The following is a 70511-nucleotide window of genomic DNA, read 5'->3' on the forward strand; positions in this document are numbered from 1 at the left end:
ATTTGAGAACTATATATTTTAGCGGACTAGCAAAGCTCGAACTTCATGCACTACTAGCATATGCCTTATAGAGCACTTTAATTTTTCTGTATCTTTTGCTCTAGAGAATATGGATAACCGTATCAAAAAGTCATTAGGTACGGTGCAGCCACGAAATGAAAAAGGGTATCCTCTATTGCAGGCTCCAGTAAGCAAAAGCCACGTTTTTGACTTTGGTGTCTCTATTTTTTATTTTATTTTAAATGTTATATTAATGTTTTTCTTTCTCTCTCTTCATTTTCTTTATATTTATATATTAATCAAAATATAAAAATACTGGTTTTATACATATATGACACAAAATACCTTAATATTTCATAGGGAAATGATGGAAAATGTCACATTAGAGTGTGAAATGATAAAAATGTCACCTAGTTTCCCACTTGATAAAAAGGTCCACTATGAATTGTTAGTAATATTAATCTAGTCCTTATGAATAATGAGGTGATGTTAAAAAAGGTCAGTTTTTAATTTTCCTCATTCCTATTCTGCCCTTAAACCAACTCTCTCTCTCTCTCTCTCTCTCTCTCTCTTTCTCTCTCTCTCTCTCTCTCTCTCTCTATCGTCTTCTTCTCCTCCACACACGCATAGACCTCAGAGAGAGTGTGAATGCCAAAGAACGACGCGTCTTTGGGATCGGTCTACGAGTTCTTGAAGCGGTGCCGACTCGCCGGTAATCGGATCTCTCCAGATCGTTTAGGTCGATCGGGCGTCGTATGACGCCTCTTCATCTCTTGACGTACTTGTCGAGATAGGAGAGCGCGACATTGAAATCGAACGCCGCTTTGCGCTCGGTGAACCCGAGGCCGAGGAAGGTGTGCTTGCCAGTGCCATCCTCGATCTTGAGGACGAAGTAGCGAGACGAGTCGAGCATGGTCTTGACGGAGGTCGCTGGAGTTCGGATCTTCCAGTCGGATCTCGCATCGGTCCTTGCACGACCTTCTCCGCTCTTGGCGACCTTCTCCGCTCTTGGCAAGCTTCTTGTTGCTACTGGCTGCGTCACTGACTTTGATGAGTGCCGCTAGGTGAGTCTATCTTCCTGGCTTTTTTGATTCGTTCTACTTAGTTTCTCAGAATTGTTAGCTTAGTTTCTACAATAAGCTTATTGCATTGGAATTGTGGAGTGTTAAAGTTAAAGAGTGTTTTGGTGAAATTTAGATAGGCAATTGTGAATTTCTAATGAACTATACTCGATGAGTTATTGAATTGTAGGCTTTATGATGTTAGCTGTTTAGTACTTACAATTAGGCGTGGTTGAGATGACATTGCTTCTGAAATAGTATTTTTGATTGTGATGCTGATTTGAAGAACCAAGTTTTTTTATAGTGATTTGTGTTTTTCTTGACATTTGATAGGTTTGCAGTACGTTAACCAAAAATTTTGGGAAGCATGGTTTGGTTAAAGCCAAACCAACTGTGTGGAGTCGTGCAGCGCCAGTGAGAATGGATGATGGAATGGATGAGGGGCAGGCACCAAAGAAGAAGCAGGAGTTGATTGATGATCCCATGCTCTGAATGTGATATGGCAAAGCTAGATAGGCTAAAGAGGAAGGATGAGCGCCAAAGAGAGGTTAGATTTCTTTGTAAAATATGATTGAGCTATCATATCCTATATTCCTACTGCTTAGATATGGTGTATGTTATTAGTGAACCATATAATTCGGGAATGCTGAGTGTGGATGTAGTTGGATTAAGGTTATGTCTGCGCTAGGTTGTTATGCAATTCATTTGGCCTGCAGTAAGTATATTAGTGTTTACAAGAACTCATGTCTTCTGTTACTTATATGCAGGCATTGGACCAGTTGGGACATGTGGATGAAATTGTAAATGACCTTAGTATGTGCTGATATGTTATTGTGGTCTATAAACAACATTTTAATTAGACTTTCTTATAGTTTCTCTTTCCAGCTTTACTTTACTAATCGCTATGGCATTTTCATATAGTTTCTCTTTCTTATATGTTTGGGAGTTATTTGGTGTTGTTACGGTTTTCTGTTAGTTAATGGTTTATTGTTTTGAAAATCAACAGGGTCTTGAGGCTTCAAGCAGGACACAAATACTGTTTGTTGGGCAAGCTTTCATCAGAGGTTGGATGGAACCACTATGACACTATCAGGGTGAGAATTGGCTAAATTCCTTGCTTGCTTCTACTGTAGTCTTAAGTATATCTAGTTTAGGTTGATTACTTCTTGAAATTTGTACGGTCGTTGATATTACTTCAGAGTAATTGGTTATTTTTTTTATTGAGTCATATTGTTCAACTCGTTTGACAGCGCATGTACCTGGTTAGCACAATCATGTAGTTCTTATGGTATTGTGTGCGTGGTTCTTATTAATTCATCATGATGGGGTTTTGTGGTTGTGTTGATGCTTTGTACATACTCATATTGCTTCAATCTGCATGTATAGTGGTTACTTTTGCTTTCCTACTCTCTTTCTTTTTACCGTAAGTGCTAATGCTTTTTCTATTTTACTTAATGTCCTTTATATATATATATATATATATATATATATATATATATATATATATATATATATATATATATATATCTTCTAGTTGAGAAAACTGGTCTTGATGCTCATTATGTTGGCGATCATGACTTGTGGATAAAATTGAGTGTTTTGTTAAATTGCTGCTCCTATAGCTCATAAAGTTTAGTATTCTTATTCTAAAATCATATCTAGGACTGCATGGTGCATAATATGTGGTGTCTGTCCATCAAATGGAACTTTGCTACTAAATCATGTTCCATTTTACTTCTGATAATACTTGAAAATGTACTTGGATACAATGTTGAGAGTGGTAGAGGTAGTTAAAATGTACGAAATCTCAGTCAGTCTGAATTTGAAGCAGCTCTGATTTCTGGATGTTAATTTAGAAGCTACTGGAGTGGCACTTAGGACATCGGTTTTGCAGTGTGTTGGTTTCACTAGCTGTAACTTTCCTTGCATAGTTATAAGCAAAGATATCTAGATCAAAGAGTTTGTTTGATGAGGCCAAAACATTTTTCATGCACTTTTTTTACTGTCCTGTTCATGTATACGCTTTATATGCATCTGCTTTTTCTAATACAATTCTGATTTTGTGTTTTTCCTACTCCAGCATATGCAGATTGTCTTGAATTTGCCACAAGCTCTTCGGAAAATGCATGAGATTAAATATCACACCTGTGCATGCATTTGGATTTGAACAAAGCCATAGCAAAAATTGGTTGCGGGAAAAGGATAGGTCTCTTGTCTAGTTATAGGCTAAAATCAGTAGATTTTTTTTTATCTCATCATGTATATATTTGTATCAGGAGTGGTGTATCCAATTTGTCCATCATTATAATCTAGACCAGTTTATGCTTGAATAAATTGATAGAAACTTGCATTCATTTACTTCATAGCCGTAAAAAAAGACCAATTAAACTATTAAACATTACATGTCACTGACCATGTCACTAACCAAGTAACTGTCAGTAGCCAAGTCACAAGTTAATAGCCAAGTCACTGTTGATTGTCACTAACTAAGTAACTGACCATGTCACTAACCAAGTAACTGTCAGTAGCCAAGTCACAAGTTAATAGCCAAGTCACTGTTGATTGTCACTAACTAAGTAACTGACCATGTCACTAACCAAGTAACTGTCAGTAGCCAAGTCACAAGTTAATAGCCAAGTCACTGTTAATCACATGTCACTAACTAAGTAACCGACCATGTCACTGACCAAGTAACTGTCAGTAGCCAAGTCACAAGTTAATAGCCAAGTCACTGTTAATCACATGTCACTAACTAAGTAACCGACCATGTCACTGACCAAGTAACTGTCAGTAGCCAAGTCACAAGTTAATAGCCAAGTCACTGTTAATCACATGTCACTAACTAAGTAACCGACCATGTCACTGACCATGCAAGTAACTGTCAGTAGCCAAGTCACAAGTTAATAGCCAAGTCACTGTTAATCACATGTCACTAACTAAGTAACCGACCATGTCACTAACCAAGTAACTGTCAGTAGCCAAGTCACAAGTTAATAGCCAAGTCACTGTTAATCACATGTCACTAACTAAGTAACCGACCATGTCACTGACCAAGTAACTGTCAGTAGCCAAGTCACAAGTTAATAGTCAAGTCACTGTTAATCACATGTCACTAACTAAGTAACGGACCATGTCACTGACCAAGTAACTGTCAGTAGCCAAGTCACAAGTTAATAGCCAAGTCACTGTTAATCACATGTCACTAACTAAGTAACTGACCATGTCACTAACCAAGTAACTGTCAGTAGCCAAGTCACAAGTTAATAGCCAAGTCACTGTTAATCACATGTCACTAACTAAGCAACTGACCATGTCACTGACCAAGTAACTGTCAGTAGCCAAGTCACAAGTTAATAGCCAAGTCACTGTTAATCACATGTCACTAACTAAGTAACTGACCATGTCACTTGTCCAGGGATTGACAGTGACTTGAGGTTAAATGACTTCACTGGCCAATCACATTCAAAAGTCCAAAAATAACAGAAGAAAATCTTCATTTTAACTACATGCAAAGCTTGCCAATCAGGATAGATGCTTTCAAAAGAAATTAAGGTAAATGAAAACTCATGTTGTACGAGGTTGGCCAAAGAGCATACATATAGATTTAAATGAATATCCAAGCTAACCGTCTACTTATATAGATATATAAGTATACAGGCTATTGGGTGCTAGCAAGGTAACCAAAAAACAAAAAAAAAACTGAGAGGCGTAAACAGACGGCATTGGCAGTTGGCCAATAAGAGAATAGTCTTGATTTTGTTGAAGCCGCAACTTCTTTCTTCGAGGCAAGTAGGGAGGGAGATCAATAGTTGGTATGCTCGATACCAATTCGACCAAACATGGACATAGCTTTCAAAAGGAAAGCTGAGCTTCGATATCAGAGTACCATAGTCCCCAACCAAAATAAGAAAAACCTGTAAAGGAAGCCAAAGTCAATTCAACACTACTAAAGACAAAACAGCGATATAATTAAGTTTCGTAGAGTAAAATCAGTAAATAGCTAAACTCACATTGCGGTCATGCCATCATAGCTCCTATTGGGTATCATGAAGCATTGCCGGTAAGAGCCACATAATTAACACTTCATAAAGATAATTTGACACACACACACACAAATATGAAGTAGACGATAGTGACGACAATTCCAAGCAATAAATGAAATTGAAATCAAATTTGTATATGCACATAAGGTGAAGCTTCTCTAAGATTGGTGTGCATATATTAAAAAAATGATAACAGTAACCTATATAAGTGAACCTACCAAATGTAAAATGGAAGGAATCATTCACAATACACAAATAGATCATAAGCCTCCAAAACATTGGTCCTTACCAATTATAGAAGCACAATGCATATCTGTATAGGTTCATCGCCAGTAAGTAGTTCCCATATAACAATCCTAAACAAGTAAACATCAATCTACAAGATCAAAATAACAACACATGACAACTCAGAAGCTAGTCACCAATTTGAAGAGTCAATAATCATAAAGGCCTGAAACTACATATGTATAAAGGAAATTTGTCTACAACAATTCTTAGAATCAAACCCAATATACTTCAAGTGCACCAATACAGCGCTTGAAAAACACAGCAAGTAGATAACTCCAAATATTTCATCGATGATTAGCCAACAGAGCAAACAGCCATGAACTAAACCATATATATGATAAACCCTGCAGACTAAAGTTTAAGTGCTTCCGTCTATAATCAAACTAGCTAAACCCCACTTTAATTCATCTTAATTTCATTGGAGTACGACAATTCTTATTCTAGACATGAATACCTCACCTAATATCAATTTAAAGCTAATCATCCAACAAGTGAAAATTGCAATGAGTATTAATGAGAATGAGATTGACAAGAAACAATGAAATCTCTAACTCCACCGAAAATGAAAGGAGAGAATCGAGAAGAGTACCTTCTTGAACTTCCTCGCCGACGGTCTGTTTTCCAAAAACTTGAGAAAACTTTCAGTCGAGAGGCGCCATCGCCGGAGCCGCGAGCCCTTCTCCGCCGCCGTTCATTTCTCTCACCACTACTTATATCGCGAAAAAATTTGCCGAATCGTGAAAAGAATGAATCTGAAATCTATCATGCGTCGATATGAAAACCAAAGAGTGAATCTCACGGCGAGATTAAAGAACAATCAAGAGGACAAGCACAGCGATGAGATCGTAAATTTCGACCAGAAAGAGAAGGAACTTGAAGTCGGATGCATCGCTGGAACCAAGCCTCGACGCCATTGTCACCGATTTCGAGCAGATAGCTCCCGAAAACTCAAACCCTAACCTAGCCTCTCCTCAGTCGCCACCGCGATGTCATAAACTCCTAGTTCGATCAAACCTCGACGAATTCAGAAACAGTGACTCAGATAGCGGCGATTGCAATCGCATTATCAAATTGGGAGAGAAATTTAGAGAGAGAGAGACAGGTTCAGATGGGATTAGATAACGGGAGAGAGGGAGAGTTGCCAGTGGCAGTTTTTGTAATTAAATTTAACTCTAGTGGTAGGTTGTAAAGAGGTGACCTGAATTATCATGGAAACATTTGTGTTAACTGAATTATAATAAGGCACTTTAAAATGACCTCTTTTATCATTAGCCCATATTTCATTTAATATTATAAATTTTTATATGATGTTAATTAAGCAAAGCAACGAATCTTCTTCAGTATCCATTATGCGTTGGATACCCTATGATAAAGGTATCATTTGAATTTTTATATTAAAAAAAAAAATTATTGAAACCTACCATTAATATTGTTGAATTTTTTTTTAAAAAAAATCCGCTATTATGAAAATTCAAATTAGCAATAGTCTAACATCTCGTTATCAATTGTTTCATGATTACAACCATTATAACACCCCTGCAAAGAAGAACCTCAATGAAATATTCATATTTAAAATCAAATCCACTAACATTTAAATTTTACCAGAAGTACATAAATAGTTTTGTTATTTATAAGGTCTACATAATTTGAAATAAATGCCGAATTCAAATCCTAATCTAGTACTAAATTCAAATCCTAACATGACATTGAATTGAAATCTAATAGTCTTGAAACAATGACCACCATCTCCACAAGATTAGCTCCCGTTCTTGTTGCATAATGGCTGATAGAGACATGATTCCTAAACATATGGACCAAGTTAAAGACGAGTTACTGATCAGAAATAGCATATGTACAAAATCATAATATGAACTGTAAAAAAGTTCCAGATCCAATAAATATAGTCAAAATGCAAAGATAAATATATAGTTACTTGATTAATCAATTTGCATATTGGGGCAATCAAATGGCATTGTAGGACGGTAGACATCATCATCTGGTGAAAAAGCAACAGTCGATGGCCTTTGAGACTTGTCACGAGCAAACTGAGACATCGTTTGCATGACATCTTCTTGTGTATCCACTGATATTCCGCATTGTTTAAACATCTCTCCCATTTTTTGGAGTGCCATCTCTACGCATCTTACTTCAAACAATTGTTCCATCCGTTTTGTTTGCTCAGCCATTTTGCTTTGTAGTTCCTCCATCATGTGTGCTTCTCCTCCATCATGTGTGTTTCTCTCTCTTGTGCCTTTTTGGTTTGCTCTTCCAATTGCTCTCGCAACTGTTTCACTTTTCTTGATACTCCTCGCTCTTCAACATGGATTCCAGGGACTTCCCAAGTAACCCCTGCTCCAACACCTCTCACTAATATATATCACTAATACGATATATTGATCAAATTTAATGATGAAGAACAATCTATAAACAAATAAACAAATTGAGAATGTAATACCTTCATTCCCCAATACTCTTCCAGAATTGGTTGCCTTCCTTTCCAGGTCTGTTACCCTTTGCTGTTTTCTTCGAGCTAAAATTGCCACAAAATCCATAACAATACAGATCATAATCAAATTGAATCCAAACCAAATGTTGATAATAAAATGAAATTGAAGTTAAGAAAATTACCTCAGTAAAACTTTGGCCTGCCTCAGAAAAGCTTCTCAGTCTGAACCCAAAATCACACTATTAGTAAGAACTAAAACCTCACTACCATTGATAATGAAATACCCACCTTGGTCATAAGGACCCTCCCTTTGTCCGTCAAGTATTTCTGCGATCATAACTCGAATGGAGCATAAATAGGACCTGATACCGATACAATATTACAAATCTGTAAATCCCCAACCTTTAACAAAACCCAGGTAGGGGTATGAGAAACACGATGACTATCATGCACCATATACCCAGTTGTAAAATGCAAACAAAAACACAGCTTCGTACCTCAATCAATTTGTTGTAGTACTGCGTTCTTCCTCCTTTAACTCCCAAAAGCTCCAGACCTGCTCATCATGTCCAAGGAAGCTGTACACTGTCTCTCTCCGACCGATCTCAAATAGAAGCGAACACGCAGATGGCACCCTTGCTGTCTCTGTGTGGAGCAAACACGCAGAGCTCTATCAAAACCACACGGCAGCACAAGACGCAAACAGGTAGAGGGGGTAATTACGTAAATAGCAGGCCTAAGCTTCTTTTGTTTTTTTTTTTTTTTCTTTTGTTTCTTTCTCTTTAAGCAGTAGATGTATATAATTAGGGCACCACCACATAAAAGAGTACGTTGTGATCAAGCGTTAATAAAAGGAAAGATATTATAACAAATAGATAAAAGTGTCATAGTGTAAATATATTAAAAAACAAAAATTGTTAATATATTGAAAAACAAAAACAGTACCAAAGTTGCAACAAAATAATTACCAGAAAAAAAATTGTTACCAAAAAAAAAAACAACTACTTCAATTTCATTCTATGACATCATTCACTAGAACACCGTCCATGTCTGTTCTTGCTGCTATTCCGTCATCGTTAATCCCTACAATCAAATTTTGGGCATCATAGGGCTCCGGTTCTATGTCTGTGCCCATATCAAATAAATCTCTGGGTTGGGTTCGGATCACTGTGTGCCAATTCGGTTCAGTTGGGTCTTGAACATAGAAAAATTGCACTGATTGTGATGCGAGAATGAGAGTGTCCGGTTTAGGAAGTAGATGATCAAAATTTACCAAAATGAAGCCATACTCATCCATTTTGACGGCTCTATTACGAACTCTATTATCTGCCCAATCACAATCGAATAATAAGACTTTCCGACCATGGTGATAATCTAGCTCAATGATGTCTGTTAGTACACCATAGTAGTCTTTTACACCATCCCTTGGTCTACGATCTCCCGCAGTAGCATAGCTACTCACCCCAGCTTTAACAAACACACCGCAGTTTTGAGTATTTGATTGAGCATCAATAGATTTAACAAAAAAGCGAAACCCATTCATGATGTACTTGTTGAATCGCCTTGCCTTTTTATCTGATCCTATAGCCAAGGCTCGAATGTCTGGGTCGACGAATTCTTTTCGTTGTACTCTTCTCTTAATTTGTATTATTAAAATATGATGCTTCATTTGTATATATGACACAAGTGTTATAAAAAGATATGCTTTATATGGAAAAAAAATCTTACCAATTCCCGAAAATATGTCGAAAATGTATTATTTGCTTGTCTTTCAGCCTCCATCAAAGTTGTGCGTCTATTCTTAGTCCGTTGTGTGTTTGCCACATGGTCGCTAACAATGTCAACAATGATTGGTTAGTGATACATGAATTATGTTTAATCAATGGTAGCACAATAATGAACAATTAATATTAAATAACTTACTCTAGATGTTGCTGAATCTGAGGGCAATTTATCAACACATGTGTATGTGCGCGTTCCCACTCAAGGTCAGTTAGTGTAAACTCGTGTCCTGGTTCTATAGACCGTCCCATCCCGACAAATAATGGTAATCCTTCACGAGGAACAATCCCAGGGTCATCAGCATTACGACCAATTCTTGTTCTTTTTGACTCAACTCCATCTGACAGATACATTGTGCAAAATGATAGACATTCTTCAATTATATAACCCTCTGCGATGCTTGCCTCAGGCCGACTCCTATTGCGTACATACTTTTTTAGATCATGTAAGTATCTGGCTCAAAAGAAAAAAGAAATAAAAAAAAGTCATTTGTTAGCTATGATATCATTCCCTCCTTATAATGAAATTGTTTTTAGCTCATAAACAAACAAAATATATATATTCACAAGCTTTAGTAATTAAAACGAAATAAGTAAGTAAAGTAACTATGAAGTGAATTGAATGGAGCCGGTAGACAATCAAATTGTTTATGTTAATGCTAGTGCCAGTTATTATTGTCTTATCCAGAGACGTGAAGTTTTATGTGCCTACTAGCATGAATAACGACAACATTTAATCACGGGTGTATATATATACATGTCATGCTGTCAATGTAACTATATAACTATAATATAATATATGTAGACAACTAATTTTCTTTCTATATATATATTATATATATATATATATATAAATCAGAAATATAAACCATGCATATACATGTAAGTATTTAACTTTTCAAAAAAACAAAAGGTAGGTATTTTAGAAAAAAAATACATTAGTTGACATACCTTTCAATCAGGTACATCCATCGAAATTGCACAGGTCCTGCAATTGCTGCTTCATCTGCCAAGTGTATTAAAAGATGTACCATGACGTCAAAAAAAGATGGTGGCATTATCATCTCCAATTTGCAAAGTGTTTCAGCAATCCGATTTGACAGATCAATAAAATGGTCCACAGTACCAACTTTGGTACATAATTGTCTGAAAAATGCGCTGAGTTCCAATAGCACCTTGGTTATGTCTGGTTTTAGTGAACGACGGATGGCCACTGGAAGTAGATACTGCATGATTATATGACAATCATGACTTTTAAGGCCAACCAATTTTCTTTCATCAACTCTTACACATCTACGAATGTTCGATGAAAATCCATCAGACACCCGAACCGACTCAAGTACTTTGCACATTAATGTTTTCTCATCATTGGATAAAGTGTATTTTGCTGGGGGCAGCCATGTTCGGTTACCGCGTGCCTCAGGATGGAGCGAACGCTTAACACCCATTAAGACCATGTCAAGGCGTGCCTTTAAGCTATCTTTATTTTTTCCATCAATTCCTAGCAAAGTCCCAATGACACTCTCTGTAACATTCTTCTCAACATGCATGACATCTATATTATGACGCAATACTAAGTCTTTCCAATAAGGTAGTTGAAAAAAAATACTCTGCTTCCTCCACGGTCCTGTGTATTTTGTGTCATCATTATTCTGAACTCGTTTCCTTTTACGACCGAAACTTGTTTCCTTTTACGACCGAAACTTGTTTCCTTTCCCTTTCCGAATTGAAAGCTCAATGTACTTAACGCTCTCAAACAATCTAAACCTGTCATTGGTTTAGGCAGTTTACGATGCTCAGTTGATCCATTGAAGTTATTATACCATGTGCGAAAAATATGATTATCTGGCAGCCACTTTCGATGTCCCATGTAGATTTCTTTCCTACCGTGATGCAACCTAAAAGAATCAGTCTCTTCACCACAAGTTGGGCAAGCCTTAGATCCCTTTGTGCTATACCCAGACAACATGGCATATGCAGGGAAGTCATTTATAGTCCACAATAATGCAGCTCTCATCTGAAAAACCTCTTTTTTAAACGCGTCATATGTAGGAACCCCTTCTGTCCATAGCATTTTCAATTCATCTATCAAAGGCTGTAGATACACATCTATGCCATTTCCGGGACTTTTAGGGCCCCGGATGAGCAACGATAGCATCATGTATGACTTTTTCATGCATAACCAAGGAGGGAGATTGTAGACAGTAACGATAACAGGCCAAGTACTGTGGGACAAGCTCATCATACCGAAAGGGTTGAATCCGTCACTGGCTAGACCCAAACGAACATTTCGACCATCAGAGCCAAAATTATTGTCAATTTTGTCTAATTCTTTCCAAGCAAGAGAATCGGCTGGATGACGTAGAACCCCATCTCGTGGTCTCTTTTCAGAATGCCAAACCATAAATTCAGAGGTGTGGCGAGACATGTACAACCTTTGAAGTCTTGGCCCTAATGCAAAGTAACGCAAAACTTTGGCTGGTACCTTCTTCGTGGGGGAGGTGTTCTCTTTGTACCGACTAGTACCACATATATGACAAACTGTGTTTGAAGCATATTCCTTCCAATATAACATGCAATCATTAGGACACGCATCAATTTTCTGGTATGTCAACCCAAGACTTTTGATGAACTTTTTTGTTAAATAGAAGGAAGCAGGAAGAGTATCCCTTGGGGGCAAATAAGCCTTTAACAATTCAAGCAACTGTGTGAACGATACATCACTCCAACTGTTCAATGCTTTTATTTGATATAGCTTTATCAAAAAATCGAACATTTTTTTTCCTGCACCAGGGTATAATTCAGTGTCAGCTTTTTCTAAAAGCTGGTAAAATCTTTGTGCATCAGGGGTAGGGCCGTTAGGCAATGATGGACCTTCAGTAGGCTCTGATGGTTCTTGTAAATCATCTTCCCCTTCATACATGCCAAATGCATCGTGCAACATATCTTGCACATCAGAATCAGGTTGATGTGACAACGGTCCCGACAAATTAAAATCTGGTTGATATGATGAAGGCCCTGCCATATTATGATCAACTGCAGCTGGTAAATGCTCACCATGCTCGGTCCAGGGGATGTTAACATATTTAGGATCCATGCCATCCACCCTAAGATGCTACTCAACAACAGCAGGCAGTCTATTGTAGCCATTATGACACCTTTTACACGGACACTTGATTGTACCTTCAAAAGAAGCATGCTCTAAGGCATAATTGAGGAATGCATGCAATCCAGCATTATATTCATCAGTGTGCTTATCTAAAAATATCCATTCCTTGTCCATATCGTTGATCAAAGATTTGTTATCAAGCTGCATAGAAAAAAAAAGGAACGAGTATTTAGTTTTTGGTGAAAATAAAAATTGATTTCTAAAGTCATAATTGATACTAAAAAAGGATCGATAAACAAATATTAATAATAATTGGAATAAAAATTAATATCTTTTGATGATCGATGCTATCTCTTTTTCAACTGAAAGTTTGTTTGATTAAATTTTGTTTCCCGAACCGCAATTTATAAACATCAATATCATTGAGTGGTTTGCATTGGATGTGCACAACGTGCACAGTTGTTGAATATGGAGGTGCACAGTGCACAATTAGTATTGGATTTGGAAAGTGAATGCATAATTAACATTTTTTTTTACGAGATGCATAATTAACATTGGATATGGAAAAGGGTGCACAATTTGCATTGGATATGGAAACTGAAATTGTAGCTATTGGTTACCATATTGGATACAAAAACAAGGAACGTGGCTAATAAAAACTAAATATGATTATCCGTATGTTAGAGAAAAATTTGGAATCTTATTTGTATTTTGACTCTAACCACTTCAATTAAAACTTTTTTTTTTTTTTTAAAACTCATTCTCAATCTGCACCTAATATATTAGAAATAATTATGTTTGAAATACCACCAATTTTTGCTAAACGTATGACAATTTAATGGATATAGATATGCATAATTTATTTTGCAATTATGCCCATTAATTTATAATACTAAAACTCTAATAACATATTAAATCTAAAAACATAAGAAAATAATGAAACATATATTTTTTTGCAATACGATTGAATATGGAAGTGCACCAATGCACAATTAGAATTGCATTTGGAAAGTCAATACATAACTAACATTGGATATGGGAAAAGGTGCACAATTAGCATTGGATATGGAAACTGAAATTGTAGCTATTAGTTACCATATTGGATACGAAAACAAGGAACGTGGCTAATAAACATTAAACATTAAATACGATTATCTGTATGTTTGAGAAGAATTTGGGATCTTATTTGTATTTTGATTTTACCCACTTCGATCAATTAAAACTTTTTTTTTTTTGAAAACTTATTCTCAATCTGCACCTAATATATTAGAAATAATAGATATACGGCAATCTAAAACTCATAATTATGCTGGCAAAGTAAATCTGGTTAATAATTATGTTTAAACAACCATCAATTTTTATGAAACGTATGACAATTTAATGGATACAGATATGCATAGTTTATTTTGCAATTATGCCCATTAACTAATTATACAAAAACTCCAATAACATTTTAAATATAAAAACACGAGAAAATAATGACACAGATACTTTTTGAAAAACGGATTGCAAGGAAAGATGATTAATTTGTAAATTTGAATAAATTAAATACAAATAAATAATTAGATATTATTACTTCACACTCTTAACCGTATCTATATCAGATACTTATCCGAATATTTAATATAATATATTAATTTAGTATTTTATTTAGCAATGAATACGGATTTTTGTCTTTAATAAATGTATTAACTTATTTTGTTGATTATATTTTTTATTTTGTCACTGTTATCAGTACCCATAAAACAAATAACACTAAAAATATAAAAGGGTGCATGCCATTTGCTCTACTCAAATGATATGGTTAGAAAAGTGTATCCAAAGGGGGTGGCTACTAGAGATTTTTCTAGTAGTGATGTGTCATGCATGGACCATCAATATTAATTGAAAGGGTGTATCACATTTGAGAATTATATATTTTAGCTAGTTAACAAAGCTCGAACTTCATGTGTCATGCCTGGACCACCAATATTAATTGAAAGGGTGTATCACATTTGAGAATTATATATTTAGCTAGTTAACAAAGCTCCAACTTCATGTGTCATTCATGGACCATTAATATTAATACTTGAAATGGTCTTAATCAGAAAAGATCTTCTATTTAATAGTTTAATTGGATTCCAATTACAAACGAAGGGTCCCTTATTTGATAACTTAAAACTTTAGCAATTGTAAAAAAACGTATTACGTGATTGGTAGTAGTCAGTACGTACCTGCAACCATTTAGAAAATTTGTACATATCCCCAGTGCTTTTATATTGATTAAGTACTACCAGAAGCAGATTATGCAGAAGCACTTATCTGTGAAGAGAATAGATTCATTATTCAGCTAGGTTGTGAAGTTGTAATAATTATACCTTAGAACATAAATAAATAAATTTAGCCACAAAGATAAAACAAAAATGAGGACCACACATTGAATCATTTAACAAAAGAACAAACGAACAAATATATAGACCAAAGATTAGGTATGAAATAGAGTTGGTTCAAGATATTTTTAGAAAAATATATCCACCCAGGGAGCGTAAAGCTAATTAAGGTATATTAATATTTTGAGGACACATATTATTAGTTTGAAGATTCATGTGATAATTAGAAAAAAGTTTTCATTAAGGTAAATAAGATTCTCATTAGAGTAAAATATGTAACTAAAAAAAAATTGTTAAGGTAAATAAGGTCCTGATTGGAGTAAACTAAGTTTTTATTTGAGTAATTAAGTCCTAAAAATAGTTATTGTAATAGGTTCTCATTTGAGTAATTAAGTTCTAAAAGTGATAATTCTATGTATTTCATATGTTAACATATTATAGAATTCATTTACCCAATTGTAATTACCTCCTAGTTAGTTCATACTTCATAACCTTTGGCTTCATTCTACGTCCAATTAAAGTATACTCTCTTTCTTTTCAACTTGTTCAATCACTTTTCATAATAACATCATCAGATCGAGTTGTATAAATAGATGGACAAGTCGAAGATTGAAGAGATCATCCAAAACGCACTCAAACAAGGTAGCTTTTCTATCTTCCTCTCTAAACCCAACCAAATATAACAACATGGGATCAGAAACACCTCTCAAACTTCCCACCATAGATTTCTCCATGCAAAACCTCAAGCCAGGCACCACCGAGTGGGACTCAATTAGAGCTCGAGTCCACTTTGCACTCGAAGAGTATGGTTGCTTCGAGGCTTTGTTTAACAAAGTTCCTTCAGATGTTCGAAAAGGCATATTTGAAGCAACAGAAGAGCTTTTCGACCTCCCTTTACAAACCAAATTGCGAAACGTTTCTCAAAAGCCCTTTCATGGCTATGTCGGGCAATACCCCATGGTGCCCCTATATGAGAGCATGGGTATTGAGGAAGCAACCGTCGATGGACAAGTTCAAAGTTTCACAAACATTTTTTGGCCTCAACAAAACCCAAATTTTAGGTTAGTACATTCTTTCCCCCGACGTCTGTATATAGTGGCAACAACAAATATATCTTCTAGATTATCTTGTCGGTAACTGTTACTCTTAATCATACATGCAATCCATTGATTAATCTATATATATATATATCAAAAAGAAAAATATGAAGAATGCTAGCAACCTTCCTCATCTACCTTTTCTTTTGACCTTTCTCACTTATTAACTGACACATGTCCTTTTATTTCACTCAAAATCATGATATTAATATTGTCAAAGCTGACTTTCATTTCTAGGAGTGGGCATAATTGTAGGAGAATTCGGTTACCGCCCGACCCGAACCGAATCAAACGGGTCGGAAACCGCACCGATGGTAAAACGGCGTCGTTTTGCTTTCACACTGCACCGATCCGATTAAGTCCGGTGCGGGTTCGGTTACGGTCCACGAACCGCCCGGATAAAACCGCCCGGATCGATTATATATTTATATTTATATATAATTTATTTTTTATATTATTCCTCGAGGTCTGATTGGAGAAAAAGTCAAAAACCTAACCTAATGCTCGAGGGCCGCATAACTCGAAATCTCATTTCACATTTCTCTCTCACGCACATCTCTCTCTCACTCTCAGTGACTCAGTCTTAGACCCCAACTCTCTCCGATCTCTCATCCTCACCGCATAACGACTCTCACCGTCGGCCGCCGTTGTCTCTCACCTCTCTCTTCTTCTGTTGTCGGCCGGTCGGCCCGACTCTCATCACCGGTACGATTAGTTCCATATCTCTGTTCTATCTTCTTTTTCTTTTTTGTCCAGTTTAAATCAAGATGATGGGTGTTCATTCTTTTTCTATCTCTGTTCATTCTTTGATGGGTGTTCAAATCATTTAGAATCTTAGATTATCGTTTGATGGGTGTCCAAATTGTGAAATTGGTGTGAGATGGGAATGATCTTTGATGTTTGCGGGCTATAGTTTATCAGAGTTTTGATGATGGAATAGATCTGACTGATCTCAGGGTTTAAACATTGTTTAGTTTATCTTTCAGACTTTCACTGTATTTGCAGTTTGATCTAGTAGTTTGATCTTTGATGTGTGTTCTGGTTGTGAAATACTGAAATTGTAATTGGGTATTTGCAATTTTGCAGATTATGGAAGGCATATCTTCTACTCCGACCTCTACCCCAACTGCAACAGCAGATTCTAGCATCGGGACAACTTTGATCTTTGTTTGGACCGAAACCGCACCGGCCCGCACCGGTAAAACGGTGAAACCGGAAATCCGGTATAAACAATGAAATCTCGGTTGCGGTTTGGAATTTGGAGGTACCGCATTATCCGGTTCGGGTGCGGTTTCAGGCCCAAACCGGCCCGAACCGCACCGAGCCCAGGCCTATTCATTTCTTCCAAATGTGCCTGATTATTGCCATGAATAACTTTACAATTTTTCTTCTTTCTGCTTAAACTCTTTTCTCTCCCATCTCTCTATCTCTCCAACGGCAGAAGAATTCCTCCCTTATTCTCTTGGTTCAACACAAACTCCCAATGCAGATGATAATTTTATTAATTAATAAATCACTATGATTGAAGGAGATTGATGACCTATTATACAAACCCTGATTCAATTTGTTTAAAACCTAGAATTAAACTACATGATTTGAGAACAAGGATTGCTGAGACAACAATGAAGGTTTCTGGGTTTCAATCATTTTTTCTATTTTTTGCATTTTATATTTTCTTCAAAATGGTTTCTAAGATCTGAATTTGTGCTATTGTATTTTACTATGTCGAGAAGGTGGAAAATTTCTTTGATTTGGGCTATATAATTGAACCCAGAAGGTTTATAATTGGTATTTCGTTTGGTATTTCATTATATTCTGGGTAGAATCTTTGTTTGATCTGGGCATTGGAACCTTCTTTTTGTCTTGATGTTGAAAAAAAATATTTATTCTCTGGACTATGCAATTGTTCCTAGAAAGTTGGTATTGAATCAATCAATCAAAGAATAATTGGTATTAAACCAAAAAAGAATTGATACAAAGATAAAAGTAAAGGTGGAAGATGAAGAAGACGATTCTACTGTTCGCATAAAGAGAAAAGAGAGAAGAATAACCATTCTTTTTTTGATCGGGGAAGAAGAAGAATAATTTAAATGGAAATATAAGAAAATGAGAGAGTTACTTGTGCAATAATTAGGGGTATATTCGGAAAATATAATACTCAATTTGTAGAACATTAAATGTTATGGTTTTGAGTGAAATAAGAGGACAAATGTCAGTTAATAAGTGGGAAAGGTAAAAAGAGAAGGTAGATGAGAAATGTTGCTAGCATTTCTCGAAAAATATACTTAATTTCCAGCCGTTGAACGCATGAGACCTAATAGTTGATTATCAAATGCTTATCTTGCAAATATTGGTTTTCATGGCAGCAAAACTGTTCATTCCTTCTCGGAGAAACTATCTGAGCTGGATCAAATTATAAGGAGAATGATTTTGGAGAGCTTGGGACTTGAGAAATACCTGGAGGAACACATAGGGTCAACAAACTACCTTCTTCGAGTCATGAAATATAAGGGGCCTCAAACCAGCGAGACTAAGCTGGGCTTAAACTCCCACACAGATAAGAACATTGTCACCATTCTGCACCAAAACCAAGTTGAAGGACTAGAGGTGCAAACCAAAGATGGGAAATGGATCAATGTTAAACCTTCGCCGGAGTCATTTATCGCCATGATTGGCGATTCTCTCTATGTGAGTTGCTTTATATATTCTTGATTGTGAAAATACTATCACAGTAATTGTCTAAACATAAAGAAATCCACAATCAGTGCTTCATATATGGTCTTGCCAAATGCTTATACATGAGATCAAACCATGTATCATCTGCGTCTTCACTCATTGCCTATTGGTTTGGTTGAATGCACTGATTTCAACAGAAACAGTGTTACAGTGAGTTGCGTGTGACACACATGCTTGGATCCATAAAAGTCAGAACTATACTAATCTATGTATTTAATTGGTTTAACTATGATCAAACTTGTGCTGATTTGATTTTCAGGCATGGACAAATGGTCGACTACATTCTCCACATCATCGAGTGATGATGACCGGAAATGAGGCTAGGTACTCCACTGGATTGTTCTCTATCCCAAAAGCAGGTTACATAATAAAAGCCCCAGAAGAGGTTGTGGATGAAGAGCATCCTCTGCTTTTCAAGCCATTCGATCATGTCGAGTTTCTTGGATTTTACTATTCAGAGGCTGGTCAGAGAGCTCAATCTGCTTTGAAGACTTATTGTGGTGTCCAAAACTAGATAATATAGCAGGCTAGCTTTGTGTGATTTAATTACATTTTCTGTAATTATACTATACGAGGTGCATATATAGCAATATAGTATATATATATGTGTGTATTTGAGAGAGAGAGAGAGAATCAACTGCATGTAATAACATATCAACTTTATCTATTATCTATGTTTGTTTGAACTGAGGGAAAAAAATTCATGGGTGCGATTAATGTTTAAAAGTGCAAAATTGTGGCGTTTTTTTATCAGTGCAAACACCCTCGCTTATATACTTAATGGCAACTGTTCAAGTGGATAGTTTATATAAGGGAGGGATCTTTTACTAAATAGTTTTCAATTTGACTGATATTTTGGGGATATCACATTTAATTGTCTAGCGTTTAATGTTTAACCAAGGATGTTCGTACTTTTGAGAAAGCAATTAACAAAGAAGCCATGTGTATATATATACATAAGGCTTGTCCACAATCAAATCGCTTTTTTTCCTTGCCAACTTAAGAGATTGGTTGTAGGACACATTTATTTATCACAACTTGGTAAATCGACTTTTCAGTTGTTAAATCTTCATGAGGTATATCACTTTAGTGAATATTCCATCAAATTGAAATATTGTTAAGTACCTGAATTAGATCACTTCAATTAATCAACCACGTCTGTCTAACCAGAATAATTTATATTGATAATGGTAAATTACAATAATACCGTAGTGTTTTTCAATTTGATTAAAAATTTACAAAAATGATCTAATCATAAAAACCTAAAGCTAAACAATTGAGATGCCAATGTGAGCCCCTGAAAAATTTATCGAGCTAAGTTGGGATTGTTTAAAGGCTATTTTACGATCTCGGTGATTGAAATGGTGCTCGAAAATATTTTACAAGCTGAAATTTTTCATTTTAGGAGTTTTTTATCAGATCAAACCCCCCACCACATATACCGCTTCTCAAAGCCATGGCTGATCCTCCCCTCCTACCCTCCTACCTCCCCTGGTCCCCGACCCCAAACGCGGATTTCCGCTCCTGCGAGGCCTACCTCGGCAACGGCTTCACCCGCCGGGTCGATCTCCTGAAGCCCACTAAAGATTCCGGCAGCTGGTTCCGGTGCGCATTCAGCGAGACCCTGAGGAGCTCGGCGTGCGAGGGACGGAGGATCCGGATGGTGCCGGAGAGGGTGAAGATGCCCGATTGGCGGCGAGGTTTTGGAGGATGTGATTGGGAGAGGGGAGGAGGAGGAGGAGGAGGAGGAGTTGCCTGAGTTTCGAAACGGTGCGTTCGAAACGGTGCGTTTGGAAGTTTATTGAGGGTTATGTAGCTTCGAGAGTCACCGGCTTACCTAGCCGGCCTCATGTTGTCTTTGGGTATGTATGTTTAATTCTTCGTTTCTGCATATTTGGTTCCTTGTTTAGGATTTTTTGAGATCAAATTCTTTTTTCTATAAACATGCTAGGGTAGAGTCTTCCACTGGTTTTTGTAGTTGAGGTACATTATTCTTTTGGAAAAGTGAAAGTGACCATCTACTTTCTTGGGTATCTGTTTAGAGGAGGACATATATGTATTGCAGTTGATGTCCTTTTACATACGATAGGATGAATATTACCTTTTTTTTTTTCTTTCTCGTTTTTCAATTGATATGATTTCTATACCCCCTGGATCCTTTTGCTACTTTGAGCGTGATGTCAGTCAAACTTACTTCTAAAATCAAAAAAATTACATGGAGATATCATGAACTGATTGAGGAAAACTGACAATATGGTGATCCAACAACATTGACCTGTATCAACCATGATAATCAGGACTGAGATGCCTTAATACTTGTAGTTAGTTGGGATGAATTAAATATTATTGGCCATAATAGGAGGGACTTTGTAGGTGGGCCTTAGAAAAGGTTTTACAAGTGGATTTTACACTCTTTTTAGATTTTGGTTTTACAGTCTTACTAAATATCATTCCAAGAATGGGTTTTCCCCAAAACATAAGCAATTTAGGATGCCTTGTTAAGGATAGGATGACATGTTTTGTTGGTTCTTCTGTTGTATATTATTCTTTTTCCTTCTTCATCTTCCTTGGAAGATCTCTACTTTAGGGTATAAAATGCAGCTATACTTTGTCTATTTTTATTGTTTATAGTTAAAATGGTCTGAATGCTGGTCCAATCTCCTGTTTCTGATCTCTCTTGCATTGGTCATTTTCAGACACAATTGGAAGAAACATGGAAAGCGTTGTTCTCTAGCCTTAGATATGCGAAAAACTTTAGTGGTCCAGTTTGTTTTCGTCATGCTATTATTTCACCTCTTGGATATGAGACTGCATGGTTTAAGGGGCTCACTGAAGATATAAAGTGTGAGGGAGCTTCTGCACCAGAGCTTTGGCAGCACCCTGATGACCAGAAAACTGCACGACTGTCTGAGTTTGGAGAAATGATTAGAGCTGCTTTTGGAATTCCAGTGCATAGGCAGCATATTGAGAAGCAAGCCTCAGGTCTCAATATCCTTTTTGTTCGGCGTGAAGATTATCTACCGCATCCACGTCACGGTGGTAGAGTTGAATCAAGGTTAAGCAATGAACAAGAACTCTTTGATGCCTTAAAGAGCTGGGTGTCGAATCACAAGGAATGCAAATTAAACCTACTGAATGGATTGTTTGCACACATGTCGATGAAAGAACAAGTCCGGGCCATTCAAGATGCTTCTGTTATTATTGGTGCTCATGGTGCAGGTCTCACGCATATAGTATCTGCATTGCCGAAAACCGTGGTTCTGGAGACTATTAGCAGCCAATATAGATGGCTTTAATTGCCAAATGGAAAGTTTTGGAATATCATGCCATTAATCTTGGGGGTTTGTATGCCTCTTCGTCAGTTGTTGTTGACAACCTTAGCTGTATACTGAGGACCCTTGGGTGCTGAAAACCATTTGGTTGGAAGTTACTTTCTGCCGTCAGGTATGGTTTATGTACCACACCATGTCTGTTTCCACAGGAATGCTAACACTATATTACACGGTAGATCAAACTTGTCCTAGTCAATATAGATAAGTTAACGGAACTTCTTAGACTGTGATTGACTTTCCCATAGTTGGTTGAGAATTATAGTTAGGGTGATTGAGCAATGGTATGGGAAGATGTATGCCCTTTGAAAAGCTTATGAGCATTGTGGCAAATTTAGCTGACTTGGATCAGGAAGCGGACAATTATCAGGGCAAATGTATGAACAGTGTACCCTGTGGAAAGTAGAACAGTGTGTGCATGTATGTTAAGTTACCTTGACACCCAAAATCATTGTATTTGTTAGTTCACTTCTTCAGGAACACAACCTAACAGGTTGAGGCCTGGTTTTGCTTGTACACTGATTCTTTCTTACCATCTTCTTGTACAATAGATCAATGCATGTATCCAATTTTTGATCAGAAACCTTTTTATATATAAAATGCTGTTTCCTTTTTCTTTTTATTTTTCTGTTTACTTAAATTGTGGGTATATTACATATGCCTTGAGCAGTTTAATCTCATACCGTTGATTAGCATAGTGGATTGAATGCTATGGTTATCAACGGTGTAAAGTGATTATTGTTCGAGTAAATGATCTCGCCATCATAGCAAAAACTGTGAATCCCTTACATAAATTTTAATATCTGTTTTGATCAAAAAAATTCAATTGATAATCGTTACGAAATATATTTGATAATAAAAAAAATTAAAATTACTCAAAGATAACCACACACTTATCATGAATTAGAAGTCTATGATTCTAATTCAATACAAACTTTTCCAAAATGCAAGTGACAATTTCGAGATGAGATGCATCGATGTACCAACTTAAACAAACTGAAGGCTTCAAATTGGAATTACGAGCTGGAGCTAGCAGATAAGGCGGAATTGGAAACAAACCGTGGTTAATTTACATAACGGGGGGTCGGGGGTCATACAATGCAAACCAAAAGTATCGGTTTGGAAATGAATTAAAAAAACGAAAAAGAAAAAACAAAAGTATGGGCTTGGAATTTTGTTCCCGATTCGATTCGTGGAGAAGCAATATTTAATCAGTTGCAGCAAATTGCAAAATTACAACAGAAAATCAATATCAGTTGTATCTCTTTCCTCTGTTCCTCTTCTTCTTCCGCTGTTCTTTAGCTTAGGGCTTATCTTTTGCACCATGATCAGAATTTCAAGCTGGTTTCAGGGGTCATGTGGGATCGTTCAAGATACACGAAGGCAAAGGACGGTGATTAATCAGGCAATCAAAAAACACAAACTACGAGCATTGAATCATGATCAGTAGAAAACTAATCCTATATGCTGAGTGCAGTTAATCAGTGTACGATATTTCCTTGACAAAAAGAGAGTGAAACTTTCAGAGCTTAACCCACTCATCATCATGACTAGCCGAAGCAACCAAACCCGTTACGGTTGGCACTTGGCACAGCAAACTATGATTACTCAAGATCAAGAAATATAAATATTGATTACTGTAGACATGTTCAATAACAAAGCGCAAGCTATGCACAATATGACAAAGTGTAGAATTTGGCTTCAAAGTACCAGTGTACCATAATACAGCCTGCACCATTTATTAACAAGCAGAGTCTTAATAAGCAAAAGCACCATCAGAAAGAAGAAGCAGTATTAACTAATACGGAGCAGAATTGAATTCTCTCGAGATCTCTTCATCGCAAACTTCATCCTGATCTGCTATCCATAGATTTAAGTCTTCAAATTTCTTGTTGAAGTTTACAATTAATAAAAGATGGCATGATTGTGTTTATTGGAAATTTAGAAGCAATAAACAAGTATCAGATGATAGTGAACAAACCTAATCCTCTGCCACTATCAGCTTCAAGTAGTACTGACTACATTATTTTTCAGTTTCACCTTAGTTTATCCATTGTGTTTTGTTTACTTAGTAGTAGCCGGAAATAGGATGTAATCACAGCATAACTTTTATAAATGAATGCAGAAACTGAATTAGATACTACGTTTTTTTTCTTTGGTTGAAATAGGATTGGAAAGAGTAGAGTTTCCCAACACAATTTATTAAAAGAGAAAAGGATTACAAACAGAAGAAGGGAGGACAACGGCCATGCCCCTAGCCAAAAACAGAAAATCAACAGAGGTACTAATCTCCATCCAAAAAGATGAAGAGGATAAATAAATTACAACTCAAAGAAACTTCCAGTTTGGAAGACCAAGCATGTCACGTCGACGAAGATGTAGAATAAAAGGAGGAGCCTCATCCAATCAGACACTACACATCAGGCCAATGCGGCATTACATAAGTCAAGAACCTTTATTTTCAATATTTATAATTAACAAATCAAGTTCCAATTCCAGCAAATGCGTAAACTTGCATTTGTGAGTCAATGGCTTTTCCTTCTGATGAACAGATGAAGTTGAAAAATTCTGTATGGTCGAAATCTTTAAGAATTTGTGGGTAGTCTTCATCTACTAGCTCCTTTTGTGCTTTGATGACGGAACCCTCTATTGGAAGTGCAGATGCTATTAAGGAATGTCGATCTTTTTCCCCACATATCATCACCCGATGCTTCACAGAATGCATTCTGCCACTACTCCATGCCTGCAGGTCACCATTAGTGATTGTCAAACTTTGTGTGGAACTTTTGAATCATCAATTGTAAGTTGTGTGTGGTCAATTTCCCCATAGAAAGCTTCAGCACTCGAAATTCACAAGCACAATTTAGTAGGCTTATAAACTTACTGAACTTATGTGACTCTACTCAGATGGAATTGTGTCTAAAGTATTTCAGTTATGAATTAGTTAAGTTATTCTGTACCATGAGGAAGTCTCCGACAGCAAAGATGAAAGAGCAAGGAGATATAGGCAACTTGACCCATTGTTCGTCCTTGGTTTGAACTTCAAGACCTGAAACTTGATCATCGAAAAGGATTGTGCTAAAATTCTTGTCAGTGTGAGCCGGGGCAGCCATCGCGTACTCCCCTGAAGGAGGTGCCGTGTACTTCTGTAACCGTAGCAGCGTATTAGACACCATGATCAAATTTGATGATTTTTCCAAACCATAGCTATCAAGAATCATCAAGTGAATCATATCTCTCAGCTCATCCAGCTGCTTCATCATAGAAAGGAAAGTGCTGCAGTTGCAACATATATAACATGAACAAACAAACAAACAAACAAATCACTACATAACCATAAATTAAGGCTGAAATGTAAAATGGCAAGATAAATAAACAAGACCATTCTATCGACCTCAACTAAAAATTGTGAAGTGTAGATAAGTTAAGACAAAAGGCATCTGATAGCTTGTTAGAAAATCAGTAGAATGCTCAAACACATGAGCTAGTTTAGGTAGGAAATAGATCGACCAACAATGTATATCAAGCATATATGTTGAATATAGTCAACTCAACATGAATGAGATTAGTTACCAAAACTGGTCATGAGACCATATTTCTTCTGTGAAGCTTCTAAGGGATTCATAGTTGGATGCTTCCTGAAAGCCAAAGCCTTCATACAAGGGAGCAGTGACACTCGGTCCAAGGTAACCCTGGTAACGGTTTGGGGTAAGGTTGTTCTTCTTTGTCTCAAGTGGAAGGCTGTAAAGTTTCCTTGAAGCTGAAAGGGTTTCGGCTTTTGACTGCGGAGATATCTTATCATACACAATCTCGAAGCAACCATAATTTTCACAAGCCTCTCGAACCTTCTTGCACAGATGGTACCACTCAACAGTTCCTCGGTCCACTTCAAGCGAATTCATTGTGAATTCTATTGCCGGAATTTGGTATTGAGTATCTGAACCCATTTCTCCAACTTATCAAGCACTTCCTTTGTGTTTCCAACGAACTGGTTCTTTCTCTGTACTTTGGTACTGTATTTAGTGATGAATCTTTTGTACCTTGAGGGTTTTATTTATTTATAGTGCAAGGTTCTTGAAGTGAGAATGATATAAAAATATTCCCTATATTGCACCACGGTTGTTGAAGGACAATGATATAAAAATAAGAGATATTTTAATTAGGGTCCAATTTGCTACATTACCAGTAGAGGTGGCAAACAGGCCACTAAGCACGAGCACGGCAGGGGCCGGACACGCTTAAAAGAGGCCCGGCACGGTCCAAGCCCGTTAGTGGCCCGGCACGACCCGAGCACATTAGAATAACGGGCCGGGTTGGGCCTAGGAATATTGGCCCATTGGCCCGGCCCGGCCCGAGCCCGTGATGGGCCCGGCACGGCCTGAACACGACATATTGTGGGCCGGCCCGTTACAAATACAAAATTTCATTTTGTTTTTTAAAATATTTAAAAACCACAATAATGGGATTTGAATATTAGATATATTTTTTAAAATCTCATGACAATTCCACCAATGCTATTTCTTTATATTGTTAAAATCGTGAAATAAAACATTATATCCTTGTTTTGACATAAAGTATTTTTTCTAATCTCATAATAATACAACTATAGAATGAAGGAAAGAATAATATGATACTAAATCTTCATTATATTAATAAACATTAATCTCACAATAATATATTACAAGCAATATATTTTGAGTTATTTTTTTCTTTCTTTCTATCTTGTAGTGGAATATAAAAAATATTAGAAAACTAATCTTAAAAAGCTAAGATTAAGAAAAATATTGTAGAACTTAATTTATTTTAAGTTTCTAAATAGTTAAATAAAATTAATTTTTATTTATTTAAATTAAGATTTTAAAATCGTGCTTTATAGTGGGTAGGCACGAGCACGGCCCATTTATTGACCCGGCACGAGCACGGCCTGACACGATATGGGCTCGGGCCATGGGCCGGACCAGGCTTAATGTTTAAGTAAATGGGTCGGCACGAGCCCGGCACGATAATAAATGGGCCGACCCAAGCACGGCACGAAGCACGACTAGGCCCGCTTAAAATGAGCCGGGCCGTGCCGGCCCGTTTGCCACCTCTAATTACCAACAACTTTTTTCTTTTTAATTGCGGTCCTGCCACTTTTTTCGTTATTCATTTTTCCCCTCAAGACAAATAAAGAAGGGGCCGTGACCACTTACCCAATTTTAACCTAAAAATTGCTCACTTGCTCTACTAAGAGTTTTTTGACCTCATTTACCCAATTTAAACGCAAGTGACATTTTTACCCCCAATCAAATTATTAAACTACAAAATTCTCTCTCTCCTCCTATCAGACTCTCTCTCTCTCTCTCTCTCTCTCTCTCTCTCTCTCTGTCTCTCTCTCTCTCTCTCTCTCTCTCTCTCTCTCTCTCTCTCTCTCTCTCTCTCTCTCTCTCTCTCTCTCACCTCCTCCTCCTCGTTGGAGAGTCGGAGCACAAGAATCCTATCCAGGGCGGTGAAGACTTCGCTGCAGAAGTCGTCGCCCGGCGAGTCGATGACGGTGACGAAACCTTTCCGGCGGATTTTGGGCCAACTCGGATCTGTTTCTCTATTCGAATCTTGGCCGGGTCTTCCTTGGGGAACCCGACGGCGACGAAGACGTAAGGTGGTTGAGGTTGAGGTCGGCGGTGGCGTGGTGGAGGAAGAAGCCGCGGGAGACGAGCTCGTCGGCCCAAAGCTTCAAGATCTGCCGGTCCGATATCGAGTTTCTTCGTCCCCAGTCATTCTGATCTGGTGCCCAGATCTTTTTTTTTTTTATAGTGTGAACTCCAGAATGGTGAAGGAAAAAAAAGTTAACGTGTACAATTGAACATATAAATTGATCAATTGTGTTTTTAGTGTATTCATTTTGGTTCACTTGAGGGCAATAATATGATTATTAGGAGGCAATAATATGCGTATTGGGGGGCAATAATATGATTACTGGGGGGGGGCAATAATATGATCAATTGTGTCTGTAGTGTATTCATTTTGGTTTCGGGAGTTTATACAATTCACTGGACGAAAATAATATGATTATTGGAGGCAATAATATGATTATTAGGAGGCAATAATATGCGTATTGGGGGGCAATAATAACATTACTGGGGGGCAATAATATGATCAATTGTGTCTGTAGTGTATTCATTTTGGTTTTGGAAGTTTATACAATTCACTGGACGGAAATAATATGATTATTGGAGGCAACAATATGATTTTTAGGAGGCAATAATATGAGTATTGGGGGGCAATAATAACATTACTGGGGGGCAATAAATTCAGACACCGGAATCCCGACACCAGTCCGGTAGCCGGATTCTGGATTCCGGTCACCGGAGTTGGCGGCTGACCACTGGTCACCGAAGTCCGGCAAGGTGGATGATGGCTTCTCCCTCTAAGTGAGAAAGAAGGAGAGGGCAAAAAAGTCCCAAAAATAAATAAAAATAATAAAAAAAAGAATTAATTGGGTAAAGGGGAAATAATCCCTTAGAGTGTTTTGGGTAAATGGGGTTAAAAAACTGTTAGTGGAGCAAGTGGGCAAATTTTAAGCTAAAATTGGGTAAATGAGCATTTCCCCAATAAAGAAAACAAATCAAAATCTCATAATTTGGGGAGTTTTTTTTTAAGAATATCATGTCGATATATATTAACTCAGGCCAGAAAGGACCATTACATATCCTCCCTCTACCATCATTGGGTAGATAAAGAGTTTGTGGTATACCACATTGATACATAGATTAGATCCGATCATTTGACGGTACCCATGCTCACTTATTCAAGAAAGCCTATGAACTATGTAACAATGACAAGTAAATAGGCTAGTTCAAAAAACATAAAAACTAAATAGTCTCCTTGCCCTTAACACTAGGGCTCGGAGGTTTCCCAGGACACAGAACACTGAGCCCATCTTCTGCAGTCACCTTCTTGGTCTTGGAGGGGATCTTGTTCTTTGATCCCAAAGGCCTTCCCCGCTTCTTTTTGGTTGGCGGTGTGTTCACTTGTGGAGTTGAACTATCCTTAGAAATTAGGATGCCTTCTGGAGCTTCGACCAAGCCAAGTGATTTAGCAGTGAATTTAGTATGAAACTCATGGATTTTCAGCTTCTTGGGGAGTACAGATTTGCTCTCTGATGCCTCACCAAGTAGAAACTTAATCTTCTTAGGGGAAGAGAAAGGGGAAGCTGGCCTGCTGCGTTTCAATTCTGATTGCATCCCTTCAAATGGAACTAGCGCTAGGGCTTCTTTGCTAGTACCTTCAGCACAAGCCTCAGCAGTTCGAATCTTCAAACCTGTTTGCCGAATAACAACTGGCTTGCGAGGCTTAAGGCCATCAAAAGATCCAAACAGATTACGCGCAACAGGCGGTAGTATTGGGGTTTGTATACCCTGAAATTTAAAAGCACCATTAACGAACCTGTTATTCACAAAGCCCAGGAAAGGGTTTGGTAATGGGAGGCGGTGTTGCTCCTTCTCCCCAGCAGCCTTGTCCGGTGAAACCATCTGACAAACTCCTTTGTCATGATATATGAGATTGCATCTTTTTCATTTACCAATCAAGTTTTCAAAGAAAAACTCGATCTCAGCCACCACGCCAGGAGCAAGCTTTAGGGTTTTTTTTTTTTTTTTTTTTCTGAAAGAATGGTTTGGAGATGTCATGTGTAACATGAACCCTAATTTTGCCAGAAGTGGCAAACAGCTTTTGGTCGATCCCCTGATACGTCCCAGCGATAGAGGCGACATTCATAATCATTGGTAATTCTTCCAGTGCTGGTGGAATATTACTGATTCTCACCCAGAAGAATAGGGTTTCCAGTGGTACCGATTGAGGAGCAAGAAAACCATCATAGGCTTGGATGACCACTGGAGCTTTGTTGAAATACCAAGGCCCCCCTCTGAGTACCTTGTTCCGATCCTTACGACGATCAAAAGAGAAGACATACCGGTTTGGAGTCCGATCCTGAACCTTGAACGATCCATCTAGAACCCAGATGCGTCGAAAGTGACGCTGCAGATCCATGCTACTGCATGGTTTCCTCGTCAATGGACAAGCCAGTAAGAAAGCTTGAGACCCTCCCTTGGTGGTTCCATTCGCCAGGTGGGAGAAGTCCACAACATCTCCCCCAGCCAGAGCAAGGGAGGCAGCGAACGTAGCTGTAACATCATCAATGGTGGTTTTTGTGCCGGATGGGGCGGAGGAAGACGCCATGTGCAAGCGACTAGGGTTTTGGTTTTGGAGTGTGGCAGTAGGCAGCATTAGGGTCTTCATGTTAACTTCTTATAATTTGGGGAGTTTGTCTTTAGTTTAAGTATTTAAATTTTGAATATCAAATTCCTAAAATTTATTCAAGGTAATTATAATAAATAATATGGCAGCTAAAGTCTCAACGGTGGTCGTTCTTGGCTGAAATCTTTACTTTACCCTGTTAACAGTAACTGTTTTAAACTTTTAACTTAAGCTACAGAAAATAGGGTTTATTGTCTGTCTCATCTTGAATTTGCCAAGGCCTTCTAGGGTGTGCCTAAACACTAAACCATAAACCGAAAGAGTTCTCGCGTGAAGCGAAAAGTCTATAGGATCCAATCTCATCACTTGACATGTTACGTTATTGAGTGCCATCACCCCAAGAGCTAAGTGGGGAAGGATGAATAGGGCTAATACAGAGTTGCTCTGCAATTCCAACAATTTCTACAGAAAGATGGAAGATAAAACATCACCATGGGGAGATAATTGTTTAAACATTCTAAAATCGTGTCTAATACATAAGATCGATCTTATCTGAGGTGTATAAGCCAAGGTTATTCACTGCCAGGACATTTATTGTGAAGTGAGGAACAGTGAATAGGCTACTACACATATCATTATGAAATATGAATTTCAAAAGATAAAAAAGAAGAAAATTGATCATTACTGAGAACTAGAAGAAGACTGCACTGCCGTAAGCTCGGACTGGTTTATTTTTTCATTAATCCCCGAATGTGTTCTAATTCCTCCACAACTTCTTTCATGGAAGGTCGTCTCTCAGGATCTGTTTCTAAACATCTTAGTGTAAGCTGTGCTGTCTGTAATGCTTCCTCAGAAGAATGTTGGCCCTTTATCTGCTCATCCATGATGGTTTGCATCTTTGTTTCATCAGAGAGAAATGGCGTAGCCCAGGTAGCGAGAGTAAAATGTTCCCGGCTATAATCATAGGCCTTTAACCCTGCCAGAATAAAGCAGCACAACACCGAAGCTATACACATTGCTCTTCACACGACCTGCAATTTACGGCGAGATATAGCAGCTAATTTTATTAACCCAATAATGACAAAGATGAACTTACATAGCAGCATTGCATCGTTGATACAGATCATCATTTCCTGTCATCATGTATTCTGCATCAATATAACCGATTGTGTCAAACAAGGCTTGTTGTCACAGACTTTGACTCTCCATCAGCTGACGCCAAATTCATTCCAAGGACAAATCTGATCATTTTGTAGTGTAATCCTGCAGAATATAAATACAAAGGTCAGAGAAAAATCATAAAAGGAGGGTTTAATCAATGTCAGGTACGTGATATTGAAATTAGATTATTAATTTTACCTAGAAAGCAAACCTGGTTACTATCAATGTTCCTTTCTTCTCAGAAATCAACAGTATATATAAAACGCTAGACATAGAAAGAAGAGATAGTACAAAACTCATCAAGTAATATATTTGAGGGTTTGAAATTTCTGTGTATGATTTGTATGATGCGCAAAAAAGTTAATCGCCGAGCAGCTCCAACAGCTATTTGGAGTTGTTGTTCCAAGACCGTGGTTCCTCGATAGGTTTACGTTTACCTACATATTAAACAATGGGCATTTTGGAAAAATTAGGGAGGTGTAGATAGCATACTGGTTATTTATAAAAGTAAGTTGGAGGTCTATTAAGCAGGGAAGTCCAAATGCCAATTTTAGAGGTATGAATAGAAGCTCTCAATTTTAAATTTCTCTGTAGAAAAAAACAAAGGAATTCATTATTTAAATGGGAGCTTCTATTCATACCTCCAAAATTGTTATTTGGACCTTTTTTTTTTTTCAAATAATAGTTGACTTTGTCAACTCATGTCAAATTACTAATAAAGACACAAAAGAGGGAAGAAAAAGAAAATTTCTTACCTCTACGTATAGTAGTAATCTTTAATTGGAGAAAACTTTCTCCTCCAATGTGAACCTTAAAATATACATCGGTAAACGTTATCTATGTTGTTGTCAAAATTTTCTAAACTTTGTGGTTGATCACCCATCAATGGAAATAGGTTTCATATGAAAAAAGTGCTTCAACTATGAAACTGATAAAAAATAGAGAAAATTAGATAAAAACCCAAAAAACAAAGCTCCTATTAAGAAAAACTCACCCCTATATTTTCTTTTAATCTACACTCAATTCACATAATTGAACATTCCTTATAGGTTTTAAATCTATAACTAAGATTTTTCACGATTTTTAGTTTGACTTTTTTGCTCTTCTGATTGAATAAATAAAATATTCATCAAATATAGCTGTTGACTATTTTTTGAATTTAAATATTTAGAATTTAATACAATCAATTTAATCCTTTGATTTTTTTTCTTATTTAAAACTATTAATTGCCTTAATTATCCTATATTTCTTCCTTTCCAATGTGATCCATATATTTGCTATTTTTTAATAAATATGTTTGTGTATCATCAGATTCTGTTATATTCCTATTATATAAATATTTCTCTTTCTCGACATGATTGAACATCCTCTCATTAAGGTATGTTATTTTGCTTATCCGTTCTAATAGGTGTAGTTATACAATCATTCCATATTCATTAATTTTCTAAAATGGTCAAGTTAATTTAATTAGCCCATGTAAAATGTACTTGATGTAGATTGATTGCTTTAAGATTTTTTTTTCCGCCCCTACATTTTTCTCCACATATGTGCCTGATTCTATGGGGTGGTCAAGGACCACATAATAGTTGTGTAACTGTAGAGTTTGCTTAATATATAATTATCCCTTAATTTTGGCATATTAAATAATGTGCAAGAGTTTTTGCACTATAATTTAGTAAACTCATTATTATCATTCATTGTTTTACAATTGAAAATGAACTTTACAATATTAAGAAATTTATTCCTAATATCAAGGTAATTTAAATACACATTCTTTTTGAAGGAATAAACCTAAAAATTTATTGAAATAGGGACAATGAGTACAACCGTATAACAATTGAAAATTATTGAAATACACATTCATTATTATCATACAGTATTGTAAATTTGTTTTTACAATTGAAATATAAACTTTACATTTTCGAACCTAATATAAAGAATATTATAACACTTCATCCGTCATCTCGACTAGCACTTTGCAATGTAGTCTTCAAAAATCTCCCAACTACTAGTGCCCTGCATGTTGTGATTCCTTATACAATTGCAAATTACCTTCATAGATCTATTTCAAAGGTAAAACTCTATTAGGATTTACATACATATATCCAAAATATATTATCTAAATTATAGGTATATTAATTGTCAATACTATAGGTTATGGAATAAACAACCTATGATATAGAGTCACACAAATAATTTAAAACTACAAAAACAAACATCTAAATCATAGGTATTACATATTAAAGCAATCTAAGTATCTGGTAATTAGAAACAACGATTCTACTTTGAAGGAATGAAACTAAGTTTTGTACCAGATTCATAAATTGAAATTTCTAATTACTAAACATCCATCCAATTCAAGCTTTACACAAAATCAAGAGGTTAACAAAGATATTATACTAAATAAATCTGATGAATAGGTAATTTGAATTACGAATATGATATATGTACCTATTTGAAAGAAACTCTCTAACCCATAAGAAAATGATGAAATAAACCTCATGAAAGAAACTCTCTAACCCATACGAAAATGATGAAATAAACCTCATGAATAGGTCGTTTGAAATCATCCTTTGAAATCATATGCAACTTTGTGAAAGGTCTCCACCCAAAGAAAAAATGACGAATGAATTCACTAGCTTCTATATATAGGAAGAAACATACCAAAAATTCATCATTATATGATAATAATGAGATTAATGTAAACACCTAAAATTAAGTACTGATAAAAACCTAAAGTGAAGGTAATACCAACAATAACGTCAATCAAACTCCATAATATTTGCTAGATGATTTTGACTATTAATCCTATTTAATAGGTGAATGAGGAATTTGATAGTGGCAGCTTTAGTAATTCTTAACAACATTGAGTTTTAATATTTATCCTATTTAATAGGTTTTTTTATTTTAAATAAACCTAATTAATTGGTTTGGGTGTATATTAAAACACTCTTATAGATGAGTTTATTCTAAAAGGGGTGTGTGAATTTGGGTGTAGAATCAAATTCCCCTAAAAAATAAGGAAACAAAAAATTGTGGAACTGTTAGCAAGAATGATGGTGGAAAGAAAATTTGACAAGGGGAGAAAGAGTCATTGTATTTCATTGATTCAATAAAAAGAAACATAAGCTATCTAACCTCCATAAGATCATAAAACGTTGAAAGTTTTCTGAAAAGAGTTCACACGTACAAGGCTGTAAACGACCTCTATAAAATAACAAATGATAATAAGAGAGAGAGAGAAGCAGCAGGGGGAGAGAGAGACGACTACCAACTAAAGGGGTTGTTTTTTTTTTTTTTTTCAGCTTAATTGTATTAAGGTAAAATAGAATTGTGAAATCTTCAAAAATTGAAGGAGGTCCAACTACTGATTTTTTGAGGTATGAATTGAAAAAAAAAAAAAAACTTTTATTTATTTTATTGGACAATGGGCATTGTGGGAAAATTAAGGAGGTGTAGATAGCAAATTGGTTATTTGTAAAAGTAAGTTTGAGGTCTATTAAGTGAGGAGGTCCAAATACTAATTTTGGAGGTATGAATAGAAGCTCCCTATTTAAATTCCTCACTTCAATTTCCACCAAAAATAGGTGTCATTTACGAATTCCTGCAGTATTCAATTTTTATTTCCAAAACAAGATTTTTTTCTATTTTATCTTTTTATTTTTTTTTAACTTTCTTAATTTATTACACATTTCAAATCCTAAATAGATGCAACCAAACAATATAAATTGCAATTAATGAAATTTTAGATTGATAGAGTTAAAGATTTCATCATTTATAAATTCCTACGGATTTTATAATTTTCTCATCCAAACGCACCGTAAGAGATATTTTAATCAGGGTCCAATTTGCTACATCAATTTTCGTTGTCCAGCTACTTTTTTCTTTTTAAGACAATCATGAATGTATAGTGACAAATTGAAGCCCCAATACATATACACACAAACATACGTTCATATGTATAAGAAATATACCGAGTTAAGCTAGACTGAAAGATTCGATCTGGTAGAAATCAAATTAAGGTGGAAGGAATTTCTATTATCTGGTTTATTATTGTAATATATATTGAGTACTAGTCCCCCCATAACACTTCAGAATATACGTACGATTAGCATGATATTACGTACATATATTAATTTCAAATCATTGTAATAAGAGAAACTTCTCCAGGACCATTTTAGGACCCCGCATGATAGAGAGACATTTACTGCATAATTGGTGGTCCTAAGTCCGTCCTATTGTACTTGGATGATTCACTTTGTTTTGTTGAATACAGTACAATAAATTAGTATTTAAGACAAAATAATAGTACGTTGTTCGCCTGTTATACAATATACTATTGATTGGGGAGGTTGCTTCTATGTCAGTCTTCATAGATGTATATGTATCATTCATGGTCCCATCATATTCATATGTCCTCGGTGGCTTCTAGAGGATATTCACATTACTTTTTCTCTTTCCATGTACTATCTGATATAGTTGTTTATAATATCACTAATCTCATAATTCAAATAGAGTACGCAATGCTATTGTAGATCATCAACAACGAAACCATGCATCATTAGCCCTAATCGACAGAAAATGGGTAATCATATGCAATTTTATATCTCGAAGTCGTACATGAATTGATCATTTATACATTAATTTGACCCTTTTTTCTATAAAATTTGGACCACTTTTTGATTCGTTGATGTCATTCTTGTGCATAACGCAAGTATTATTAATTTTCTTTGAAATTGACACGAAGATTAGAAACTATAAAGGTTGAACAAAAATATTTGAATCAATCTCTCTAAATAATGCTGGACGCTAAGCATATATGGAAAATAAAACAAAAACAATATATTATTACATTTTTGATGCAAAGAGACATATATCTCTGTCGGGATGATCGAACAATACCAATACCATGATCTCGTCTTCTATACTAATCATGCATATGTTATATTAATTATAAAGCTTGAAGTCAAATAAAAATGGAACTAACGAGCTAGTACATTTTACTGTTTATTATACATGATATCATGCATGACGGCATTATCTTTGATAAATCATTTACAAAGTTCTCTTCTGTTCTGGCTGTTTTGCATAAGATTACATGCATAAAGTCACTTGCATATATAAAGTTCTCCAGTGGAAATGCAGCGCCGTCTATAATATTGTGTTACTTTTTCGTTCAACTGGTCGCAAATTTTTGTAACGCCTTCAAGTCCACATTAAAGCGGATCAATTATGAATATGGAATTTGGCATGTCTGTAGTTAGTACAGATTCTGAACTAGGAGTTATCTGTTTCCGAACTTAATAACCTAGGTCCATTAGGGTTTGATCAAGCCGATAATTATGTGCGAGAGAGGTTACTTAATACCATTGGTAGCAAATCACACATCTCGTAGATTTACGTTGCTTCAAATTGGAATCACGAGCTGGAGCTAGCAGATAAGGCGGAATTGGAAACAAACTGTGTCTAATTTACATAACGGTGGTCATACAATGCAAAACTAAAAGTATCGGTTTGGAAATGAATTAAAAAACTGAAAAAGAAAAAACAAAAGTATGGGCTTGGAATTTTGTTCCCGATTCGATTCGTGGAGAAGCCCAGCAATATTTAATCAGTTGCAGCAAATTGTAAAATTACAACAGAAAATCAATATCAGTTGCCTCTCTTTCCTCTGTTCCTCTTCTTCTTCCGCTGTTCTTTAGCTTAGGGCTTATCTTTTGCACCATGATCAGAATAGCTGGTTTCAGCGGTCATGTGGAATCGTTCAAGATCCAGAAAGGCAAAGGACGGTGATTAATCAAGCCATCAAAAAACACAAACTACAAGCATTGAATCATGATCGGTAGAAAACTAATCCTATATGCTGAGTGCAGTTAATCAGTGTACGATATTTACTTGACAAAAAGAGAGTACGGATCATTTCACTTTCAGAGCTTAACCCACTTATCATCATGACTAGCCGAAGCAACCAAACCCGTTACGGTTGGCACAGCAAACTATGATTACTCAAGATCGAGAAATATAAATATTGATTAATGTAGACATGTTCAATAACAAAGCACAAGCTATGCACAATATAACAATATGATGAAGAACAGAATATTGCACTCACATTATCAGCATCCCAGACTCTTGACAGTTTTGTCGAATGAAGATGTTGCAAGACGTGGCATGCTCGGACTGAACCGAGCATGAATGTTCTTCAAGTGTAGCATTTGGCTTCAAACTACCAGTGTACCATAATACAGCCTGCACCGGCCATTTATTAACATGCAGTCTTAATAAGCAAAAGCACCATCAGAAAGAAGAAGCAGTATTAACTAATACGGAGCAGAATTGAATTCTCTCGAGATCTCTTCATCGCAATTTATATCAGATGAAACCCAGCAAACTTCATCCTGATCTGCTATCCATAGATTTAAGTCTTCAAATTTCTTGTTGAAGTTTACAATTAATAAAAGATGGCATGATTGTGTTTATTGGAAATTTAGAAGCAATAAACAAGTATCAGATGAGAGTGAACAAACCTTATCCTCTGGCGCCACTATCAGCTTCAAGTATGTTGGTGACTACTGACTACATTATTTTTCAATTTCACATTAATTTATCCATTGTATTTTGTTTACTTAGTAGTAGCCGGAAATAGGATGTAATCATAGCATAACTTTTACAAATGAATGCAGAAATTGAATCAGATACTACGTTTTTTTCTTTGGTTGAAATAGGAGTGGAAAGAGTAGAGTTTCCCAACACAATTTATTAAAAGAGAAAAGGATTACAAACAGAAGAAGGGAGGACAACAGCCATGCCCCAGCCAAAAACAGAAAATCAACAGAGGTACTAATCTCCATTCAAAAAGATGAAGAGGATAAATAAATTACAACTCAAAGAAATTTCCAGTTCGGAAGACCAAGCATGTCACGTCGACAAAGATGTAAAATAAAAGGAGGAGCCTCATCCAATCAGACACTACATATCAGGCAAATGCGGCATTACTCAAGTCAAGAACCTTTATTTTCAATATTTATAATTAACAAATCAAGTTCCAATTCCAGCAAATGCGTAAACTTGCATTTGTGAGTCAATGGCTCTTCCTTCTGATGAACAGATGAAGTTGAAAAATTCTGTATAGTCGAAATCTTTAAGAATTTGTGGGTAGTCTTCATCTACTAGCTCCTTTTGTGCTTTGATGATGGAACCCTCTATTGGAAGTGCAGATGATATTAAGGAATGTCGTTCTTTTTCCCCACACATCATCACCCGATGCTTCACAGATTGCATTCTGCAACTGCTCCATGCCTGCAGGTCACCATTAGTGATTGTCAAACTTTGTGTGGAACTTTTGAATCATCTGTTGTAAGTTGTGTGTGGTCAATTTCCCCATAGAAAGCTTCAGCACTCGAAATTCACAAGCACAATTTAGTAGGCTTATAAACTTACTGAACTTATGTGACTCTACTCAGATGGATTTGTGTCTAAAGTATTTCAGTTATGAATTAGTTAAGTTATTCTGTACCATGAGGAAGTCTCCAACAACAAAGATGAAAGAGCAAGGAGATATAGGCAACTTGACCCATTGTTCGTCCTTGGTTTGAACTTCAAGACCTGAAACTTGATCATCGAAAAGGATTGTGCTAAAAGTCTTGTCAGTGTGAGCCGAGGCAGCCATCGCGTACTCCCCTGAAGGAGGTGTCGTGTACTTATGTAACCGTAGCACCGTCTTAGACACCATGATCAAATTTGATGATTTTTCCAAACCATAGCTATCAAGAATCATCAAGTGAATCATATCTTTCAGCTCATCCAGCTGCTTCATCATAGAAAGGACAGTGCTGCAGTTGCAACATATATAACATGAACAAACAAACAAACAAATCACTACATAATTAACCATAAATTAAGGCTGAAACGTAAAATGGCAAGATAACTGAGCAAGACCATTCTATCAACCTCAACTAAAAATTGTAAAGTGTAGATAAGTTAAGGACAAAAGGCATCTGATAGAATGTTAGAAAATCTGTAGAACGCTCAAACACATGAGCTAGTTTAGGTAGGCAATAGATCGACCAACAATGTATATCAAGCATACATGTTGAATATAGTCAACTCAACATGAATGAGATTACTTACCAAAACTGGTCATGAGACCATATTTCTTCTGTGAAGCTTCTAAGGGATTCATAGTTGGATGCTTCCTGAAAGCCAAAGCCTTCATACAAGGGAGCAGTGACACCCGGTCCAACGTAACCCTGGTAACGGTTTGGGGTAAGGTTGTTCTTCTTTGTCTCAAGTGGAAGGCTGTAAAGTTTCCTTGAAGCTGAAAGGGTTTCGGCTTTTGTCTGCGGAGGTATCTTATCATACACAATTTCGAAGCAACCATAATTTTCACAAGCCTCTCGAACCTTCTTGCACAGATGGTACCACTCATCAGTTCCTCGGTCCACTTCAAGCGAATTCATTGTGAATTCTATTGCCGGAATCTGGTATTGAGAATCTGAACCCATTTCTCCAACTTATCAAGCACTTCCTTTGTGTTTCCAACGAACTGGTTCTTTCTCTGTACTTTGGTACTATATTTAGTGATGAATCTTTTGTACCTTGAGGGTTTTATTTATTTATATTGCAAGGTTCTTGAAGTGAGAATGATATAAAATATTCCCTGTATTGCACCACGGTTGTTGAAGGACAATGATATAAAAATAAGAGATATTTTAATCAGGGTCCAATTTGCTACATTAATTTTCATTGTAGTCCAGCTACTTTTTTCTTTTTAATTGCGGTCCAATCACTTTTTTCGTTGTCCATTTTACCCCTCAAGGTAAATAAAGAAAACAAATCAAAATCTCATAATTTGGGGAGTTTGTCTTCAGTTTAAGTATTTAAATTTTGAATATCAAATTCTTAAAATTTATTCAAGGTAATTATAATAAATAATATGGCAACTAAATCTATGTAAACATATCATGTATACCTACATGAAAGGTCAATAAATTCTTAAACAATGTAGTATATCATAGAGTCAAAAAAGAAAAAAAAGACAAACTAAATAGCGTCGTTGAATTGACACAACAATACTTTAGATATATAGTAATAGATTAGTCCATGGTCGAGTTTTAATATTATTCTTACTTAATAGGTAGGGAAAAAGAAACCAACAGTACTCTACCCTTGTAATAGATATGAAAAGTGCAAACTTTTATGCACAAGGTAATGAAAAGAGAGAAATGTAATTTAAACATGGTTCCAAATAAAAAGGTAGAGAAAAAAAAAATCATTGCAGCTTAATTGCCTTTCCCCTTAAGAAATTACCTTTGTACTAGGTATCAAAATTGCAAACATATCTATGCACAAGGTAATGAAAAAAGAGCAACTTAGTTTTAACATTGTTCCTAATCAAAAGGTATAAAAAATAAAATATAAAAAATTAAAAAACAGAACCATAGCAACTTGCCTTTCCCTTAGGATATGAAAAATGCATCTCCTTTTCCAGAACATCTCTCCTTTGTACGATTTATCTTTAGGTGCAAAGGTAGAATATTACCTCTTTAGATGGATCAAAACATTCTTATGAACACCCACTTGAAATATATATTTGATTGTATAATGAAGTCGAACAACATGACAATTCAATAATGGTGTAAAAACAAAGAAGAAAGTGATGAGAATAAAGAAGAAGAAAAGAGAGAAGATATATAATTGGTATGATATGATCATTTTATTTAACTTATAATTTTTTTTAATGACGATGCATCAATTAAAGAGAAAAGAGAGAAGAATAAAGAAGTCGAACAACATGACAATTCAATAATGGTGTAGAAAAATGATGGTAAGATATGATCATTTTATTTAACTTATAATTTTTTTTTAATGACGATGCATCAATTAAGGATTTTGTTATGCTGATGACATATCATAATTGGTATGCTTTTTATGAATATCAAATTAATTGAAAAACAACATTAACTCTCAATTAATTGATCATAAATTATTGATTGTTTTGAGCAATATTGTTATAGGTAAATTCAGTATGTGGAAAAGTAGAAGTTGACTCATCATGCTAATATAGGAAAGTAAGCTGATGTGGATGCTTAGTCACTGGATCGCAATTAACAAAAAATTTCACCAGGATTACATTCGAAATAGGTCATGATTTTTGGACTTAAAACTAATTAACTTCCCTCGTGTATTGTACGGTTGTTGAAGTGACAATGATATAAAATCAAATACCATATCCTTACTTGGCATGTTTACTTACTTGAAATTAAAAATAGTCATAAATCAAAGACAATTAGAATGGGAGAAGAAAAAAATCGGTGTTGATTCCTAAACCCATCTCTCCCCTTCGTAATCAAATTCCTGAGTATTCATGAATCGATTCCTGACAAAGAGGTGGAACCTACACCCATTCCGATTTTTTCTGATCAATGCATGTACCTTCTCCGGGTTTGCCTCTATGCCTCAGTGGCTGATGATATAGCCCATGAATTTTCCTATTTCGACCCCAAATATGCACTTCTGCGGGTTCAAGCGCATATCATTTCGTATGATGATGGAGAAAACTGTTGCCAGGTTAATGACATGATCGTCTACCGTGAGACTCTTGACCAGCATGTCATCAACACAAAGGATCCAACTTTACCCTCTTTTCTCCTTCAAAACTCAGTCAGAACATGGCGAATAGTTGCCGCCCCCATCTCCCACCTTCGTCTATATATAGGGTCCACGAGAGTACAGGGACCGTTGGACATACAAGGACAACAACACCAGATCTCGCCACGTGTCCGACATGTCTGAGCATTACAGAGGTCATGCGCCGTCACCTCGACTCCTTACCACTACGCCATTATTACATGTTATGGAATCTAGTACACCGGACTTCCCGCACACGAAACATGAATGGCAACAGCACACGTGTCGCCAGGGCATAGCAAATACGCTAACGGACACATGAAATAGTACCACTGGTACCCAATAGCGATATAATGACAAAGGCAGGAAATGATCCCTTCACCCCAGCCAATACTCCTCTTAGATGGGGACTTGGGGGACTGGGGGGGTAATGGTCATACGGAAGCCACGTGGCCAGTGACTCGCCTTGAACTTCCTATACTTCTACCAAGGACAAACTCCCCACCCAAGAGAACTCTTGACTGGGGACCTGGGGGACTTGTTGGTATAGATATACCTCCCAAGCACAAGTACCGGAAGCACAAGGCTCATCTAACCATCACAAGGTAACGAAAGAGCTCCCAGTCAAGGATCCTGATACCCCTTTGGGGCGGTATTGGGAGCCCAAATGTCTCACACCGAACGAAATGAAACCAAGCTCCCACAAACCCATTACATGAAGGTCATCCTCAACGACTAAAGGAGGTAACTGTTTACTATCGCTTTCCATTATCATTATCTTATAACGATACTGACTTAGGCATCGGAGCGTTGAAGGTCGGCACACCCGGTCTTCCCTCTCACCTTTGTTTGTCTTACAGATAATTAAGCAAGACCGATACCGATAGTGGCAGGTTGAGACATCCCATGATTTAGCTGGACCGAACACCTCTCGATACAGCTGAAACATCCTTATACAACCGAATTTCACTAAACATGTTGTATTAAACAGTTTCAATCAACACACAACGACAATTTTTTTTTTCGTTGTCTAAAAAGTGTAGTCTAATGCATTTCATTACTTTTGATTAGAATGCTTCTATTATTTTTTATTTTTTTTTAATAAGGACGGTATGGTTACTCTCAAGTCTTCATTAATGAAACTACAGAATACATGGGAAGACATGGTGCCTAAATTCCAGATTACAATAAACATCATGAAAACTTCTTGAAATAATAACAGGAGTCTTAACTAAAACAACATACTTAAACAAGCATTGGGTGCTCTACTAGCTACTCCATTCACTTTACAATTGTGGTGACGTACTGAAAAGATAATTATATTACGAATAAACATCATTACAAATAGTACAGGTTTCCCACTATATGTTGCCACAAGAATATAAATTTGCACCATGCCAAAAAGTTAATCAGATGACACAGATTAGACGATAGAAGCCTAATTTTCTGTTGTCCCATTTTATTAGACGACAGAAAAATCTAATTATGTTGTCTGAATATGTGAGACCCTGAAAAACTAAAGAATTCTATTTGGTACTTGGGAAATTTGCAGACCATTACCCCCCCCCCCCCCCCCCAGTCCCAGTTGGTAGAGGTTTTTGGTGTTAACGATTTTTCTTTTTTTAGAGATTGAAATCGTTAAGTAACACGACATTTCTCTGGACCATTAGGTTGGTCAAACTAAATCAAAAGGAAGGAAACATGATCATCAGTTCAGACACGCGTCCTTCACCCGTGAAAACCCAATCTTTCTTTAGAACCTTCTCTTTTGTTTTCTACTCTGATCAAACGTTTTCATCCCTGGTGAAACTCCATTTCTGTAGCAAAAGTGACTCAGAACAGAGCCAAATCTTCTGCTGGTTCATTAATTCTGAATTGAGAGAAAGTTACAAGGTGAAAGTCTCTTCTGGACAATCCAGTCAGCCAACTTCGACGACTGAAAACTGCCACTTCTGCTGTTCACATCACCATGACTTCTATATGAAAGTTGTTCAAAATTGCGTCTTCTATACTGTGCTCGAAAATCATGATAATCCAACGATTAATTCATTCTCACTCTATACTGTGCTCGAAAATCATGATAATCCAACGGTTAATTCATTCTCAATCAAGGTGAGACCGCTTACAGTTCAGTGAAAATCATGTTCTAAGATACCACTGATATTTGATTCTAATTCGTGTTTGCATGTCCAATCCTCTTTCAAATTCAGTTTCTACTCAGATTGGGTCATCTTTCTCCATCGACTTCGAGTTAATTCCATGAAGTTTACATTTCCATCTTGAGTTCACAAAATTGATTTTACAATTGGTAAGATTTGCCTCAATCTGTTGAATTCCATCTTTCCTAGTTCAATTTTCATATAGAATCTTATATTCATTAAGTCTTGTGATACTTAAACTTACCATTTGCCCCCGTTATGACTCGGTCTTTCCCTTTATCTGATATCAAAACCTTGTTATATTGGCTTATTCATACTCAAAAGTTCATTCATATCAGCACCTGACCTTCTGGACTTTTACTTATCAAATCCATAGGGCTCTTGATTGTGTTTATGCTGAGATTTTAGTTCATAAACCTAGACATGTCAAGAATCCATCACCAACTGGTTTGATGTCAATCGGAGTCGAAATGAATTTTTGACAAATTTTCTAAGTTGATAGAATGTTGCTGGAATTTTTAAGAAAACTGCACAGTTCAGTCTGTCTTCGTCCATCTTTTCCCATACTTTCTGAACTCCATTTTTCTTGAAATTTTAATATGTTGTACCTTAACATGTCAACTTAGGATCTGAAAAGTTTCAAGTTCATTGCTCTTAAAATGAATTTTTACTACTTTTCTAAACTTGAGCTGTGCCAACTCTTATATATCTCTTTATCATGTGTCCTACTTTGATAGTCCTTGATTCTGTTGAATCAATTTCCAATGGTTCAGGACTATTTGGCTTTCCATATGAGAACCTTTAAATTCTAGATATAGATAGTGCTACATATTAGAAGCAGAAATAGAATTTCGACACCGAGTTATGGATTTATAGAAAATGGATCATGGGAATGATAGTTTGCGACCTTTATTATTAGGAATGGGGACATGCAGTGGACTTCGATCACCAAAGGAACAATGATAGAGGTGGTGGCTAGTTCGTCGATATGTTTTCCATTGCCAAGCTATCAAGCTACTTCATATTTGATTCCAGGTAGGGAGGCTTCACCCTAGTTAGTGCTATTTTATTCTCTACATTGTTTTTATGGTTTGAAGTGGTTTTTAAGATTTAACACTTGAGTTAATGAGATGACTTGAGAGTGAGCGGGGCATAGTGACTTCCTTGGGTTTCGATCCCCTAAACCTCTGGAGGGGCTGCACGAACGGGATAGTGTCTGACATCCTTTGAGGTGTGACACTAGATCTAGGTGGTGCGGCGTAAATGGACACTCTCGCTACTCTTCACCTGTTGTTGAAGATTTAAATCTTCGGTGAAGATGTAGTTGGCTAGTATTAGACCGGTCATTAGGTTTGATTTTACCCCGGGTACTCATTTGTTTTCATACGGTTTCACATTGGGAGTTCTTAATTTATTTAATTTTATTATATGTTACTCAACTAGCGCCAATTACTATTTGGTTTTCAAACCTAGCTAGGGCTGATGTTTGACGAAAGCTCACCCCTACTATAGTTGGTCTTGCAGGTACTGTGCACGAGGATTGAGGAGAATTTTGGGACTGAGCTGGGTGCTACATTTTTCTTTAACTATTCAGTATATTTACCTACACATTTTTTTCACCTCTGCTTAATTGTTATTGTTTGATAGAGGTGAGTGTTATCTCGTTTTTGTCGATGTTTGCTGAGCTTTTTAACTTCGTATTCAAATGGTTTGAACCAAACTAGAATTTATTTTCAATGTTGTAAGTTGTTGATTCAGGTTTGTTTCACTTAAGTAGTTATGTTTGGAAAACACTCAATTGTTTAGTTATAATGTCATTTTAACAAGTAAGAATAAAGTTTTCAATTTCACCTCGCTTTAAACTCTTCGTTTTCCGCCAACTCTTGCCATTTCATTTCGTTTTCTTTTTAGTTAAATTGCCTTGCGTCTCTTTAGGACATGAGTTAAGCTTGCTTAGCTTATGCTTCTAAAGGTTTGCGGCACTGTAACGTAACCAATTTGGAGAAGTGCAAAATTGGGGCATTACATAATACCCATTAAAACACACGTTTTTTATTTTGAGTAAAAAGGGTGACATTCAGACAACATATTAACGTTTTTTAGCTCAAGATAGAAATATACCTATAATCTGCATTCATCTATAGCCTAAAAGGTAGTCTTATTCAAATAACAGTGATAAAAAAATTCTGTTGTCTGAACATAATGGTTGAAATTTTAAAATTCTCCCCCTCCATGCTCTTTTGACTAAGAGGGATTGATAACATTCATACAACAGATTTAAGGAAATGTGTTGTTTTTTATTTTGAATCAAACCCAAATCGGGTGCCAATATATATATTAATCGAAAGCCATAATATGTCGTTACATATCCTTCCGCATTAGACAAGAAGATAGTGGTAGTACCCACAGTGGTACATACATATAGACCCACTCATTAGACAAATAAATACGTAGACATAACGAGAATCCTCCTTTGGTACTACTCCAGAGGCGCTAGAGAGGTAATAGAGTGCACATAAATGCTTAGCTTCCTAATATAAGGAAATTATTGTAAATAGATAATCTAAAAACATAGGGATGGGCCTAGGGCAAAACACCCTAGCCCAAATTAAAAAGCCCTAGAGGTCCTAGAGAAAAGGCCTAACTCAAGGCCCAGCCAGAAATGGTTGACCCAAGTCCGGACACCATCTCCTTCAGCCATTTGCCTCCTGTACAGGCCGGTGTAGTTCCTCCGCACGACCTCCACCACGAATCCAGAGTCCCGTCGCGGAGCTCCGCCAAGAGACAAAACCAACGCCGCCACGAGCCATCGTCGAAGCAGTGCCCTAACCCGAGCCTCCCACGAGCCCGCTCTGCCGATTCAGCACCGTGCACCGCCGCTGGATCTGGAAGACCTCCATGAGTGCATCGTCCCCGTACAGAAAAACAAACATCCACTCCTAGAGATGTCGCCTGAAACCTTCCGCCAACCAAGCTGCCAATACCTCAAGCCAAAGCCTCTCTCTTGACTTCCCAAGCACTAGCATTCAAGCACCCGTCCGGCATCGACTCGTTAGCGACAAGGCAAACCCTAAACCAACCCCAAGCCGCCACCGGACGAGCAGAAATTCTTCAAACCCTAGACCAAGAGATTCGGGTTTTTTGGAGCTCCAACATTAGGAGTCTCTTTGCTAAGGAAATGTGTTGTTTGAATATAATGGAGTCAATTTATTTATTGGAAAAATTTCAGTTTACCCCCCTGATTTTTGGGCCTAAAATCAGTCTGGTCCTTAAACTTTTTTTTTAATCAGACTGGTCATTGTACTCTCAAACAACATCACCCGAGTCCAAATTCTCAAAATGTGACGTCATACGCTGAGTTGGAGCCGACAAGAGGGCCTACACTTCAGCTTTTTAAACCCTGAAGGAGGGCAGAATGGACATTTCCATTTTAATATAATTTCTAATTTTATTTTTTCTCTACTCTCTCTCTCTCTCCCCCCCCCTTCTCCCCTCTTCTTCTTCTCCTCTATATCGGCAACCACCGCCATAAAAAACCAACAGACACCTCGCAATGGCAAAAGGCCCATCTTTGTCCCAATATGGCCTCTTCTTCTTCCTTCGTCTCATCTCTGAGCCTCTCTCACTCTTCATAACTGAGCTCTCTCAATTTCCACAGTTCCCGATTCTAAGCGAGGAGCCAAATAGAGATCTGGAATTGTCTGTGGCGCCTAGGTTTCATGGTGGCGACGGCGATTAGGAAGACCAAGCTGCACTCTGGCTGGCTCGGCGCCACGGACAGGGATGTCACCGTCACCGGTGTCCAGCTCACCAGCTCTCCTGGGGTTGAGGCCGTCGTCCCGGGAACATAATCTCTCTCTCTCTCTCTACATCTCTTGTTTCCCAACTCTCTGGCCCTAAATCCTTGAGCAGCACCTCTACTTCTATATCCAGTACCATCCAGACCACCCAAACCGCCACCAAATTGAAATTTCTCATCAAACCCACCTTGAATTTCTTCAAGACCAAAAGCTTGAACACCACCAAACCCACCACCAACCTCAGCCCCTCTGCCATTTCCACCACCTCAAAACTAACACCTCCACCATCAAGCCCACCCAGGAGCCTCCAGGAGGCTTTGCTGGACCAGTGATTCACGGCGACATGAAGCCCAACAAGGTGCTGCTAGACTCAGATTTCAATGCCAAGATTGGGGATTTCGGGCCTGCGAGGTTGGAAACAGGGGGCAAGTTGGATCAGGGCGATCAAGTGGTGGAGGTGGAGGAAGAAGATGAGGGAAAGACTAAGAAAAAAAAGATTGAGAAGGGGTTTCGGCGTGGTCGTCGATATAAAGGAGAAGAAGAAGAGGGGGGAGAGAGAGAAAAAAAAAATTAGAAATTATATTAAAATGGAAATGTCCATTCTGCCCTCCTTTAGGGTTTAAAAAGCTGAAGTGTGGGCCCCCTTGTCGGCTCCAACTCAACTTATGACGTCATATTTGAAGAATTTGGACTCGGGTGATGTTGTTTGAGAGTACAATGACCAATCTGATTAAAAAAAACGTTTAAGGACTAATTTTAGGCCCAAAAAACGGTAAACTGAATTTAATCTTTTTTTTGTTTTTGGTCTTTTCTTTTCCCTTTGGAAGCTTTAAGCCCGACACTTTATTCATTTTGTCCAAAATTCTCAACTCTCTGAACTCCACTCTACTGAAAACTCCACCTTCGAAAACACTTTGCTGAAAACTCGAGATCTCCTGCGACGACAAGCCCGCGCGACAGATCTTTTGCATCGCTGTACCGGAACCCTAATCTCGGATTTAGCCGCGGTGGTGCATTTCGATCAAGAAAAAACCCTAGTTTCAATCAACCAGAAAACTCAACCATCGATCAGCTGCTAGAACCGCTCTCACTCACGCTACTTATCGATTTGGGAGTTTTGCGGTTTGGGAATATCGATTTGGTGGTTATCCTGGTCAGAGAACAATGGAGCCATAAATGTTCCTATACGGAAAACCATTCAAGCTTTTCTCGTTTATTTTCATAATCAAGTAAGTAGCCAATTGGATTGCTGTAATATTTCGTCTAAAATGGCTGAAGAGTACTTCGTGTTTAGAACTGTTCTGGGTCTCTCTTTGTTGCAGATAATTTCATGTTGAAGTGTTTATGATAATTATATGTTCAAGGGTTTTCTGTAATCGAATTAAGATTTGGTGGATATGGGTTTTAAGGGAGTACTTAAGGTAATGTCATATTTATGGTTATAGATGCCTCGTTTTGTGATTTGAAGATGCTTCTAGAGAAGTAGTACAGCTAGGCTTGGTTTGAAATTTTATGGTTTTATTATTGGGTTGATTGCAGGTCGATGAATGTGTTCCCAATCCTTCGCCTGTTTCAGATCAGAGCTCTCCAATGAAGGGTCAGTCATATCTATTTTTGAACTTAAATTTTTCATATTTTTCTTTACCAGCACATTGCATGTTGAAGTAGTATAAACTCCTCAATGAAGGTTGAGTGGAACTTGATAAATAGTTATTGACTGCGAAAGAAGTTCAAAACAGTATTGTATATCATGTTTGAACAATTTGTCTTTGAATACTTTATATATAACTGGTTCATGTAGTTTCTGGATTCTTATGCTTTCAATTATTTATCTATGCCTTTGGTCTGCATTTGTTGTTTGTCATGGTAGCCCAAAATTTTGACACGTTCAATTTTCCTCTTTTTGCATGCACTTTAAATTTTACTTCTCTCTTGGTGGCTTGAACATGATAGTGAAGATACTCTGTGATTGAAAGCCTGTCTTTACATGACTCTTGCATATGTCTTACAATAGTCTTTTTTCCTACTTTGAACAAGTATACTCTTAATCATTTATCTTTCATATGTATTTCCAAATTATATACTTACTAATCATTTGATTTTCACTATTCAGGATAGCAGAAGATTTGAGACATCAAATGGTAAAGCTTGTTATACAAAGTCAAGAAAAAGAAAAGGAATGAAGGTAATAATCACACTCTTGAGGTAAAATAAGATATATATTACTTCTCTATGTCTGCTGCAAGTGTATTTATATTTGGTGATTGTAGGATGATGAAGATCCTTCCGAATTTCCATCTATTCCAGAGGAACCCCCTTATGAAAGGTCAGTCACACGGTACTTGTTTAAATAGGTTTACCTTAAAATTTGCACACTTGGTACCTCATGTCATTACAGGTTCATCAAGGTACCTTATACACATTAGCTTATGGCACCAATTATTTGTTTTCTAAATTCTTGCGCATTAATTTTTTTTTCCCTTTCTCTGCAATTGTTCTCTTGCGGAACAATGATTCTGAGAATTGTTCAAAGCATTCCCTTGACTTTTTCTTGCACTTCAAATTGCACTCTTGGTGGTTTTAACTGGATACGGTTTATTTGACATTTGCATGTTTTATGATGGTCTTCAAGTGCTCTTGTCACTATGATGAGTATTGTCTATATGCTTGTAATGATTGATCTTCTATGCAAAGTTCCAGATTCTATCATGTTTCAACAAATTTTGCCTAAAATTCTACATATATTTCTATCATTAATTGTAGGGTCATCAGGGTATCTCGTATCAGCTTGACATAGTGGGCATCATTATGTGGTTTCTGGATTGTTATCTATTTAATTTCCTATATAGGCATTTGTTCTTTTATCATGGTAGGCAATGATTTTGACATTTGAGCAAAGTAGTTCCCTTGAATTTTGGTTGCATATCAATTTTCACTTCTCTCTTGATGATTCTGGATAGTGTTTGCCTGATGCATGCATATGTCCTGTATTTCATTCTCTCATCCACTTTGTACAAGCATTCTCTATTTCTTTTAAGTCATTCATCAACTGTGTGGATTTTAAAATTATATCCATATTAATTATTTAGTTTTACACCATAATTGGGAGACCAGATGATCCTCATAAATCAAAGCTTAGATCATGCAAAGGAAAAGAAGTGAAGGCAAATACTCTTGCTATTAAGGTAAGAATTCTATATCTTTCACATCTTGTTTACTGCTAATTTGCTTATCCAAGTTGTTGGTGGTGGTAGGATGATGAAGATGTGCCCCTTATTATGTCATTATAGGCCGTTAACCCATTAAATAAGAAAGAGTTTCAGGATAAATATATTTACTCAATATGCTTGAGAGTGCAAATGTTCCTGTGCAGAAAGAGCTTATTATCTCTTAATGCTTTCATTGTCATAGATGGCTGTTAGTTTTCTTTGCATGGAGCTGAAGTTCCAGTTTTACCAAAAGTCTTGAAATCAAGTCTTCATTCAGTATTTTCTTTACTGTTGCAATAAAAATTACTATGTTCTCAGAGTCTTCAGTAAGTGTTATAGCACAGTTATGGTTTGACCAAGACTCCCTGCTCTCCCTTGTTGCAGGTGATTTTCCCATAGTGAAAATTCTATGCAAACTTTGAAGGCAAGTGATTGGCATCTTGAAGGAGCTGAGAGCATTTAATATATTCTACAGCCAAGTCACAAGAGAAGAAAAAACAAATGTCCAAGCTCTAGAGTACATTGCAAATTATTTGCTAGTCAGCTTCAATAGTTAGGTCTCATGGAACAATTAATGACTATTTTAGATGTATTATTTGATGGTTGTAATGACATTGGAGTTTCCACAATGAATGGGAACATCAATGAATGACAATAGAAGACTTATGTGTCATCTAAAATACAAGACAACAACAAACTCAAAAAACAATATGTTGTTGGAACAATTGAAAAACAATAGAATAGAAGAAAAAATTTATTGCTCTATATATATTCAGACTACATATTAAATGCAAGTTTAACCGCAAATAAATGTCTTTTGCTATGAGTTAAAATGACAGATAATTGAAATTGAAACTTATTTACAACGACAATAAATTATAGTTGAGACCCAATACTAACAACAAATAATTCTCAATACTGTTATTGAGATGAGAATTAAACCAAATAAGTTAAAGAACTTTGTTGTTGGTCTTCATGTTTGCCCACAGTTTTCTGTCTTCTGAAATCTTGATAACACACACCTGTACTTGTGAGGAATCAATCAGACAACAGAAGACCGAAAACATTTTTGTTGTGTGAATGTAATCAGACAACAGAATTTATACGTTGTCTAATTGCACAAGAGAAGGCAGAGCCTCAGACGACAAAAATTTGTGCAATCAGACGACGCAGATTATCTGTCGTCTGATTGACTTATTGGCATAGTGTCGGCGACACTTAGTTTCACCCTGCCACTAGGTGGCAACGATAATTTGACCATACAAGGAATTCACTACCAACCCAGAGAGACGCTACTGCTAGTAGAAGGTCGCGGCCATTTTCCCGTGCAAGAAACTCGCCGCCTACCTAGAGCAGATAAAGTACACAAGATGCATAAACTGGGACCAACCTCATTGCGTCCTACCAAATATTGGTAGCAACTTATTAACTCAACCACTACCAAGTAAACATAAAAATAATTAAAAACTTTAATATAAAAAAAAAACCCAATGGGCCTACAGAAATACTCCAAGCCCAAGAAACACCAGGCCCACCTTTGGATTAAGGCCGCAAGAGCTCAAACCTTGGACCCAACCCAAAATGAATGTTGCACAGGTAACCCCACTACCATTATAGTACCCCTAAGACCATCTCGCCGCCCTCGCCTTCGAACTCTGACAACCGTCGGTAGAGCACCAACAAATCACCTCTCCGCAAATCCTCGCGAGCCCAGACTGGAGAGCAAACCCAGCACGGGTAACTCCCACCGCCGCTCTCTGCTGCGCGATTCCAAACCAAGCCACACCCAATCTCCACTGGATTTTCAACAAGATCTGAATGTATCTAATCCCATACCAGAAATCTAGATTAGGTTCGCACCTAGCCATACTGCCGCTTACCACCATCTGCCACAAATCCACTACATGTGCAAAGATCATCCCAACCCCAATCTCCAATTGCCTACTTGGGGGCCCATTCTAAGGCCCTGAATGACATTATTGCTCAAAGCTTGTGAGATTAGGGCAGACAAGCCTTCACTGTAGAAAAAATAAATATATAAGAAGATAGAAGGTCACCTTGTCTTATTCCTCGTGTTGGAACAATTGGGTGAAGTTGGTTCTCCTTATACTAAGATAGAGTAACACACAGACATCACACTATTCATAACCAACTGTATCCACCGAGGTGCAAAACCTAGCTTTGTTAAAAATGTCTGAAGAAAGGTCATTCCAATTTGTCATAAGCTTTACTTATATCCAGTTTCAGAGAAAAGAAACCTTTTTCTTACTGCCTAAGCTTGTACATGAAATATGCAGCCTCATTTGCCACAAAGGTGTTGTCAGAGATTAACCTACCTAGTACATAGGCACTCTGCAAGGGAGAAATTATATCCTGTAAATCTGTTGGAGAGGTTCCATCATTCCAAAAGAGGGCAAGGGCCTGAGAATCTTTTTCCTGTGACTCACAGAAACCACCTATAAACCCTAATCTTCTCATGATCGAGTCAAGTAGCTAGGGCTTTCTGTCCTAGGGTTTCAAAGAGAAAGATGACGCTTGGCTTTCTCACATGAACCATATCAATGAGGGCTCATTGTGTTACTATGTCGACAATCCCTCTACAGTGCCATACTAGAACGTTTCCTTGAAGCATTTTAGAGATTGGTGTTGCCGGACAAGGCTTCCATCTTTGATGGCAGTGCAGGGAGTGATGGCGACCTAAGGGTTTCTTATTCGTATTATTCATTTTACTTGTTTTGTGTAGTTTATGAATAAATTTAAGCTACTTTTGTTTATTCAAAAGATGATATAAATTCAAACTAGCTAATTAATACAAAGTGAACTAATGCAATCATATTTTAAGAATGACTCCCCAACATAGCTTTTTAGCTGCTTTGGCTAAAACATACCTTGCTAAAGCTTGTTTTGAGCCATATTAAAAAGCTAAAATAGAGAACCATTAAGAGGATTGCTAGAGACGGATTTTTCTAAACATGCTCTTTAAAATAGTTAAACTTACAGTTAAAATAAAGAATTTGTTGGAGCCATTGTACCCGACTTTGGTTCTCTAATTAATATCTAAATATTTTTGGCTAAAATATATATAAAAGGCTCATTGTAGGGAAAATACATGATCACTCTTGTTGACCAATATATTAATACTGCAACCTAAAGCTACGTGGAAAGTGTTGGACAGCGATAAGGGTGGCTTGTGACTAACTAAATTTTACCATTTATTAGGTATTGAGTTTTAACTCAAAAGATCTCGATACAATTAAGAGTCAGTACCCACTTATAAGTTATATTTTATTTTGTCACTTCTAATGTGAATATCCACTCTCAACAAAGAAAAGAAAGGAAAAAAAAAAACAGCTAAACTCAATTTGCTACCTTGTATATTAGAGTGAATATCAGTTGAGTCCCTACATTTCTAATTTTATCATAAACGGCCCTATGTTTGTCAATTTAATTAGTCTAATACAAACGATGAATTTTAACAGTTAAGTGAACGTGGATTAAGGAGGAGTCCATTCTTTTGACACCGTGGTGATGACCATCAACCTCCCCTTTAAAAATTTTACAGCTGGCCAACTGATCTACCCGTTGTTGTGTAATACGTATGAAAGAAAAGGATAATATTGGGTTTTGATTAGGAAGCAAGAAGCCAAATGACATTTTTGTTATCCTTGGTACTTTTCTTAGTGAAATGTTCTAATATTCAAATAAACAAAGTACATATGTACTGCCATAAAGCGTTCAAATTAATTTAGAGACTTATCGTACGAATTCCTCTCAAATTATAATATATAATTAAGCCCTATATTTTAAGCAGTCATGCATCACATTTGAGAACTATATATTCTAGCGGGCTAGCAAAGCTCGAACTTCATGTGTCATGCATGGACCATCAATATTAATACTTGAAATGGTGAATCACAATTGAGAATTATATACTTTAATTAGCTGGTTAACAGAGCTCCAACTTCATGTGTCATGCATGCATCACCAATATTTATTGAAATGGTGCATCACATTTGAGAATTATATATTTTAGCGGGTTAACAAAGCTCCAACTTCATGTGTCATGCATGGACCATTAATATTAATACTTGAAATGGTCGTAATCAGAAAAGATGTTATATTTAATAGTGTAATTGGATTCCAATTAAAAATGAAGGGTCCCTTATTTGATAACTTAAAACTTTAGCAATTGCACAGGCACGGAACTAAGGGTGTGCTGCAGCACACCCCAACTTTTGGATAAAAATAAAATGATTATATACACCCTAAGTTATAGCACTTCAAACATATATAATATATAAAACTGCAACAACTCTTTGTCTACCCTTTCCCCTCTTTTCTGTCTTTTCTCCCCTGTTATGTCATCCCCCACTTCTCTCCTGACCTTTTCTTCCATTTTCTCCTGTTCTCTGTCTTTTCTCCCCTTTTCTCCTCTTCTCTGTCGTCCCCTCCTCACCTCTCACGCACATCAACGTCGGTCTCTCACCTGGTAGAGGTCACTCTCTCCTTTCCTCAGCACTCTGCGTCTCTGCTCTCATTCCCTCAACTTTATTGAGGTATGAATTTTTTTGATGAAATTAGAATATAATTTAGATTAGAATTTGGGTATTTCTAGATTTTCTAATGTAAGTAATCAAATCTATTGATTCTTAAAAAAGAGATTGAATTTGTATTATTAATTTTGGTTTGGTTAAGTTTGATTAAATTTGACTCTTACATAGTACAAAGTGATTAAGTCCATCTAGTGATGACTCTTCTTGCTCCCTCTAGTTGAATTTGTATTGATATCGAATATTTAATTTTCTATGGTTAGATTTGGGTAACAAAATGCATTTTGTGAATGATATTTTGACAAGTGTTATGCAATTGAGATATTCCATCAAAACGAAGTAGACTATGCCAAATTTTTAAGAATAATTTTTCTTCCCAGCATAAGGTAAATATAGCCCACCTCAAATTTAATTCTTGGTTCCGTGCCTGCAATTGCAGAAAAACATATTACGTGATTGGTAGTAGTCAGTACCTGCTACCATTTAGAAAATTTGTACATATCCCCAATGCTTTTATATTGATTAAGTACTACCAGAAGCAGATTATGCAGAAGCACTTATCTGCGATGAGAATATATAGATTCATTATTCGGCTAGGTTGTGAAGTTGTAATGATTGTACCTTAGAACATAAATAAATAAATTTAGCCACAAAGATAAAACAAAAATGAGGACCACGCATTGAATCATTTGAGAAAAGAACAAACGAACAAACGAACAAACATATAGACCAAATATTAGGTCTGAAATAGAGTTGGCTCGATCAAGATATATTAATATCCACCTAAGGAGCGTAAAGTTATATTAATATTTTTCATACATGCTCTACTTAACTACTTTATGTAATATTTATCACTTTGAGAACTCATGTTACTATTTTGAGGACTTATGTGGTAACTAAAAAAAGTCATGATTAAGATAAATAAGATTCTCATTAGAGTAAAATAGGTAACTAGAAAAAAAAACCTTGTTAAGGTAAATAAGGTCCTCGTTGGAGTAAAGTACGTAGGTTTTCATTTGAGTAATTAAGTCCTAAAAGTAGTGATTGTATATGTTCTCATTTGAGTAATTAAGTTCTAAAAGTGATAATTCTATGTATTTCATATGTTAACATATTGTAGAATTCATTTACCCAATTGTAATTACCTCCTAGTTAGTTCATACTTCATAACCTTTGACTTCATTCTACGTCAAGTATACTCTCTTTCTTTTCAACTTGTTCAATCACTCTTCATAATGACATCGTCAGATCGAGTTGTATAAATAGATGGAGAAGTCGAAGATTGAAGAGATCATCCAAAACGCACTCAAACAAGGTAGCTGTTCTATCTTCCTTACTAAACCCAACCAAATATAACAATGGGATCAGGAGCACCTCTCAAACTTCCCACCATAGATTTCTCCAGGCAAAACCTCAAGCCAGGCACCATCGAGTGGGACTCAGTCAGAGCTCGAGTCCGCTTTGCACTCGAAGAGTATGGTTGCTTTGAGGCTTTGTTTAACAAAGTTCCTTCAGACGTTCGAAAAGGCATATTTGAAGCAACAGAAGAGCTTTTCGACCTCCCTTTACAAACTAAATTGCGAAACGTTTCTCAAAAGCCCTTTCATGGCTATGTCGGGCAATACCCCGTGGTGCCGGTATATGAGAGCATGTGTATTGAGGAAGCAAACGTCTATGGACAAGTTCAAAGTTTCACAAACATTTTTTGGCCTCAACAAAACCCAAATTTTAGGTCAGTACATTCTTTCCCCCGCCTGTATATAGGGGCAACAACTAATATATCTGCTATATTATCTTGTCGGTAAACTCTTACTCTTAATCATACATGCAATAATCCATTGATTAATCCATATACCAAAAAGAAAAATATACTTAATTTCCGGCTGTTGTTCGCATGAGACCTAATAGTTGATTATCAAATGCTTATCTTGCAAATATTGGTTTTCATGGCAGCAAAACTGTTCATTCCTTCTCGGAGAAACTATCTGAGCTGGATCAAATTATAAGGAGAATGATTTTGGAGAGCTTGGGACTTGAGAAATACCTGGAGGAACACATAGGGTCAACAAACTACCTTCTTCAAGTCATGAAATATAAGGGCCCTCAAACCAGCGAGACTAAGCCGTACACCCACACGGATAAGAACATTGTCACCATTCTACACCAAAACCAAGTTGAAGGACTAGAGGTACAAACCAAAGATGGGAAATGGATCAATGTTAAACCTTCGCCGGAGTCATTTATCGCCATGATTGGTGATTCTCTCGATGTGAGTTGCTTTATATATTCTTGATTGTGAAAATACTATCACAGTAATAGTCTAAACGTAAAGAAATCCACAATCAGTGCTTCATATATAGTCTTGCCAAATGCTTATATATGAGATCAAACCATGTATATATCATCTGCGTCTTCACTCATCGCCTATTGGTTTGGGTTAAATGCTCTGATTTTAACAGAAACGGTGAGTTTCGTGTGACGCACATGCTTGGATCCATGAAGTCAGAACTATACTAATTGCTATGTATTTAATTGGTTTAACTATGATAAAACTTGTGCTGATTTGATGTGCAGGCATGGACAAATGGTCGACTGCATTGTCCACATCATCGACACCCGATGACTGGAAATGAGGCTAAGTACTCCACTGCATTGTTCTCTTTCCCAAAAGCAGGTTACATAATAAAAGCCCCAGAGGAGGTTGTGGATGAAGAGCATCCTCTGCTTTTCAAGCCATTCGATAATGTCGAGTTTCTTGGATTTTGCTTTTCAGAGGCTGGTCAGAGAGCTCAATCTGCTTTGAAGACTTATTGTGGTGTCGAAAACTAGATAATATAGCAGGCTAATTTGTGTGATTTAATTACACTTTCTGTACAGTGTAGTGCATATAAAGCAATACAGTATGTATGTGTGTTTGAGAGAGAGAGAGAGAGAATCAACTGCATGTAATAACATATCAACTTTATCTATGTTTGTTTGAACTGGGGGGAAAAAAAATCAACGCAACCGTTTATATGTGCGATTAATGTTTAGAAGTGCAAAATTGTGGCTTTTTTTATAAGTGGAACCACCCTTGCTTATATACTTAATGGCAACTGTTCAATTGGATAGTTTATATAAGCGAGGGATCTTTTACTAAGTAGTTTTCAATTTAACTTATATTTTGGAATATCATATTTAATTGTCTAGCGTTTAACGTTTAACCGAGGGTGTTCGTACTTTTGAGAAAGCCATGTGTATATACATAGGGCTCGTCCACAATCGAATCACTTTTTTTGCTTGTCAACTTAAGGAATTGGTTGTGAGACACATTTATTTATCACAACTTGGCAAATCGACTTTTTAGTTTTGTAAATATTTCATCAAATTGAAATATTGTTAGAGCAACTCCAACAGATTCCCCATATTTTGATTTTTCTCTACTTTAGGGAAAAATAAGCCTTTTGCTCCAACAGATTCCCTATAACTATCCCTATTTTAGGGAAAGTGAGGAAAGAGAAAACCAAATTCCCTATATTTACAGCAAACTCTAAAATTTTAAGGAAGAATATGGAGATTTTAGAGATTGTTGTAAAATAGGGAATCTGTTGGAGTTGGAGAAGAAAAAGAGACTAAAGCTTTAAATTTTGCTTCCATATAATACAGAAATTATAGGGAAGCTGTTGGAGTTGCTCTTAAGGTACTGAAATAGATCACTTCACTTAGGCCCAGTTTGGGATTGATTTTGAAACCTGCTTTTGGTCCCAAAAGCGCTTCTGATAGGATTGAGGGTGTTTGGTAAACTCCAAAATCTGTGCTTCTGGGAGAAGCGCTGCTGCCAACAGCAGGAAATCAAAAGCAGCTCTGAGGAGCTTCTCGTTTCAGCTTTTGCGGAAACCAAATGGAGGATGCGGAGGATTTAATGAAACTTTACAGACTACCAAAATTATCCTTAATGCCCTCTCGAATTTACATCAAATGTCCTAATTTTCTTTGCTTCAGTTCTGGCGTCTTCCCTCTTCTCTCACTGGGTCTGACACTCTGACCCAAATCTCTTCCCTCTTCTTTCACTGGATTTGATCCAAATCTCTTCTCCTAAACAATGTTTGAGTCTTAGATCTATGGTACTTTATTTATCTATTCGAGATATCGTTTATCCCCTTCTCCTTCTCCAATTTTAGTGTTCATATATTTTCCTTCAGTTTCATCGTCTTCAAAAAATTCAGAGAAGAATCTCTCCTCTCTAAGAGGTAATTTTTACATGTTTGGGTTGGGTTCTGGTTATTTATTTGCCTCATGGTTAATATAATATTTGTATTTGATGGACATTCATTATTTCATGTTGGATGTCCGTTGTTGGGTTATGGAGAATCGATGGTAAAGAAATTGATTTCCATAGTGGACATCATCTTCTTGGACTCAGCCGGCTGGTTTGAACCGTTGGATGGATTGACCCACAACTCGGCCTCGTCGAACTCGAAGACTCCGTCAGAGTTGTGAATCGGGTTTTGGGTCGGGAACATGTAGTTGGGTTTGGACTGGAAGCTGGTCATCCTTGACGCCATTGATGGATTGAAGAGAGGAAATGGGTTGGTTTGGCTTGAACTGATTTATAGCTAAGAAGCTAATTTGTGACTTTATTGGCTGAGGTTTTGGCTATGAAAGAAGGTTTACTTTTGGCTCATCGATTCTCCTCTTCTTTGATTTTCGAATCGGATAATCTTCAAATTGGTCAGCTGCAACTTTGTTAGAGAGCATTAGAGAAGTTACAGTTGCTTTTCCGGCATTGGATCAATAGAGATGTTAATCAAGCACAGATCATTTTGCTTGTTTAACTGGCAAGGAGATGTGTTCTCTGGATTGGATTCACAATCCACTATCCTCCTTCCCATTAGTTCAGTTGTTTTGCTGTTCTTCAGCGTGTGACCCTTTTCGTAATTACGCCAATTAAAAATATTTTATTTATAACTTATCAAACACTCAGAATTTACTTTTCATTCTCACAGCACTTCTAAAAAATAGTTTACCAAACACTCAGCTGCTTCCCCTCACAGCAGATTCAGAAGTGTTTTCCCTTACAGCAAAATCAAAAGTGCTTCCCCTCACAGCACAGCAATCCCAAACTAAGCCTTAATCAACCACATATGTTCAACCAGGACCATTTATATGGATAATGATAAATTACAATAATGCCTTAGTGACCGAGTGCAATTGATAGTCTGATACAATCATACAAGTTGTTACAAACTGCAATTGAAGAAGAATTTTATTACCATTAAATGGAAATCAAGGTATCAAAATCAAACCCATTTCTATCTACGGACTACCCAATCGGTATCAAGTTATCATTTATCAAACCCATTTCCATTACCTTAATTAAATGGAAATCAAGTTATCAAACAGTCAAACAAAACTTGCAGCTTGAAGACTTGAAGTGCCGGTCAGCAATTCGGCATTGTCCGCCCCTGTCCAACAATTCAAGTATTCAACATCAAGAATTCAAGATCAAAACATCAGAACCAACAAGATCAAATCGAAAATTCGAAATCGAACCCAAATACCCAATTTACATATCACCAAAAATCAGAATTCAGAAACTCAGATTAAAAAGAAGTCAAGAAGAAGAGAAGAAGAGGAGGAGCCGAGGAGGAGAAGAAGACGGAGAGAGAGATACCTGGAGGCGGAGCTCGGAGACCGGAGACGGGTTTGCTAAATTGCTAGTTGCAGGTTGCTGCACAAGGTGTTCGGGACTCGGGAAACCTCCAAGCTGGGTAGGGCTTGAAAGGCTGGAGGTGGAGCTCGGTGGTGGGGGCTGGGTGGAGCCGGAGACGCCGAAACTCGGGAGAGAAGCAGGTTCGGGACTCGGGAGTTCGGCGGTGGGGCTTGAGATGCTAGAAGTGTTCCAAAATAAAATAATAACCTATATACCTTTTTTTTTTTGTGGACCCAAAAAGCCCGGTGGGGCTTGAGCCCAACCCAGCTTGTGCCTAGATCCGCCCCTGCGTCAAACTCAATAGACAAACTAAAAGCTTTTCGGGTTCAAAACACCTGGGAAAGGGATCCCAACAGCCATTCAATAAACCTTGTGAGTTGTGACAGTGAAGTGTTCAGTTGACATGCATGCTCAGGAAAATGCTTCAGCAAATTCTTTCTGCTGGGTATGTATGCAATGCACATGTAATTTTCAACATTTCCTTCTATGTTATCATGGTAGTTTTCCTATGTTACTTTGAGTTTTGACTCGATGAATTGATTGGTTCCTGGAAGTGTACCCTCTTCTGTTAAGCCTTTTTGAATGGAAGAAAAGAAAAACCGTACTTACTAAACTTTGGTTTGGGTGTTTTATTAGCCCATACCTTGGAGCAAACATGTGGAGTTCCCCAGTCGCTGCCGCATTTAGGGAAAAAGAATGGCATCCGCATTATCAAGCATTTGGATGTTCTAGCTTGAAGCTTCAACAGGATGAGTTTTCTGGTGTTATTTTAAGGGTTACTAAATTCGGATTGCATTTTTGAGATGCTTAATCTATAGCAAGACATGTTTTATGCTTGCAGTGTAACAAATCTTTGAGATGTGCTGATCCCAGAAGTGAAGTGTTGGTATTTCTAAGTGAAACAGTTTAACATGAAATGATGATATCTCGTATTCCCATTGAAGTGTTATCTCTAGCTTGGTGTTTGCTAGTCGTCCATAACTGTTTGCATCAAGCTTTACCTTTAATGGTGGGTATTGACCTGCAGGTGGAAGAATTATTGGTTGGTTTAGCGACTTGGTCCATAATCATTAGTCCATATTCTAACAATTAAATTAAAGTAATGGTTTAAGAAATTGAAAGTTGCTGGGAACATTACATGGTATGTGTTGGTTTGCTAATAGAATTTCAGAGACAAGAAGAGGCAATTGCAATTGCTTAATAATCAATCGATGCACAAAGTTATTATTAGAAAATTTATTTTAGCAGCAATTGCTAAATAGCTTGAAGTGGCAAACTTCATTTCATATAGCAAACCAAACCGAATGGAACCGAATCTGCGATTCAGCAAGGCAAAGTTTATAGTGTAAAGGGAAATGAAAGTTAAAGATATCGGCAGCCATATTACTCATAAGAAATAATATCTACTGGAGTATAAGTGTGAAAGGAGCAAGGACTAGTTGCACTATATTTATTATTTAATTGAAGACGCGATAAGATAAGATCTATGATTGAAAATGTAAACAATGTGCAAGTAGTTGAGGACGCGATAAGATTTGGGGCTTTGTATTCAGAGAGTCGATTTAGATAGTCTCAGGGTCTCACTTCCATTATTCCCCTTGCTGTTGGTTTCGTTTGCCTGTTCTGGACACCTCCAGTTTTTCTTCTGGTTGTTTTCAATGGCCTGGTTCTCTCGAGAAACTGATGCTTCTCTTCCTTCATCAGCTGAACCACTATCAGCAGCTGGTGGGTGGAAATATGACGTGTTCTTGAGCTTCATGGGTCCTGACACTCGAAGGGGTTTTACATCATATTTATACGATGCGCTGCAGAGCAGGGGAATTAAAACATTCATGGACGGTCAAGATCTTCAAGTAAGTGATGCTATTTCTCCATTTCTCCTAGAGGCAATTGAAGAATCGAGGTTCGCAATTGTTATTTTGTCGCAAAATTATGCTTCTTCTACTTGGTGTTTGGAGGAACTTACAAAGATCTGTGAGTGTATGAAAGACGATTACAGAATTCTTCCACTATTTTATTACGTGGAGCCCTCTGATGTTCGGTATCAGAAGAGAAGTTTCGCAGAAGCTTTCTCTGCACATGAAATCTCTGGGCGACATAGATCAGAGAAGGTCCAGCAGTGGAGAGCTGCTTTAAACAAAGTGGCCAATTTATGTGGGTGGACAACAAAGGATTTTGCGTAAGCATCATAGGACTGTCTTTATTAACAAGAGTTATACTTGTGCTTTTAGATTTATTATTAATATTCCTTTGTGATCGTTTGATCCTTAATTCTTCCTTGCAATTCTTCTTTTTAGGGCCGAGAGAGAACTTCTGCAAAATATTGTGGAATTTGTAGGGAGTAAAGTACTCCAAGCACCTATTGAAATCGAGTCTACAATGTGGCTTAAAGGTTTTTTAATGCTGTCCCTCTCTTTTCAATTTTTTTTTTCAACCGTACGTACACTTATATCTTTGTTTGGTGATCTGTTCCTACCACCTCTCTCGTGCGTTCTTTTTTTCTGTTTCCACTGGTTTTTGCTTTGCTTCTTTTTGGTTGGTATGACCTTGTTTTCTCTCCGATGGTTTTCAATAGCCTTGACCTTCTAAGTTCTAATAGCCTCTACATCTCTTCCTGCAGATGAACCGGCTGATCCTCGATGGAAGTATGATGTGTTTCTGAGTTTCAAGGGTGAAGACACTCGCAAGGGTTTTCTATCCCATTTATACCATGAACTGCAGAACACGGGAGTGATTAAAACATTCAAGGATGATTTAGAGCCTGGAGAAGGGGTACATATTTCTCCGACTTTCCTAAAGGCAATTGAAGAATCAAGGTTTGCCATTGTTGTTCTGACGCCAAACTATGCTTCTTCTCCATGGTGTTTGGAGGAACTTACGAACATTTTTCACTGCATGGAAGACCAGCAAAGAATTCTACCAATTTTTTATCATGTGGAACCTTCTGATGTACGATATCAAAAGAAGAGTTTTCAGATAGCTTTCACAAAGCATAAAAAAAGGCAAGACGAGGAGAAAGTGAAGCAATGGAGTAGTGCTTTAAAAAAAGTGGCCAATCTCTCTGGCTGGGATTCAAGGAATTATAAGTAAGCTTGATGTTGAACTATCGTACCAAAAGTTACGCTTGCATTTGGATTTATTAATTGCTTGATGGTTAGTTTACCCTTCTTCCGTGTAGGATTGAAAGACAACTTGTCGAAGACATTGTGGCATTTGTCTACTATAAAGTACAAGCACACCATATCGAATTTGGGTCTGTTGAACATAAGAAGCCTACTGACGTTGAGTCTTTAATACCGATTGAAGATTCTGAAGCAACAACACAAGCCACAGACCAAACTTGTAACCTCTCTCTCTCTGTGTCTCTGTGTTCTCCCCCCCCCCTCCTCTCCTTACAGTTCTGTAGTTCTCTGCTTTGCTTCTTTTTTTCCTTCCTTGCCTGATCTTATGTTTTCTTTTTCGGTGGTTTTCAGTGGCCCCGAGAAGCCAAAGACACTGTTCATTTCTTCCTTCAGCTCCTCGGTGGAAGCATGAAGTGTTTTTGAGCTTCAGGGATGTAGACGCCTGCAAGGGTATTACATCCGAGATATATGATAATTTGCAGAACATCAGAGGAGTTAAAACATTCATGAACAACCAAGAGTTTCAAGTAGGTGACCTTACTTCTCCCAGATTCCTAACTACAATTGAAGAATCAAGGTTTGCGATAGTTGTTTTGTCGCAAAACTATGCTTCCTCTACCTGGTGTTTGGAGGAACTTACAACAATTGTTCAATGCATGAAAGATAATGATAGAGTTCTGCCACTTTTTTATCAAGTGGATCCATCTGCTGTGCGGTATCAGAGAGGGAGTTTTGAAGTTGCTTTCAAAAATCACGAGTCTACGGAAGACACGGCGAAGGTGGAGCAGTGGAGAAATGCTCTAAAAAAGGTGGCCGATCTCCGTGGATGGGAATCCCACGAATATGGGTATGTCTCATCCTCTTCATTAACAAGATTTATATTATATAGTTGTTTAAGGAAAAGAGATTTTGAGAGAGATTGTAGAGAGAATTGTACAACATATTATTGAGAATAGGAGCCCTATATATAGGGATTACAAAGTACATATTCTAATGTTACAAGGAATACTAATCCATCTATGATTAGGAATTCTAGAACCTTCTCTCCTATTACTACTCCTAGTTTGATAAGGCACACTAAGTCGATTTTCCTTCAACACTCCCCCTTGTGCCACTTCAAACTTGGTGGTGACGCTTCATTCGTTGCCTCGTTAAAAACCTTGCCAGGTAATAAAAACCCTGTGGGACAAAAATAACCCTGGTCGAAGGACAAAAAGAGCACAACACGTCCTTCACTCTTCGAGATCGAACATGTAGACATCATAACTCCCCCTGATGTCGATATCTCCCCCTGATTGCTACAATCGTGGGAGTTCGGATAACTATCTCAATCCGATGCTCTTCACATGTTTCTCGAATGTGGATTTAGGTAACGACTTAGTGAATAAGTCTGCTACAGTATCCTCTGATCGGATTTGATTCGATCACTTCAATCTTTAGAAGTGTTTGTTGTTGCTGATTATAAAAGAACTTAGGCGATATGTGCTTGGTGTTGTCGCCCTTGATGAAACCTAACTTCATTTACTCAATACAAGCTGCATTATCCTCATAAATACATGTAGGTTCATCCGTGGTAGACTTCAAACCACAACTTCCTTGAATATGTCTTATTACAGACCTTAGCCATATACATTCTCGTACGGCTTCATGTAGGGCAATAATCTCTGCATGATTTGAGGAAGTAGCAACAAGGGTCTGCTTTGTAGACCTCCAAGATATCGCAGTGCTTCCCATGGTAAAGACATAACCCGTTTGGGAGCGACCTTTGTGAGGGTCAGAGAGGTACCCTGCATCAGCAAAACCCATCAAAACATCATTGTCGTTTTGATGGAGGGGGATAGGGTGAGGCCGGCCACCTTTGATGGTGGTGGCGGCGTTGGCGGCAACATGGCCGGCCACTATGTTATGGTGGACGGCGGCTCCATGCCTAATGGGGTCCGATCCCATTCTTCCGTCATTCCTCTTCTCTCTGTAGGGATAAAATAGGCCCATATCAATCGTACCTTTTAGGTATTGAAAGATTGTCTTTACACCAATCCAATGGCGGCGTGTTGGCGCAGAGCTATGTCGAGCTAACAAGTTCACTGCGAATGAGATGTCTGGTCTTTGTGCATTGAGCTAAGTACAATAATGCGCCTATTGCACTTAAATAGGGCACTTCGGCCTCTAATGGTTCTTCGTCCTCATCCTTTGGACGAAACGGATCTTTTCCTGGCTCAAGACTACGATCATGGGAGTACTCACAGGCTTTGCTTTATATTCATTAAAGCGCCTTAGGATTTTCTGAGTATATGCAGACTGATGGATCAAAATCTCATCACTAAGGTGCTCGAGTTCTAAACCGAGACAAAACCGTGTTTTCCCAAGATCTTTCATCTCAAATTCGGATTTCAATTATTTAGCAGTTTCCTTCAACTCATCTAGAGTTCCAATTAGGTTCATGTCATCGACATAAACTGCTACGATTGCAAATCCGGAACTTGTTCTTTTAATGAACACGCATGGGCATATTTCATTGTTAATATATCCCTTCCCAATCATGTAGTCACTTAGACGGTTATACCACATCCGTCCGGATTGTTTTAATCCATATAGTGAGCGTTTTAATCTTATTGAAAACGCGCTCCGTGGTTTAGAGCCACTTGATTTGGGTAATTGAAGTCCATCTGGAACCTTCATATATATCTCTGAATCTAGATCCCCATAGAGATATGCTGTAACCACATCCATAAGCTGCATGTCAAGTTTTTCGGAAACTACCAAACTGACAAGGTAGCGGAACGTTATAACGTCCATTACGGGAGAATATGTCTCCTCGTAGTCGATTCCAGGGCGTTGTGAGAAACCTTGCGCCATGAGGCGGGCTTTATATCTAACCACCTCATTTTTCTCATTACGCTTTCTAACAAATACCCATTTATGGCCAACAGGTTTTACATCTGGGGGTGTCTGCGTTATAGGCCCAAATACCTGTCTCTTTGTTAGTGAATCCAATTCAACCTGGATCGCATCTTTCCATTTAGGCTAATCCGCTCTTTGTTGACATTCTTCAACAGAGCGAGGTTCGATATCATCATATTCTATGATTCCTTTTGCAACATGATATGCAAACGCATCATCAATTGCCATAGAATTTCTATCCATCATCTCATGTACACTAGTGTAATTTATGGAGATCTCTCTATTCTCTGGAGTTGGTTCTGACATTGGAGCGTCCCCCAATGATGTCTCTCGGACATAACCATAATCCGGAATATTCTCATGAGATGGATTATTCACATCGATGATTAATGGATTATTTTGTGCCAAACTCGCTTTCTTTCTTGGGCGAGAATCCATTGAACCTATAGGCCTCCCGTGCTTCCTGGCAGGAGCCATGGGCCTAGCCACAACGTCAGCATCACTGTGAGAGGGGACGTTGGCGCCATGCTCAATTTCCCTTGAGATGGCGTCATGTCCTCTGATTTTAGGGACATCAATCCTTGCAGGCACGTTTGCAGCAGGTATGTGTGATCTCGTCACTTTTGCGATATCAGAAAACACATCAGGCATCGATTCTGCTATGTTCTGAAGATCGAGAATTCTCCGCGGTGCGGTTCGGGGATCAAGATGAGACAGAGTGGGGACAGACCACGACAATTCCTGTCGTTCCTGTTGAACATTGATGTTCTTATCTCCCCCTAATGACGGGAAGACTGTCTCATCGAAGTGACAATCCGCAAATCTTGCGGTAAAGAGATCGCCTGTCAAGGGTTCTATATAGCGGACAATAGTTGGAGAGTCATATCTAACATAAACACCTAATCGTCATTGAGGACCCATTTTGGTGCGCTGTGGCGGCGCAATTGGCACATAAACTGCACACCCAAATATGCATAAGTGTGAGACATTATGCTCATACCCAGTCACCATCTGGGACGCAGAAAAGGGTTGAGTGGCAGTAGGCCTTAGATGAATAAGCACAACTGCATGCAATATTGCATAGCCCCAAGCAGAAATAGGGAGATTGGTGCGCATTACCAATGCCCTAGCGACCATTTATAGTCGTTTAATGGCGGCTTCTGCGAGACCATTTTGGGTGTGAACATGAGGAACTGGATGTTCAACTTCAATCCCAATGGACATGCAATAATCATCAAAAGTCTTTGATGTAAACTCCCCAGCATTGTCTAACCTTATAGACTTAATAGGATGATCAGGGTGGTGAGCCCTTAACTTAATAATCTGTGCTAGGAGTTTAGCAAATGCAGCGTTCCTAGTGGACAATAGCATAACATGAGACCAGCGTGTCGATGCATCAACCAACACCATAAAATATCGAAATGGTCCGCATGGTGGTTGAATAAGTCCACAAATATCACCTTGAATTCTTTGCAAGAATGGTATATTTTCTTTAGTGTCCTTTGCATAGGATGGTCTCGATCCTAATTTTGCTAAAGAGCAGGCTTTGCAGAACGAATGATGGGCTTTAGAGACAACCAATGAGGATTTTGGTTTAGCCATGAAGTCACAATTGACTTTAGAAGTAGAAGGAGGAGTCAAACAATGATCCATGGCGTCAATGCCATGTTGTTGCCGTAGGGGGTAGACGGCGCCGGCCCTAAGTGGCCGGTCTTGCACAGTCTTGGCGCCGTGAGGCGCAGGTGCATCTCCTCGAACCAATTTTTGGTTTTTACTTCTCTTCGTTCTGAAGAATGGATGTCCGTGTGAAGTCTTTAATATACGGATCATCATATCACGACCTGGGTGTCCCACACGGTCATGCCAAAGCCTATATGTGTCAGAATCTCATAAATCATATAACATGATTGGATTCAATTACTCGAATAGTGGTTGCATACAACCCACTAGATCGACACATAAGTTTCTCTCATACTCGTTTATGTCCGTAGTCATTAGAGGTGATGCAAAGGAACTCTTGTCCATTCTCACAATGTGTTTCCACATGAAAACCATTGGCTCTTATATCTTTGAAGTAATAAAGTTCGAAAAATATGTCCATGACATGAGATAAAATAAATCGATACTTTATTAATAATAGCCAATGATTACATCAAAGTTTCGTGACCATAATCTAATCCAAAGTAAAATCAAACATTAGACAAATTGTAGTCACTCAATTCGTTCGGTAATTCCAATTAAATATGACCAGGGAAGTAGAGAGAGATGTCGGTGGAGCAAAGCTCTTTTAAGTACCACTAATCTCAATTACTTTCCTAGACATCATACTTAATTGAGTACGCCTAGAGAAAAAGAGATAATCCAATAAGTCATTTTATTGATTAAGGCATAATTGCCATTACATAATTCTTGGAAATTAAAAGACTATTCTAAATAAAAATCTGCGGCATTCTATCTTCATCGCCAGATTTAAAGTCTTTTATAGCTCGATATATTACCATTGATCAGGTACTCCATAAAATACCATGAAGAGGATGCTCTCTTGATTGAGGTGTATTGACACAATACATATGGTCCCTAGAACCAATGGCGTTGGAATAGTGCAATCATGGCCAAAAATGGCGCCATGGTGTCCAACCCTATACCCTCAACGTCATGACTCCTATGGTCATGTTAGGGTTTTCTCAATCAATTTGTTATTTTGTGTTTTTACACAAGCATGCATAAATAATATGGTGCAGAGAGCCTCCGAACAATATTTCATAACTCTTTCAAAGTTATAGTGAAGCAGATA

The 70511-nt window shown here is 37.3% G+C and overlaps 6 protein-coding genes, 5 long non-coding RNA genes and 1 pseudogene across 16 annotated transcripts in view; 6 read left to right on the forward strand and 6 right to left on the reverse strand.

Moving 5' to 3' along the window:
• Window positions 1–6933: 6933 nt before the first annotated feature.
• Window positions 6934–7607, reverse strand: LOC133734666 (uncharacterized). The gene is made up of 2 exons (XR_009858501.1): window positions 7326–7607; window positions 6934–7193 (listed from the first exon to the last, which is right to left on the reverse strand). It is a non-coding gene; the product is annotated as an uncharacterized LOC133734666 (long non-coding RNA).
• A 3585-nt stretch (window positions 7608–11192) lies between these two features.
• On the reverse strand, window positions 11193–12716 carry LOC133728338 (uncharacterized). The gene has a single exon (XM_062155755.1). It carries the CDS (start codon window positions 12714–12716, stop codon window positions 11193–11195), a length of 1524 nt encoding a protein of 507 aa, XP_062011739.1.
• A 2978-nt stretch (window positions 12717–15694) lies between these two features.
• On the forward strand, window positions 15695–19652 carry LOC133732464 (probable 2-oxoglutarate-dependent dioxygenase AOP1). The gene is made up of 3 exons (XM_062160018.1): window positions 15695–16158; window positions 18561–18882; window positions 19190–19652. The coding sequence occupies exons 1-3, from the start codon at window positions 15785–15787 to the stop codon at window positions 19442–19444; spliced, it is 951 nt and encodes a 316-aa protein (XP_062016002.1). The 5' UTR covers window positions 15695–15784; the 3' UTR covers window positions 19445–19652.
• Window positions 19653–20220: 568 nt separating this feature from the next.
• LOC133728343 (beta-1,2-xylosyltransferase-like) lies at window positions 20221–22881 on the forward strand (annotated as a pseudogene).
• Window positions 22882–24429: 1548 nt separating this feature from the next.
• Window positions 24430–26308, reverse strand: LOC133732967 (probable 2-oxoglutarate-dependent dioxygenase AOP1). Of its 2 annotated transcripts, XM_062160569.1 has the most exons (4): window positions 25833–26308; window positions 25220–25535; window positions 24776–25002; window positions 24430–24672 (listed from the first exon to the last, which is right to left on the reverse strand). In XM_062160569.1, exons 1-4 carry the CDS (start codon window positions 26204–26206, stop codon window positions 24666–24668), a joined length of 924 nt encoding a protein of 307 aa, XP_062016553.1. In that variant the 5' UTR covers window positions 26207–26308; the 3' UTR covers window positions 24430–24665. The 2 variants fall into 2 exon arrangements, with proteins under 2 accessions (XP_062016553.1, XP_062016552.1); XM_062160568.1 differs by having other exon boundaries at window positions 24430–25002; window positions 25833–26307.
• A 4673-nt stretch (window positions 26309–30981) lies between these two features.
• Window positions 30982–32099, reverse strand: LOC133728037 (uncharacterized). Its single transcript, XR_009855563.1, has 3 exons — window positions 31854–32099; window positions 31591–31757; window positions 30982–31525 (listed from the first exon to the last, which is right to left on the reverse strand). It is a non-coding gene; the product is annotated as an uncharacterized LOC133728037 (long non-coding RNA).
• Window positions 32100–38385: 6286 nt separating this feature from the next.
• On the reverse strand, window positions 38386–40260 carry LOC133733157 (probable inactive 2-oxoglutarate-dependent dioxygenase AOP2). 3 transcript variants are annotated; one of them, XM_062160769.1, is made up of 3 exons: window positions 39786–40260; window positions 39229–39487; window positions 38386–38954 (listed from the first exon to the last, which is right to left on the reverse strand). In XM_062160769.1, exons 1-3 carry the CDS (start codon window positions 40157–40159, stop codon window positions 38694–38696), a joined length of 894 nt encoding a protein of 297 aa, XP_062016753.1. In that variant the 5' UTR covers window positions 40160–40260; the 3' UTR covers window positions 38386–38693. The 3 variants fall into 3 exon arrangements, with proteins under 3 accessions (XP_062016753.1, XP_062016754.1, XP_062016752.1); XM_062160770.1 differs by having other exon boundaries at window positions 38386–39045; window positions 39172–39487; window positions 39786–40259; XM_062160768.1 differs by having other exon boundaries at window positions 39172–39487; window positions 39786–40258.
• Window positions 40261–44340: 4080 nt separating this feature from the next.
• On the forward strand, window positions 44341–46305 carry LOC133734871 (uncharacterized). The gene is made up of 3 exons (XR_009858629.1): window positions 44341–44396; window positions 44495–45478; window positions 45956–46305. It is a non-coding gene; the product is annotated as an uncharacterized LOC133734871 (long non-coding RNA).
• Window positions 46306–49090: 2785 nt separating this feature from the next.
• On the forward strand, window positions 49091–53449 carry LOC133734832 (uncharacterized). 2 transcript variants are annotated; one of them, XR_009858602.1, is made up of 7 exons: window positions 49091–49472; window positions 49566–49664; window positions 49783–49840; window positions 50357–50428; window positions 50514–50569; window positions 51358–51428; window positions 51837–53449. It is a non-coding gene; the product is annotated as an uncharacterized LOC133734832 (long non-coding RNA). The 2 variants fall into 2 exon arrangements; XR_009858603.1 differs by lacking the exon at window positions 49566–49664.
• A 3813-nt stretch (window positions 53450–57262) lies between these two features.
• Window positions 57263–59003, forward strand: LOC133733218 (probable 2-oxoglutarate-dependent dioxygenase AOP1). The gene is made up of 3 exons (XM_062160847.1): window positions 57263–57734; window positions 57956–58271; window positions 58577–59003. The coding sequence occupies exons 1-3, from the start codon at window positions 57361–57363 to the stop codon at window positions 58829–58831; spliced, it is 945 nt and encodes a 314-aa protein (XP_062016831.1). The 5' UTR covers window positions 57263–57360; the 3' UTR covers window positions 58832–59003.
• A 2231-nt stretch (window positions 59004–61234) lies between these two features.
• On the reverse strand, window positions 61235–61870 carry LOC133734833 (uncharacterized). The gene is made up of 2 exons (XR_009858604.1): window positions 61656–61870; window positions 61235–61446 (listed from the first exon to the last, which is right to left on the reverse strand). It is a non-coding gene; the product is annotated as an uncharacterized LOC133734833 (long non-coding RNA).
• Window positions 61871–63187: 1317 nt separating this feature from the next.
• Window positions 63188–70511, forward strand: part of LOC133732842 (uncharacterized) — a 12856-nt gene continuing 5532 nt past the window's right edge. For both annotated transcript variants that reach the window (XM_062160434.1, XM_062160435.1), the window contains exons 1-5: window positions 63188–63873; window positions 63992–64086; window positions 64315–64780; window positions 64873–65036; window positions 65168–65663. In XM_062160434.1, coding sequence (XP_062016418.1) covers window positions 63353–63873; window positions 63992–64086; window positions 64315–64780; window positions 64873–65036; window positions 65168–65663 — 1742 coding nt within the window. In that variant the 5' untranslated portion in view covers window positions 63188–63352. The remainder of the gene's footprint in view (window positions 63874–63991; window positions 64087–64314; window positions 64781–64872; window positions 65037–65167; window positions 65664–70511) is intronic.

This window comes from Rosa rugosa, chromosome 2 (assembly GCF_958449725.1).
Source record: "Rosa rugosa chromosome 2, drRosRugo1.1, whole genome shotgun sequence".
Classification (NCBI taxonomy): Eukaryota; Viridiplantae; Streptophyta; class Magnoliopsida; order Rosales; family Rosaceae; genus Rosa; species Rosa rugosa.

Excerpts from the sequence above, each read along its gene's own strand:
- LOC133728338 (XM_062155755.1), bottom strand. The coding sequence starts at position 12,716 with ATGGATCCTAAATATGTTAACATCCCCTGGACCGAGCATGGTGAGCAT.
- LOC133732464 (XM_062160018.1), top strand. The coding sequence starts at position 15,785 with ATGGGATCAGAAACACCTCTCAAACTTCCCACCATAGATTTCTCCATG. Across the intron at positions 16,159-18,560 it reads CAACAAAACCCAAATTTTAG|CAAAACTGTTCATTCCTTCT; the intron begins GTTAGTACATTC and ends TTTTCATGGCAG. Across the intron at positions 18,883-19,189 it reads TGATTGGCGATTCTCTCTAT|GCATGGACAAATGGTCGACT; the intron begins GTGAGTTGCTTT and ends TTTGATTTTCAG.
- LOC133732967 (XM_062160568.1), bottom strand. The coding sequence starts at position 26,206 with ATGGGTTCAGATACTCAATACCAAATTCCGGCAATAGAATTCACAATG. Across the intron at positions 25,536-25,832 it reads TGGTCTCATGACCAGTTTTG|CACTTTCCTTTCTATGATGA; the intron begins GTAACTAATCTC and ends TTGCAACTGCAG. Across the intron at positions 25,003-25,219 it reads CTGTCGGAGACTTCCTCATG|GCATGGAGTAGTGGCAGAAT; the intron begins GTACAGAATAAC and ends GGTGACCTGCAG.
- LOC133733157 (XM_062160768.1), bottom strand. The coding sequence starts at position 40,159 with ATGGGTTCAGATTCTCAATACCAGATTCCGGCAATAGAATTCACAATG. Across the intron at positions 39,488-39,785 it reads TGGTCTCATGACCAGTTTTG|CACTGTCCTTTCTATGATGA; the intron begins GTAAGTAATCTC and ends TTGCAACTGCAG. Across the intron at positions 38,955-39,171 it reads TTGTTGGAGACTTCCTCATG|GCATGGAGCAGTTGCAGAAT; the intron begins GTACAGAATAAC and ends GGTGACCTGCAG.
- LOC133733218 (XM_062160847.1), top strand. The coding sequence starts at position 57,361 with ATGGGATCAGGAGCACCTCTCAAACTTCCCACCATAGATTTCTCCAGG. Across the intron at positions 57,735-57,955 it reads CAACAAAACCCAAATTTTAG|CAAAACTGTTCATTCCTTCT; the intron begins GTCAGTACATTC and ends TTTTCATGGCAG. Across the intron at positions 58,272-58,576 it reads TGATTGGTGATTCTCTCGAT|GCATGGACAAATGGTCGACT; the intron begins GTGAGTTGCTTT and ends TTTGATGTGCAG.